General features: G+C 38.4%; 1 long non-coding RNA gene across 1 annotated transcript; it reads right to left on the bottom strand.

Moving 5' to 3' along the window:
- Positions 1–51892: 51892 nt before the first annotated feature.
- Positions 51893–70427, bottom strand: LOC115342158. Its single transcript, XR_003923651.1, has 3 exons — positions 70318–70427; positions 61169–61174; positions 51893–51903 (listed from the first exon to the last, which is right to left on the bottom strand). It is a non-coding gene; the product is annotated as an uncharacterized LOC115342158 (long non-coding RNA).
- Positions 70428–72089: the final 1662 nt, after the last annotated feature.

Below are 72089 nucleotides of genomic sequence, written 5' to 3'. Positions count from 1 at the left end.
TTTTATATACATAACAGAACTTTGTATATATGTTACCTAACTTTATATATGTTACAGAACTTTGTACAAAGTTGACTTGAAGTATGACTTGTGTCAAAGTTGTGTACAGAAATGTTGAGGGAGAATTTTTTGCAGTTTCATTCCATTTTCTGAAAGCCAGTGTATAACAGCATGTCAGCAGCTGCAGCTACAACTATAAGTATACTGAGGTTCTTGCTTATGTGATTATGTTAGCAGCAATGACAAAAATAACTGACATTTTTACTGGTAAAACTCTTACATTCATTGCTGTACTGGCCCTTATTTGATTTCATAATGTAAATAAATATTTGTAAAATATTTTTTAAATATTTCAATCTGATTAAGAGCAGCCCTGTTCTTCTCCCTTGTGTATTTACACTGTTTGATGGAGTGGGGTTAAGGTGCTCAGTGCCTTATAGCATTGAATTCAAAAGGTCTATGACAGTCACAGCTCTTTGAGATGAGCAAGGTTCCTTTCTAATCTGCAGTGTACCTGACTAGTGAACAGACAACTGAGGACAAAATAGCTATAATATTTTTGAGAAAGTGTGGAGAGATCCAACAGGTTGCAGCTTATTAATATTCTCTTCAGGCAACCAAAGGTCAGCTGAACTCTGAGTATAACCAGGTACACATCATAACCTGGGCTACGGGATTCAAATCTTCCCCAAAATGAACAAAAACTTTCATAATTCTCTTGAAGAAGTTCTGCCTGTGGGGCCCAAAATGCACTCACTAGATCCAGTTCCTAAATATCATGGTGGGAAGCGAAGCTGAGACAATGCTCTATGTGTCCTACAGGATTTATCTCAGAAAGCATGATGTCCTCCCTCAAGTGGGCATTTCCTCTGCAGCGTAAGGGAACTCACAGCTTTCCCTTCTAGCAAACAGCAGCATCTCTAGAAATTGTCCACAGGGAAACGTCCTCCATCTTTGACAATTACTAGCATATCAGTGAAATAATGGGAACTACGCTGATACGCAACAGTTAAAGGTTTTGCTACTTATGCCTGATTAAAATAGTGCATATATGTGTGCAGCTCTCTTATTGACTTATGAAGTGCATATTTTCACATTTGGCATTCACACAGCCAAACAAAATTTTGTTAATTGTTTCTATTTTAATCAGGCTGTCTCACTAAGGAGTACCAAGAGACAGGTTTCTTTCCACAGGAGAAAGCCCAGCAGTAACATTCCCACCGATTTCAAAACCATGTCAGTGGAGAAGCTGTGGTGCTGCTCAAGAGCCATAAATGTTTAACACCAGTCCAGTCAATGGACTTCTGCTAGCATGAAACTGATGTTGCACAAAGAATGAGACAAACCTGCTGATGCGTAAATAAGAACAGATCTATACAATGAATACTAGAAAGATCAAAAATCAGACAAGGGTCTGTTGCCTTGACCCTGCAACTGGAGCTGCAGAAGGGAGTTGTGTTTGGTCATAGCTGCTTCAGGTGCAAGGGTCCTGCATAAACACACCCTTCATCAGTACTCACAGAGCTAAAAACCACCCATCTGACATGCTAGTATTCACATGACTGAATGATTAAGTGTAGGTCAGTCAGTTGGGATAACAGAAATAATGAAACCATCGCAGAATTTCTGTCCTCTGCTTTGGAAATAAGTGTCTTGATTTCACCTCTGTCTGTTGCAAGAAGCAAGTGGCTTTCTTTGCTAGCAGATGTCTCTTTCTATGCTGACTGGGTACTCGTACAACTCCCTTAATAATATTCAGAGAGCTTAAGTTGCTGATAAACAAGTTCCCTAATGCCACATTTTTTTATCATAGCTTCTGAGAAAGTCCTTTATATGATGGAGATAAACAATTAACAGTGATTTTCTGAAATATCATGATACCTCCATGTTTTTAGAAAGTTACACAAATAAATACCTTACATTTCTTCATGGAGTTCTTCATTTCCCTATACAGGATGCGGTACATAATTCACCATTTTTTTGGCCAGGACTGTAGCATCTTAACCCTTTTTAATACTTAAAAAGCAGTGTTGGTTTTTCTTGTTTGGGTTTTTTTTTGTTTTCTATAGATCTCCAGTGCTCTTTCTAGACATTTTTATGTTTATTTTATTATCTATACTTTACTATGGCATCATCTGAGTGCTTGTTCAAAGTGGAAGGTGATCATCACATTAGGCAGTGATTTGCATTTTTAATTAAGGAGAAAAATGGAAGCCAGCTGGGCTTTGATAAAACATGGCTAATTTAATTAGCTTATTTTTATCTTGTTCATTCTGTTACAGCAATCATTAGGAATATGGATATTGAGACTAAAAAAATTTATTTCTTTTGCTGTGAGGTCTAAGGTTAACATTTTTTACCTGACTTTTTTGTACATTTTTTGTGTTAAATTGTGTACATTTGGTAATATCATAAAATGCCCTGAACAAAGGCTGACATGAAATTGAACACAGATCATGAAGGAGTCATGCAGGTTACTGAGTTCAGAGCACGATCATGCAGCAGTATGTTAACTAGCTAGATTTCAATTGTGGCACCAAGGAGCACTTTCCACATCCAGGTCAAAGTCAGCTTTCTCCTGACCTCACAGCAGGGCAAGACTTTGGGAATCCACTTTTCTTCCTACTCTCAACAACGTGTTGGTCTCAAGGGGAAGAGACCTGAGTATAGGAGCTAGAGGGAAACTTGGACATGCATTGTCTCTACTCTGGATCATGGGAGGTCCAGAACACTGGATTTCTTATGGAAAAACACTTGCCCTGCAATTTAGACTTGATTAGTGTGTCTACCACAAGTCACAATGCATCTGCAAGCCTTATAACTAAAAGCCCACACTAGAATTCATCAAGAAAAGGCAAGGATTGCTAACCATTTATATTGTGATTTTAAAATAAAGTCAGTGAGTGGCATATGAAATTTTTTTTGCATCTTTTTTCTTTGCAGGTTGGTGTACGTAGCAAAGAGTGAAGAAAAGATCAAGCAAACTATTACCCGTCTATTAGCATCACTCAGTGTAACATAAATACAGTTTTCTCACATGATACAGCAAAAGTTCAGGGCTGTGCAGGATCTTTTCCTCCTCTCTCCCAGTATGACAGATGCCATAAATTTATTGTCATCCAAGTCTTATCAAACACCAGTTATTTGATCTTTCTTTGCCTGGTTATCTTTAGATAGAACTTGGCTTTGGTTTTGTCTTCTTTTTGTGATGAAAGAGTGGAAACCTGTAGAGAATTAAATATATCAATATTTCCAGGGGACTATAAATAGAAAGTCCTTTAGACATATCTTCAAGCTGTGGAGTTCATTTTCTACTATTAAATCTCACTGGTTTTGGAAAATACCTTTGCTATTTCAAAAGAATATATATATTGGCAGCTTTTGACATTGTAACACTCAAAAATTGTTTAAATGTAAGTATATAAGACAATTTTCATCATGCAGACACTTGTAATTTTCCTGAAGAGCTAGTATCTTGCCATTTTATACAATAATAAGGAAAAGCGGAGAAAGAACAGGATGAGCTAGCCCTGTTCAAGTTCCAAAGGCACACAGAAACAGAAAATGTAGAAGATCAAGTTATTATCATTTTATATACATAGCTATCGTGTTATGTCACCAAACTTCAAAGTAATAAATCACCAAAGCATATTATGTCAGGACTTGAAAACTATAATACATTGCTGTTGATACACTAGACCCTTAAGGCAGTATCACAACCTGCACTTTCTAGCACAGATATTTACTCTGCAATAGAGCAGGAATAGCGAAAGCTCACAAGGCCTCGTGCTCCTTGGCTTCCTGGAGTTTGGCAGACTGTTCATCCACCTGACACAATTAATCCCAACAATTACACAATATAACAACATAAACATATGAACTTTTTCTGAGAACCACTTTATCATATGTTGCATAAAAATATTTGAGGGCTGAGGAACGGTTGGACTGAAAGTTCAGTTCATGATTATTTACAATACAGCATACGTTAGTCTAAACGGAGTCTATGAACAGCTTTGCCATCTGTTGTTTAAAAAAACAGAAAGAAGGAAGAGAAAAATGAGCTCCATTTGCTTCAGACAGCTATGGGGTGGTCAAGCTAGAATACTTGGCACAGAAGATGTTTAGAATTGAAAAAAAGTTTACATCTGGGCTCTGCTCACAGCTTGTTTAACTCATCTGTGGCTGCCTTCATTATCCCAAGCACTAAAATACTTTTCTGCAGTCCTCCTGCGGGCTCACTGAGGCTAATCCTGGCTACCAAGAGAGGGGCCGAGGCTGCTCTGGACCCTTCGTGGCTGTGAGCGGCAGTCCGGGGCAGGAGTTTCTCTACTCAAGGCTTCCCCTGCAGACACAGTCTGCCAGAGCTAACGTGGCTGCCAAGAAGGCAGTCATTTCTCCCAGCAAAAACAACAGCGGGGAGCAGGACTCCTGCATGCTAAGTGGTAACCAAGTTCTCGAGTCAAAGTCTCTTTTTTACCTCACAGGCCTACAATCTGGCAGGTGAAGATGGCACTCGGATTTTCAACAAAGAAATTTTTGTGACCAATGCACTAGGAGAAGGTGAGCTGTAGTTGCCACCCTCATCAAAAATGCTTATCTTGGTTGTGTCCAGGGATGGGAGACTCAGCTGACACCACAGCTGGGGAGGTTTCAGTGGTGGCAGAGCCCTCCACAACAATGTCACGAGGCGATTTGGCCTTATCAGTGCTGATAAGACATCATTTGCATTTGTACTGGAAGAAACCCCAGGACTGGAAGACATGGTACAACCAAGATGGATATTTTAGACTCGTGAAATAGCTTCCGTGGACTCCTGTCTGAAGCAAGCAGTTTTGAACTCTCCATGTGAAATGCCTTTTACAACTACAGATTTTCATGGATCTTCAGAGAGATTTGTGTTGGTGGGGCTTATCCTGCACCTGAGGAAAGCCAATGCTGCATGTCCTCCCCTGTACTTTATTATTATTATGCTATCAAGAGAATATGGTGAGGATTCACTATCTTATATAAATTCACTAGAATACACAATACACAAACCTTCTTGCAAAGTTAATAAAAAGCTCTCTGGCTACCTTTAAATTTACCTGGCTTTCAACTAATTTAAAAGTGTAAAAAAATCGAACGTTCAGTGAAATAAAATGTGTTTGAGACACTTCCTGAAGACTTTGCTCACATAAATCTTAACACTCTTCCTAACATCTTTCCTCAGGTGATAGGTACAATAAAGACAACAGTCTTCATTTATCAAATAATTCAAGTGTAATGTAATAAAAGTTACTACTACAAGTTAAAAGTTTTCCTTATATTATTTTACAAGTCTAAGAAATGAGGATACTGATAAAAAATAGCAAATTATTTGAACCTCTGACCAAATATTGCATTGTTGCCATATAGAAGTATTTACAGATGAAAACTAAGTTTAGTAACTTCCTGCCATGAACCTTCTCCCTCTCTCTCCCCCTCCTTTTTTTATTCACTTACTGACCTGCTTGGCTATGGTCGGGACTGAAAAAAAAAATCAAATGATACATGGAGATACAGGCCAATATTTCCATCTCAATTTTTGCAGAGGAATTCTTACGGTTTACTCAGATAAGATTTGGCAAAGTGTCTCTGTATCTAGGCTGAAATGAACTGTCAAACTTACCAAGGTTTGACCGACAGTAATAATCCTGGGCAACAATTGTGGAAGAGCTTGAGGGAGCTTCAAATCCCTACAGTCATGTGTTTGCACTACTATTCACCTGCAAAGTTAGCTCATGCTAGCGTAGCTCCTTCCCTCACCCCCCCATCTGTATTAGGGTACATCCATACCTACTGTGTGGATAGTAAATGTATGCATTTGTGTGAAAACCACATAAGTGTGGTGCAAACCATGCCTAGCTAAAAGAAAAACAGCTTGGTGTAATTGTCTTGCAATTGTTGAACATTGACTTGGATGGAGCTATACCTATTTACACCATGAAATTGTCTTAGTTTACAATATTTTGTTCTTGAGACTGAACCATTCCACAGAAGAGCTAACAGAAACCCTGCAAGAGATTGCCAGTGCAAACGGCAAAGTGCAACTGGCTTTTCAGGGATGTTCAGGCTCTGGAGTAAGCTTGTGAGGCAAGAAAGCAGAGGTATCGCCTCATTTCCCTTTTGCCCCTCTAAGGCATAAACAGGGATTTTAGTCTCAGACAGGGCCTCCAAGTGAAATCAACCCTCATATAAGGCAAGGAATCTGAAGGCAATGAGTTAGACATTTTTTATATGCATTTATATTTCAGCCTTTTTTACCCCATTTTTACAGTTTAAGTAGGGCTTGAGGGATGTCTTAGTCTCAAATTGGAAATCTTTGCTGAAAAATCTGTTGAATAATTAGGAAATACACAGCACTTTGTTTTTCAGCTAGTGTAAAAAGGCATTACTCCTTTACAGTCATTTCAGGTATCTGGTGTTGAGTGAACTGAAATATTTGCCCTAACTTCAAAAAAAATTAATTTAGTATGGCTTGGTTTTAAAACATGTTGTTCCTTTGAAGTTGTTATATATGCCTCTACCAAAAAGAGAAAAATTTAAACATCTGGCATTTTCTTCCTATTTTCCTGCATCTTGTCTAGGAAGATGAATTCCTCAAATCATTGTGTAACCTATGTAACATCTATTACACATAATCATTACCCTCTACAATGCTTTGGCTGCAACACATCTCTTACAGTTTGGATGAGGGGCTGGCCAACTACACCCATGATGTGAGTAGGTGTGCCAGCTCTGAACCTGACCTGAGGTCTCCAACATATGTTTTACATTTCCTAGTCAGATTGGGGATTGTGTTGTTGGATGCTTTATTTTTTGCTTTCCAACTGGAACAGACAGTCACAGGATAAGAGAAGTGATGCCTTAGAATATTGTTATCCTCTATCTGTCACTCTCTAGAAAGTGATTGTTTTTAAAACACATCTTTTTCAGACTTTCATCTAGTTTTAGAATTCATACATGTGACAGGGTGTTCACATTCTTCTTCTGGAGATTTTTCTATTGCCTGGTATTTGTTTGAGCTTGAAAATTATTTTTATAACCAAAACCTTTTCTTTTTTTTCCTATATCTCTACCCAATTTCTAAATCTTTATTCTGTAATCACATATGCTCATACAGCTCATACAGCTTAAACAGCTCCATTTGTTTTAATGCTTAAGAAAAGAAATGAAACATAGTGCTTTTCAGTTGTTAGTTTCTCTCAGAGTTTTCCTAGCTTTTTGTGGAATTTTCAGTCAATGTATTTCTGGCAACAGCTTCATCATTGAATGAATTAATGAAATAATTCAGGTGTAGTGGTCCAAGTGAGGGAAGACGATGCTGTCCTATGCTATGAAACCTGTGCTTCTACAATGCTCCTATGTTTTGCAGTATCATAAAATAAGGATAAGAAGGTACTTAGAAAGGTCACCTAGTCCATCTGCCTGCCCCAAGGCTTGATCTGCTTATACCTATGGCAATCCTGGCAGATGTTTGTCTAACCTTTTCATAAAGACATCCATTGACCTCTACAATAGATGGTTCTTTATTTTTCCAATACAAGTTTATGTCCATTTTCACACATGAGCACACACAAAGGGGTGCTTGGTGAAACTTCAGACCTCTGTATCCCTCATATATTAAATAGCTAATTTTTACAAACTCTTCTATATGAAAGCAACAGCACTTTAAAAAGCACAGTTCTAACAGATGGCCATTTTTCCTGTGTGAAGAAAGCAGTGGTTAATAGCTATATGTTAGTGAAAGAATTAATAAAACAAAATGAAAAGAGAAAACAACTCTCCAAAAGCAAGTAAATGTGGAAAGCAGCTAGGAGTTCAATACTGGCATACAAGACTCTTTTTTCATTAGATTAGTAACTAATTAGTGATGGCTGTGCTGACCAGATAGAATGGGCCAGATTCTCATTTGGATTAAGTTGCGTTGGTCAATACAATTAAGATTATTCATATAACTGGCTCAGCATTTAGTTCCACATATAAAGAGAAAAATAAGCTTGATATATTATGTCTGGCAGATCTCATTTTGAAATATTTTTCTTTGAAAGGCAACATATTAATTTATAAAGATGAGCGGTATACATAATAACAGTAAGTACTGCATTCTTTACATTATCTCTTTGGAAAAAATTTCATGTCATGAATGACTGATAGGGAAATATCAGGCAAACTCAGCAGAGGAAGAGTACCAATAAAAGCAATTATTCCTGTCAGAGCAAGTGGGATTGTTTCCAGTTATTCATAGTTTAGATTCAATCAGTGCATGTCTAATTTAGAGTCAGGCATTTCCATCCAGTGCTATGCTTCTGGACTCTGATTCTCTCTATCAGTTGTGATCACGACAGTGTATAGAAATGGAAGATCATGCCTTACTTAAAACAGACATTTAGTTCTGATTTGTGTTTGCTTACCACTCTGCAAAAGTGACCACTCACAGAAATCTCTTGAGGGAAATGCAATGCAGTTATAGCTCGGATATTTATCTCGCATTAAGCCGAGAGACTTAAATAAAAAATCTTTAATGGAAGAGAAAGGAAATCTTTGCCATTCAAAGCTGCACACTGTTAATCTTGCTTTGACACTCTGTGACTGCTCCATGACTTTTCAACAAATGCTTTTCATTTCTGATGCCAACGACATCTGATAGTAAAATACCATGTATGACAAGAGCCTAATGCTTTATAGAAAATACCTCTACAAGACTATCTAAAAAAAGTTAGTTTTTATTCCTATATATCACAAATCCAGTCGATTGAAGCCTACAGCAAGTTCCTGTTAATTTGGAAATATACTCAGCCAGAATATAATTGTGGGTAATGCAAAGCTGGGTGGCTGTGGCTGGCCTAAAACTTGTTGTCAGCAGGAAGAAGATTAATTTCATTTACTCTCTTTGTCATGTCTCACTGGCTTCCTGTCTTTTTTGCTTGTTATCTCCAGTGGGGTACTGCTGTCACTCTCAATTCACTTTCTACTCAGTTATTTGTTATCTGACGGATCTGTCTACACATTTTCCCAATATGACATTTTTCCCCTCCTGAACGAGAGCGGTTATCACAAAGCCTACACTATGGGAGAAAGCCTACGCTGAACTTAAAAATGTAAGGACAGAAAGAATTAGATTTATACAATTCTACAACAATGCTCCTGCCCAAGTACTCTGGCTGCCTGAGGAAAAGAGCCTTTTTTCCTGTATTTTTTCCATGTAAATAAAAGAGGCAGTGATAAGGTATGGAAGTATGTATTTATAGGCTCCAGGCCTTGGGTCTCAGTCTTTGCATCCGTGGGAAAGCCCAATAATAACAGGAGTACTCCACTATGTTCAGAATAATATGGTACATAGATGAGGAATTAAGGGCATATTTGGAGTATTTGTCTGTATGAGCCAGTTTGCAAAATGTTCCTGAATCAGAGGATGTGGTGTGTCCTGCCTGCAGCGCTGGATTTTTACAGGATTACCCACTGTAAGGGGACACCCCCATTTCAAAATGTTTATCATACGTGTATACACACGTGCATGTGGACGTGCTGTTTCAATTACATTATCTCCACCTGACCTGACATAACAGATCGCTCTGTTATACTATACTGCTCTGTAGACATTTAAGGACAAAATGGGAGGACCAGGGTCAGACTGCCTCGTTCCTTCCCCAGGGGAGCAAGGGAAAAGCTATTGTACCATTTTATACCCTCCGGCTACACACAGGATATGTTTAAGTGCTTTGCTAAATTGCGTTTAACAGTTTGGCTAACTGAGTATACAATGCCAAGTGACTGAGGAAAGCTATCCTTGGTGACTATTCTTACAATTTGCAAGGGTCTTAACTCTATAATTTCCCCCAAGTCTAAGAAAATTTCAGAACTGAGGGTGACCTTTTAGTGTGCTTAGAAACCATACAGGTTTTGTTATAAAAGTAACTTCCCAGAAATACACCAGAATGTAGAGACCGGGTAGGGCTATAATATTGTTTTCCCAGAATCTGCCATCCAAGCTTCAAGTGATTCATGGCTCAGGGAAACACAAAATGACTAACAGTTTATACTTCTTTAAGGCCAGGTTGGATGGGGCTTTGAGCAAGCTGGTCTAGTGGAAGGTGTCCCTGCCCATGGCAGGGGGGTTGGAGCTAGATGATCTTTAAGGTCCCTTCCAACCCAAACCATTCTATGATTCTATGAAAGAGCAGTCCTGGAAAATACTGTGACACGAGCCCAGTCTCTGATCTGCCAGCTTCCCTGCTAACAGCCTAAAGTTCACCTTTGGGGGTGTGTGCCCACACAGACTCCCTGGCAGGATGCAAAGAGATGACTCGAATTATGATGGATGCAAGCTCAGTGAATCACCTGCTTTGCATGAAGTGATGAAAAGAGTATTCTCAAAGTGAAGAAGCTCAACCTTAAAACTTAGTCATGACCTGCGGTAAGCAGTGTGCTATGTCAAGAGCACCTCTAAATTGAAGGTTACTTATCACTGCTAAAATGCAAAAGACAGTTCTCTCCCCACTCCTGGAGTGAGTGGGATGGCAGTGAGGAAAGTCCTTACGCTTCTGGAATGATGAGCTGACAATATATCGCCATTTACAGACAGCTGTGGCAAAGCCCCCCTAGCACTAGTGTCATCAATTTTTGCTGTTGCCCAAGTCAGCTAGAAATTTTCTGCCTGAAAGTTGATTTTTACTATTGTTTAAAAACAAACATGTGAACAAAAAAAATCTGGTACCTCTTCAAATACAAGGCAGATGCTTTCTATTACAGGAAAGTGGTAGCTTTACTACCTTAAAAGAATGCTAGCTTACTTTTTTTAAAACACTACATACATTTATCAGTGAGAAACAGACACTATAACCACTCTATTTACAGTTTGCTCTGTAGGTGAGATATGGTCCATATAGTGCCTTTTTCAACATACGTCGAACACATAAGCACATTCACTAAGTATCCTGGAAAGTGACTGTAGCTAACACCACCAAACAAATGGAAAAAGAGATAATTTTTCAAGCAGAAAGAATAAGGAAGGACCTATAAAAACTAAAGCAGGGAAACTTGAAGTAGAGAAAGAGCATTGTTTGAAATTATCTGACAGATAAATGTATATAGCTGGAGACTGTAATAAATCGTGAAATCGGGGTGTGCTATTTTCTTTCCATTGCTTAATACAAAAGAGTCGATGTTGATAAAATTACAGAATATTACACTGTGACCAGAACTAACATTTCTGAGCTTTAATGTACTATTCGATTTCACTTTTGTAATCTCTGTAATGACTTCAGGTGCCATTCATGCTGTTAACCCACCCACAAACCAACCACAATATTTTTTCAAATTAGGGTCGACAGACTGTCTTTGTTTTGCAATGTTTAAGCAAGCAAGCAAAACTCATAGCTTTCCAGGATTTTTCCACAACTGTCTATTCATTTGTTTGCCATTTTCACTTGCCATCAACAACATAATTGTTTAGTGGAATAGACTGGGGATAGGGTGGTAGCTAATTCCTGAAACAGCGTTTTCATCACACCTGATGCAAGCACACACACAGATCTCTGATCCCATACAGTTGAAGGTTTCATGTTCAACAATCATTTAATTCTAGTTTAGGTCACTCAATAAAACATAATCCTTTTCTTTTTTCCCAGTGTATTTGCTACACTCAAGAAGAGATGAGATAAAGCATCCTTGTAGAAAAGCTTTTGGTGAATTTGTACTGTTTGATGTATGAGAAAAATGTATCTTGAAGTAACAGAGAATTACTTTTAAAATAACTGTTCCATGATAGGAAGGAGAAATCCACAATATACATAATGACATCAAAAGACAAAAGTGAATTTAATTTATTAGACATACGTTTCCCATATGAAAATCAGACTTTTTCATGGTACCTTAAGCCAGATTCTGAGAAGCACTTATGAAAGGACTGATCTCAGTTGAATAGCTAGGATTATTTTCATACAGGGAGTCACATATGTACATGATATATTTATATATACATGTATATAAATAATTTTGGTCACGCTTCATTACCTTCCGACTGGAGACCCAAATTACTGCCAATAAAACATTACACTAGAGGACTACTACTATATGGGTGGTAAATGCCACCTTTATTACAAAAAGACACTTTAGAATACTTTAAAGCATTAGCATTGTGACTGCTTGCTGTAGCCTTTCTTCTATAAAAACAATTTCCCTAGATACCATCAGACCCATTGCTACAAGTGTCATCAGATACTATGAAAACCTATTAAAAATTTTTGATTTTCAATTTCTTGGATTGTAAAATTTTGTGGTTTTAAAATCTGGTATTGCTGGGAAATTCCAAGGCTAGAGGTAAATATAAAATCCCACTGGGAACCTGGAAATCTCTTCTTTCCCAGAAAGGGAATCTGTACTGGCAGAGTAAAGAGACAGGACATGTTTTTCCTTGTGTTGCTCAAGGATAGTATATCACTAATACATGGTTTGGGGCTGTTGCAATGTAAGGGATTAAGGGGAAGACATTTTTTGCCAACATATATAAAAATATACATGTCCAATTAGGAATTTGGGAAGTTATTTACAACCACATAAAAGACTAATAAAGGAAGAGTGCAGATGCAATAAGAGATGGGTAGAATAACAAGAAAAATATATCTAGCACAATACCAAGATTTATGATATTTATATCATCAACATAAAATTGTATAAAAGTGTTACTAAAGGTGTGTCTGTTATTAGTTTGATTTTTATCAAATCAGAAACATCTCAATTTTATATATAAATCCACATTCCAAGTTGTTTGGTTTTTTTAATAGTAGGAAGCACAGGCATTAATATGTAAATAAAAAAGTAAGTTGAAAAGTACAGTGTAGAAGTCAGAGATAACAAAATATTATTTTCTGCATCTCTGTTTTTCCCATATTGCACATCATGAGTGTAATGGATGGGACATTACTCTGGAAGCTAGGAACAGATTTCTCATCTTGATGTTGACTCTAAGTTTGGCCTTGGGCAAGTCAGTCAACATCTCTGTACTTCAGTATACTCAACAGTAGAACAGAGATAATAAAGCTGTATATACACTGTAAATCCCTGAGAGGTGGATTACAGCATCCTAAAGAAATACTTTTGGAAGAGATCAAAAAGCTCTGCAATGTTCTCCAAAGCTTTCTGTCTTACCACTCCCCTATAGATGCAGCCCCCACATTTCTCAAGTACTACAAGAAGCCACAATTAATTGCAAGTGCTCTGCCTCAGAGTTGGCTGTAAGACCTCAGTTAGAAGTCTTTGCAGTGCCTAATAGTAAGGTTTTAACTGATTGCCTATGGTATCAAGAAAAAAAAGTCAAGACATTCCCACTCAGCTATAAAAAGGGTAGCTATGCCTCTGAATTGAGTTCATGAAGTTTAGCCTGATTCCCCAAGTTTCCACTTTCTGCATCTGTCCTCACACAAGAACCCTGGGATCAAGCGGATGTGCTGTAAAGTCTGGATCCTGCCCCCAGCGCCTGTCCCCCAGCCTTCCAGCTCTTCCTTCACCCTTACCTCTCACTTGTCCATTTTCTTTGTGGACCTAAAGACCAGCAGACAGGGCAGTGCAGAGCCATCCTGCCAAGAATAAGGGTCATCTTCTTATATGAGCCTTGGAATATACTTATTTCCTTTATGAATTTTGCATGAAGAACTTAACGTAAAATGGAAAATACGATTACCTTCTCTCAGAAGAGTGCTGAGTATTAAATAGTTAATGACCATTAGGCTTTGTTAAGTATCATTTTGCAATTTTGATTTCTCAATTCTAAAGTATTATTCTAGTAGCTATTGCACCTAATTATCAGTCACCCCTGTCTGGAGCAAATATCATATATTTTAGCTGAAGTAGTATTGCAGAATCTCCTTTATCTTACAGCAAAGCTGTTACCTGATTTGGGATAAAACAATTAAGCACTGAATGTTCTTTTCAGGTCCATTTACAGACTTCATTCATTGAATCAAGTCTTTTTGGCATGGGATTCCTTTACAAATATGTTGTCTGAACTTCTAATGAACTTCCAGAAGTTATGTGATCGGTAACAGACTGATAGAACTACCACTATGACATCAATACAGTTTTCCTTCCTAAGAACTTAAGCTTTATTCTGAGGAACTGTTAAGTGTTTAACTATGCAGGTGTACTTTTTAAAAAGGCTTACAATATCTGGCAGGAGCAGAAAAGCAAATGCTTACACTATGTCAATGAGCCCAATATTGTTTGTAACTTTTATCTTCTTTTATTGGATTAAAAAATCCCCCTAAACAAAACCTTGCTTGGACATTTTTCACTACTTAAAGTTTTGTTATTGAAAGCAAAGTTTGACCCTACTTACGTAACATAAACTAAGGCCAAGCTGAGTCTTGGGAATATCTTGAAAAGATCGAGTGTCCATGCCACAGAATTACAAAAACAGAGAATTTATTTACAAAACTATAAACTTCAAAATAAAAGTCTGGATTCTCTGCATCTTAGCATATTACAGGAATTAGATGACTAAATTACATAGTAGGGAATGTATTTTAAAAGTTGCTGAAGCAAAAAAGTAAGGGAAAAAACAATGAATATGAGAAGGCAGTGTTTCCTGATAATTATCATGCTGTAATCTAATTGTACGATAATCTGACCTAAAAGAATTGGAAGAAACTGTATAAAAGCTCTTTTTTAATGGATAATTACTTAGTTAACTAAAATTATTTCTTGCTTAGTCTATATAATATTTTTTATCTCTGAATTTAAGAAGCAGTTTATTTTCAAACTGTGATTTCTGAATTTAAAATTTTGCTTGGTGGTTGTATGTGTCATATTTACTCAATCACTATTTTCAGATTTTTTTGTGGACACTGTTTGCAAATAGCTTAGTGGAATTCCACTTTAGAACATATCTTCCATTAAAAATATTTATATATATATGTAAAGATATTTATATTTGTAACTATAATGACAATTCAAAATACTATTCAGGTAGAAGAATGATCAAAGAAAAACACCTAAGAGCCTAGAGAATGAAGTCACTGATTGGCAGAAACCAAGAAGGGCTTGGATTAATCCCCAGTGAGAATCCTCTCATTCTCCTATGAAGACCAGTTTCAGATGTGAATCTGGCTTTTAAAACCACCTCCTACTTTTATACTCAGCCAACTAAATAAATAAAAAAAAATCAGATGGGTGCTCTCCCTAAGCATTTATGGCCAATCTGCATTGAATAATGGAGTCTTTTTCAAAGATCTTTGACTTGGCTGCAATAGGGTTCACGCTCAAAATCGGAATAGCATGGCTATGTCAGCCACAAAGAAAGAGGCTTATTTGCTAGGACATAACAGTGGGCTAACCCCACCTTACTGTTTTCAGGACCCCAGCTCAGAGTGCCGATCCGTGTGGTTTGGAGGGATGAGTCCCTCTGGAGCTAGCTGAGGACTCTTGGCACCACGTTGCCCGGAGTGCTATAGACATGCTTTCACACATTTCACATTTAGATTGGTTGGGGCCCTCTCCTTAAAAACCTCACCGCACCTGGATATTGGATTGTAGTCTGATCTGCAATTAATAAAAAGTACAATCAAAAGATAGGAATGCTGCATCTCATTTCCATTTGTCCTCCAGATTCTTAGAAATCCCGGACAGATGTTTTAATTCACAATAAAAAGACATGTAAAAACTAAAACTCACTGTGTGTTCAAGAAGAATATAGAGCTCTGTGTTGACCTAGTGTTTCAAGCTTGCTTTCACACACTGTACAGTTTTCATTCCACTAGTAATTTATTTTAAAAAGCCATCACATGGAACGCTTCAAATCAAGTCAACGACACTATCCATAACAATAACATTGACTAATGTGTGGTATTTAAAGTGTTTGTCCTCTTCAAAGCATTTTACAAATATTAAGTTGTGATCAGCTGAAGAATAAGAAAATTTTGGATGGAATATTTTAATGCATAATCCTTTGATTAATTAATATTTATAGTGTCACTTTTATCCCTGGCAGAATGCTGCAGATTTATTTGGAATTCCCTGGAAGGATTTTGGCCCGCTTTATTTGCCCGCCTTTCTGGGAGGTATTAGAACAAATCTGAAACATTAATGTTGGAATAGCATCACTTTTTATGCAGTGTTCTTCATTTTTGCCTCTTGGATACAGTGCTTTGCAGATTTTGGACAGACAACTGAAAGCAGTAACATAAAAATGCATCTTGGGCCATTTAAAAATTATCCTTCACATAGCTGATCAGCAACACTAAGGGAGATGGGGCCTTACCCTGTGCAGCTCTCCAGAGGCAGCAACTGCAAACTGTGAACATGAGTAAGGGGTAAGGGCAGATGGGAAGAAGTATGTGTGCAAAGAGTTCACAAGGACAATTTCTAGCTTGCAAATACTTCAGAAGCGCCAAGGGAATTACGGAGCCATAGAATGGGCTGTGTTCCTCAGCGATCACCTGGAAACACAGTGGGGAAAAGATAACAGGAAAGATTTTATCGCCTGCTATAGCTGTTTTGTGCTATTCTTGAGACAGTCACTGTAGAGAGGTTCTGGGAAAAGCTCTTTGGTGTGGATAACAGCCAAGCAAGCTGCAATTTCAGGAGCTCCCAGGAATTCCCAGGAGCATAAACCAAGTAGGCCAAGTTTTAGGGTTTGGGGTGTTTTTTTCTGTGTCTGATCTTTATACATCCTGACCCAAAGCAAATGTCAAAAGCTCCTGCTCCGAGGCAGGCTGAATACTCCTAGGGCTGACTTAAATTTCCTTTCTCATATTAAATTTTGTGTAGATAGATTGACTGGACGAGCAAGTGCTTTGATATATTTTCTATCCGCTCACAGATCCTCTTTTTTTTCTGGCAATCCCTTCTGTCACTGAACATACCCCCTTTAAGGGTAGACAGTGATCTGGTGAAACATCAGTTCACTGTAATCTCCACCTGCCTGTACCAAGATAGCCAATGTATATTTCTTCCTCTTTGCATTGCCTATGTATACAGAGCCTTTATTTGCTTTTTTTTTTTTTTTCATTTTATGACCCTAATGATTGCTTCAGAGATCATATGACTCAGTCGATTGATAACTTCAGAATAACAACCATTAATGACCTGAGAAAGAGGTACTTTTTTTTCTTAGTAGACCTGCACTGCATCTCAAATGTTTTGTAGTGATTTGTGGAATTCCAGGTAAATGATTCTTCTAAATAGAAATTGTGTTACACTGGCTTAGTCCTTCTGACAAAATCCAGTATTTTAATACAGAATTTTCACTTAAGTAGTGCACCTCTGGCTTTCTATAAGGTGGTTTGGTATTTCACTGTATCATCTAAAACATTTTGCTATTCCCAGTGATGAAAACAGTCACCTGGCAATGGAAAGAAAGACAGAGTTAAAAAATAAGATATCAGGTAGGAGGCATTAGTAGCTTCATGAACATGTATAAAGAGTTCAGGTTTCCTTAGGAATTAACACAGATCCTCTCTTTTCTTTGGCATTACCTTTTATCACAGAGAGTGTCCTTATGCATAGTGATATAGGGAAATGTCTGTTCAATCTAATTTCTGCCTAACCATTTCAGGATTCTCATTAGTGCAGGTTTGTTTAAAAAACAATACGGAACATGTTAGCTCAACAGTATAGAGGCACCAAAATAATAAAAATAAAATTTTGTGAATATTACTCTACATTTTTAACAGTATATTAAACAATTTTCCCTTCTAAATTTTGCAAGGGTTTGCTTAATTAACAGAATATAAGATAGGCAATTTGTAAGTAAATACTGTGTTTCAGTATCTCACTAAAACTTCCTTCAGATGGAGCACTGCCTGCTTAATACTTCTGCAGAATCTGGTATACATTGGTTTTTCCAGCTTCTGTTCTCAGATCACAAAAACATGAGGGAGCTTCCTTCAGCAAGTTAAAAAACCCAGACATAGTCTTTTTCTGAAATCTTTCAACCACAGTTGAACATCAAACAAGGGACAGGCGGTCATTAGAGCAGCACCCTTTTCCTGGCTCTTCTAGTGAATTAGCTGGAAACTTCACAATGCCTTCAGTTGCCAAATTAGAGCATGGAGATTCTTTTTCTTTGTAGTTGTTACATGGCTTAGTAACCATTGCAAAATATTTATACCTATACTTATCCTGAAAGCATCTGTTGCTCCATTCCAAACATGCAATACTTACTTACGTTGTTTCTCATACTAATCTTTTTTTATCCCTCCCTGTTAACTGCTCAATCTAACTGAATTGATTGAATTTTTTTTTTTCATCAGTTGAGTTTCTTTCTCCCTGTTCTTTCATATAACAGACAAGAGGTAACCATGAGCAACCTTCAAACATCTCTTAACTAATAAATTTTTTGTATACCTGCCAGCTACTGTTAGTTGCAACAAAGGCAATTATTCTTTTATATCACAGAAAAAACAACGTACCAATCTTAGCTATATTGCAGATAATAAATTTAAAAAGAACTCTTTGCAGTTCAAAAAACCAAATGAATTTTTAAAGTTTCATGGCTGAACATTTAATTGAAGTTTGGCTGACAGCTTGGTGGTCTTGTCTGAATATTTGTTCTAATCTTGAGTATTCATCATACATATGTATTTAGGAGATACCAGGTGAATAAGTATGTAAGGGCTTTGTGCTCTTTCTTCATTGGTACTCTCTGGCAATAGTCCTGTTCCTGTGGCAAGATACTACACCTGACCCTCTTAACAATAAATCTACACTACTTCAGACACAGGATCATTTCTTTTGCATCACATATTTGATGGTACAAAAATGTCAGAGGTCCATCTGTGGAATAAAAAAAAGAACTTAACCAATGAAGAAGAAAGTAGAGAGAAGGAAGAGAGCTTGTACCCACATTCGACTGAAATTTAGGTAAAGTACCACCTACAGACAGTTTTCCCTGTGGGAAGTTCATAAGTCTGAAGTGCTTCTCTCTCTCAGTACTGTCTATAGAGAGAGTTGATGACAATATTAGTTGTAATTTAAACATCTCATTCAGATGACTAAAATCAGTAAGATGAATCAGGGCTTTGGAACTGACAATTTTCTATTGCTCATGTTATAAAGCAAGTTTTGGAAACACAGTTGGATTTCACTCCTTTGACACAGGGTCAGACTTTCAAAAGAGCTTAGGCCTCAGCTTCTAACTGCTCCAAACCAGTATTTTTCAAGCTTTTCAAAGATTTTCCAAGTGAGGATTTTCAACACATCAACCAGTACATATGCTGAACTTGCCTCAAAAAAATGAATCACTCCAGCTTATGAAGATGATCTGAGTTCCTCTGGAAATATGGTCCTGATTCTAAGTTCTAAAAGTGTGACCCTTAAGATCTATGTCTGTAAGCTGATTTGTTTGTCATACGATAAATGCTTATAAGGCAACTGGATACAAGTCAGAAGTCTATATACGCATATAAAGTTTTATTTTCAGTAACAAAGCTCTGTATTCTTATTAGAATTTTCCCATTTGCACTAGTCTTTAAAATAAAAGTGATCTGGAAAGTTTATCTTGAGAAACAAAACCCAGAGACCTCCCCCCCTCCTTCCCTCAATGATCTGTCTACAGATATTGTTACAATTCAACACAACCTTTTAGATCATTAAAATGCCGGAGTTGCCTTAAGAAAGATCACGGTGTTCCTTGACTCAAACACCTTGGCGATGCTGATTGCACAGCTTAACACTCTGTTCTGCATCCGGGAAGAGCGTGTAACAGAGGAGCTGCCATCATTCACCAGTGTGCAAGCAGAGTGTACCTGCTACAGTCACCTGCTTGGACACAAACAATAGCTGGGTAACCCTGCTTACTGTTTTCTTCATATATACACACACTCTAAAAAAATAGAAATGCTAGCTTTAGTGCCAGCCCAGACGTGTATTTCTAAAGGTCAGCTTAATTCATCAGAAGTAGTTGAAAATATGCCAGTTGAAAAGATGTCTTTTCACTGGGTCTTTTTGCTCTTGTGAACAAATGTTTCTTAATGTTGAATACCTACATAAAGGGCAAGTTCTCCCTGCAGAACTGCACAGTCCCTTTCTTACTGATACTGGGCTCTCTCTCCATATATAGACTTTTCCGTTGCACAGAAATAACAGTTTAAATATTAAACTCAATACACTTCATGAGGGACTGGGGAGATGTGTCTCTTTTTTCCCCAATATAAATGTGGAAGTAAAGGGTGGTGTTACTTCCTTTAGCACAATTTAATCCTATCATTTTAGCAACATCCGTAGTATCAACAGTCTGCCATGCTGTCCAGTACATACAGGTTATGGAGGTACAAAGGGGATTTGGAGACCCAAGATGAGCACTGGCTGATGAGGTGTTACGTAATGGAGGACACAGGCTAAAGCACCTCATTTTGACTCAAGCTTCACGTTGATGCACTAAATCTATGTCTCTGTATGAGAGAAAGGTAATACACCAAAAGCCTGGGGAGATAACGAGCACAAACTATCAGCAGGGCAAATGTGGAAGTTGGTAATCTCTGCTTGGTACGTGTGAGAAATGAGCGGGCTGCAGGCTGCTCAAGACTCTGGTTAACTCAGGAAGAGGAAGAAGCCAGAGTGACTTTTGAGTCTGTTTCTGGGCAAAACATGACAATGGTGATATCAACAGTAATATGAGCAGGAACTACATATTTATTTGCACATTCTTGCATACCACATTCTTGGATGCCTGTGCATTATAAACATATTAATTCATAAAGACAAAGGATTTTATTAATTTTTATTAATATACTTAATGGAATGTTTTTAAAGAATCAACATTTTCTGCATGATTTTTCTATAGACCTTTTTTCAAAAAGGTAGATCAGTGAATTTAAAAAAAAGTAAGGAAAACTTATCTTTAATGAAAAATAGCTATTCTTTGTTTTCATAGGATTGTTACATTTTTTGGCAATTACCAGAACTTTATAAGAAGTAGATATGCATGAGAGATGTCAGGACAAGCAGCAGAACACATAAAATAACTGTGGTAATAAGAATACCTCTAACAGTTATGTATTAAAGGGTTAAGAAGAAAAGTTCACACTGAACTACTGCCATTTTTCCAATGCGTAATAAGTAAATATGCCAACAGAATATCAAGTACAGAAAACAGGTGCCATTAGATTTAACTACACAGTTCTTCACATCAAAGGCTAAAATGGGCTACACATTGCGTAAGATTCTATTTTTAACGTGAAACTCTTAGAAGTAGCAGCATATCTCTAATTAAACTTACATAACAGTGAAAGCAAGGGTTAATGAATGACATAGAAAATAATATTCATATTAAACTATTTACAAATGTAATCGTATGGATTCTCAGGTGTCGTGGTTGATTGGTTAGAGACATACTAAAATGTTGCTTTGCTGATTGAGTTTAATACCAAACATGACTGAGAATAATACCAAAAGGGCATGATTCCATAGTTCCAAAGTTTTGGAGGAAAGGGCTAGAATGAACACTGTTTTGTATGAAGTAGTGTAACAGCCACTAAGAAGTATCTCTTCTAAAGTTTTAGCTATCTTCTTTGCATGTTGCATGAATACATCAAGTTTTTCAGACCATTGCAAGCTGCAAAGTTTGGAACCTAAGTTTTCTTAGGCAGGACTGGAAACTGCTGAAAGGAGAAGGTTGAATTCATCACTCTGCTCAGGTCTCATTCTCACTAGAACGCATTATGAAGTAGATATTCAAGCCAGGCCAAGGCATTTAAGTGCAGAAGGACCAACAAAAACCAAAGGCACTTATACATCTATATCACTGAACTATTTTTGAAACTCTGCAGAGAAATAAGGTATTTTTACGTCACATGCATACATGTTAAATTTACACATATTTACTCTGTGCAAGTAACTACTACCTAAGTGACTGCAAATAGCGTGACATCAAACCGAGCATGCTTCATGAACTGTGACAAGTTGAGTGAGGAACCTAAGATCCAAAAAGCTTCAGGGTGGTATCCTTCCATTCCCCTTTTGATTACTGCAGCTAATGACACTGGCTTGTACAGCACTTCTCTGCGTAAAGCAGATTTTGTCAGACTTATAGATGTGCACAAGCCATTCAGCGTAAAGGTTATGTGACCTTCTGATCATTTGCAATTCAGAAGCTATCGGCAGAAGTGTTGTGGAAACACAAAGATCAAGAACAAAAGGAAACAATAAAAAAATGAAGACAGTAACATCATACATTGTTTTTTCCAGATTGAATAGATGTGGAGATATGTATTTGACACCTGCACAAAATAATTACAGAGCATTTATTTCTCTGACTCCAAACCAAAAGATCATATCTGTTGGTAAATTGAAATAATGCTAACCTAAACCAAATATTAATTTCCCGTCCTTGCTCATCTTTAGTTTCTTATGAATTTATAAAGTACACAGCTCAGAAGCTTTAAAACAAAGCAACAAGTATCATTTGTCTGAAGACCTTTCTACCTTTTTTTTTTCCCTACCTTTTTCACCTTATTATTGTTCTCCTATTTTATTTATATTTCTGAACCCATGGACACACTTTTGTGCTACAGTTGTGTGACACACAAGGAAGCATGCAAGAGGTGGAAGCTGGGACAGGTGACCCAGGAAGAACAAAGAGATGCTATTCAAAGAGGCAAGGATGGGGTTGTTAAAGCCAAAGCCCAGCTGGAGCTGAAGCCCATCTGGCAAGGGACATGATGGGCAACAAGAAGGGCTTCTACAGGTACATCATGAGTAAAGTGAAGTCAAAGGAAAATGTGGGCCTGCTGCTGAATGGGGCAGGGGAGCTGGTGACAAAGGACACAGAAAAGGCCAAGGTACTCAAGGCATTCTTCACCTCTGTCTTTACCCGTGAGACTGGCTTTCAGGATTCCCAGGCATCTGAGACCAGTGAGAAAGTCTGGAGCAAGGAAAGCTCACCTCCAGTGCAGGAGGATCAGGTTAGGGAATATTTAAACAAACTGAACAGACACAAATCAATGGGACCCAACAGGATGCACCCATGAATGCTGTGGAGGCTGGCCAATGTCATTGCAAGGCCAATCAAATTTCAGTTATGGTGACTGGAGGAGGTTCCTGAGAACTGGAAATGTCACTTCTGTCTTCAAGAAAGAAAGTAGAGGTCAGCCTTACCTCAGTCACTGGTAAAAATATGAAGCCCTTGCAGCAAACGTGGCCAGTGGTATCCTGGGCTGCACTGGGAGGAGTGTCTCCATGAGGTTGAGGGAGGTGATCCTTCCCCTCTACTCAGCACTGGTAAGGCCACATCTGGAGTACTGTTCTGGGCTGCCCAGTACAAGAGAGACATAGACATGCTGGAGAGAGTCCAGTGAAGGGCCACAAAGATGGTTAAGGGACTGGGGCATTTTTCATGCAAGTGAAGGCTGAGAGAGGTGGGACTGTTCAGGCTGGAGAAGAGAAAGATCAGAGGGCTGTTATCCATGTGTCTAAATTTCTGATAGGGGGGTGTAATGAAGACAGACCCAGGCTCTTCTCAGTGGTGCCCAGTGACAGGACAAAAGGCACAAACTGAAACACAAGAAATTCTGTTTGAACATAAAAAACCTCCCAGTTTACTGTAAGGGTGGTCTCTGGGACAGGTTGCCCAGAGACATTGTGGAATCTCCATCCCTGGCGATATTCAAAAGCTGTCTGGACATGGTCCTGGACAACTGGCTCTAGGTGACCCTCCTTGAGCAGAGAGGTTGGACTACGTGATCTCCAGAGGCCTCTGACAACATTAGTGATTTTCTCAGTCCTTTTGACTGTATAGAGATTAATTTCCCAATTCTTAGTTGTCTTTTTCATTCTCTGTTTCTCTCCATTAAGAGGTCAGTGACCTTAGATCTCTATGGCATGTTAAGTAATATTTTTGTACCAACAAGTAACTTATTTCAACTTGGAATTAATTGACACATTCATAAATTTTTCTGCCTCCTTTGTGTGCATCTTTTACAAAAAATACCCCAACTTCCACATTTTCCTTTGCAAACAGAGCAGTTAATAAAATTTTCTTCCCAGGCAATAGAAATACCTGAAGATAGCAAGTAGTGAGCAACCACAGATTCAACTCTTAAAACCCTCTTTTTGTATCACCTTTAGGAGAGGTGATGCAGAATGGTTCACACCAGCCCTGAGGTGAGGAATAAACAGTCCAATGATGCAGCCAAGCATCAGTGCTCTTCCCAGCTCCTCACCTCTGTGCCCATGCCTCCAGGCCCTGCTCCACAGAACCGGCACGCCTCACATCACAGGCGTTGCTTTTCCTGAGTTCGTGTTTAGCACTATTGCACTCAGCAGCCGTACTGCGGCCAGCAGCACAAGAGTAAACATGCGACACAGTGACACTGTCTATATTAAGAGCACTCAGCGGAATTTTGACATAAACGTTAGCTTTCATAAGAATAATGCAGTGCAGTGGTTCTCTTCCCTGTGCTCTGTGATTTGTTGTATCACTATAAACTTTTCAAGGTATTTAGATCATTGGGTACTCACAAAACCCACTTCATGAACAGAAATAGATGATGGCCATTCTCTGGCTGGAATACCAACATCCTTTAGTGATGAGTTACCCTGTAGGAATCCTAACAAGGCAATTCAAAACCTAGATTGAAAATTATTATGAGTAGGTTTTGGTTTCATTGCCTTCTCTGATTCTTTAGCATAACTTTATTCATATGTCTATTTATACTCATGAGCATGTCCTGGAATAACTTTGCCACTATACTACAACATCCCCATTGTAAATACTTTCCAGCAGGAACAAGAGAAGCCAGTTTCCCAGCCAAGAAACCAGACTTCAGCAGGAAGTGATCTCAGTAGGCATATCCTTCATTTCTGGAGTTATTTGCTTGAGCCAAAAGTCAGATGAGGACACATTTAAGCATACAAACCAGAGTAAATAAAATGTGCTACAAATTAAAGGGAAATCAGTCAAAAGAGGACATAGAAAGTACATTAGGTTCTCTTTCTTTTGTCAACAATACACACTTCTGCAATTAAAATAGTAATCTTTTCTAATTTACATACTGAAGTGATAAAGCACTATTTACCTCTAAACATGATCCAGATATTCTACTGTGATCTAAATACATATGTGGATTAAAGGGCTGTGTTAAAAAAAAGTGTCTGTCTTCAGATGAAGAAGGGTTGTAAAACCTTATACAATGGCATGAGGCATTGTAACACACACATTGAACTTCTGCCAGGAAGCAAAGAAGGTCTTTTCTTTGCCTGCTCCTTATGCTCAAGACAGTCTGTGAAAGGTAAGTTACAGAGGCATTTGACAGTGATAAATGGAAGCCTCAGAACATATTCTTATCTTAATAATTTGCGAATGCTCATTTCACTTTTTTTGCTAAGATTTGAGGACAGTTTATGAATCAGGGCTTTGTAAGTATCTGACAATATTTAAGGAATTTTTTTTAACACCATAATTACAATTATTTTTCCATAGGACACCTACTTATTTAGTAGTTATGATGGAAGGATCCTTTCAATATTGTAGCTGATACTTTGTGGTTTCCATCACTCAGTATGGAGCCCTGTACTTACTGTATATCGTTCACCTCTGAATACATCATTGTCTATTTCCTTGTGATCTTTTTTGTGCTGCTATCAGTATAATACCTGACTATACTGGAGATGATCATGAAAAAACTCTTGACAGCATCTGTGTGAGATTTACTGGCATTATTACTTCCATGTCTCAGGGACAGGAGGACTATTGTTAGAGTCCAAGTCATTCCTAAGCAAAACGTTTATCTTCATCTAGCCTTCACCTAACTCTTCACCTTAATCTCCTTGTAACTTCTACCCCTCCTTTAGCTCTTCACCACTGTTCATTCTACACATTGGTGCATCCTCCCTTTCTAGGCAGCAATACAGGAAACAAAAGACAAGCTCATAGCCATTTTTCAGTACCTAATATGACAATAGCCCCTGACAGCTAAGAGCAGCAACTTTAAGGAAGATTCTGCTCAAACCTTTCAGCCTTGGACTTAAGCATGCCCAGGCCAAAATAAATCTTCAGGTAGTTTGTCTACACCAATAATGTCTATTATGAATGTGGCTCTAACGAGCCTCAGATTCAAGAAGACTCGCAGTTTGGCCAAGTATTCACAGATGTGGCAACAAGTGCATTTCTGACATCAGAATGACCTCACTGTATTTGTTGCTAGACAGAAAATATGAGATAACTCAGTGCAATACCTACCAGCAGTTCTGACATTGGCCATGAAATGCAGTTTTCCTGTCCTCAAAAAACCCCAGACAAATCACATCTGATTGAAACTTCTTCCCCTTTCCCTCAGCAGTGAAATTACACAGGAGGGAACCTTTCAGCTCAAACAGTTAAAGTTTGGCAAACTTATAAGCAAATGAAGACTAGAATGCTACAGTGGAAATTACTGGGCAACTTTATAGGGCTTCTGTGTATGTTCTCCATAATACATAATGAAGTAACTAAACCAAAAAAGCTAGAAAAACATATAAAGTGTCATAAAAAATAAACCTTCCTGATAATTGTAGAGAAAATAAGTCAGAAGAGAGCGGAGAAATGAATAAATACATTTTACTGAAATCTTTAAAGAGAATAAAATTCCCAGTTGGAACTCTTTGATTTTAAGTTCAGTTTTCTATCTAATTTTTGCTCTATTATTTGTCTATAACACTTCACTCTTAGGGACTCTTATGAAACATGTATGTCCTTTTTGAATACATCTCATGCCTAATAGATAAGACATAATTGTATTAACACATTTAATCATTACAACTTTTTAATGAACAATGATTCATTCAAAATATTAACCTATTTATAGTTAACTTTCCAAACCTGCTAAGGAACAGGACAGGAAAAGAGCAAAAATGTATTGTGCTAATTTTCAACATAATGTGCTTTTTTATATATTTAAGGAGCAGAGGACTACTTATAAAAAAATCAGCAAAAAAGGCTGGCTATATTACAGTGTGTCAAAATACTGAATTGTGCTATAAGCACTTGTCTCCACTGATGAATAGTCATTTCTTGAGAATTAAGATTTATGCAAATGCAGAGTTTCTTTTGACTTCCATGAATTTGATCCAAGCACTCAGTGATGATGAAACAATATATTAAATCACTTGTTCCACCAGAACTTTCCAATCCAAAACATTTTAAGGGTTACTCAAATCTCACACAAATCTGTTGGGAGCAGAAACCAAAGGGGTATTTTAATCCCTCATGCAAAATTTCTAATAGCTTTTTTTACACATAGGCTGGAAATATCCACTGAACGTCTGTACACAGCACTAATGAGAAATCTGTTAATTTATTATATGAACCCAAGAACAATATTTCCTCTGGACTTTTAGTTCCAGTGATAAGAATGAAGTACAAAGAAAGGGGGGGGGGGGGGGGGGGGGGGAAGGATGCAGAGAAAATACTTTCCAGAAAGCAAGAAGCAATTCTTCACTTTGAGATTTGTATGTATTCTGGAAGATTAAAACAAAATTTGAAAAAAAAAAAAAAGATAAAAGAAAACAAAGCTAAATGCAAGTACAATCCTTCATGTTATTAAAATGGTTCTTCATGAAAATTTAGCTATCTCATTTTTTTCTCTTCAAGGGCTTAGGTCTTGACTACACTGCAAATTAAGATATTTTTGCAATATCAGGAGTCATAGCTGTACTGGTTTTAATATGGTTAGTACAGATAGCAATAGCAATAAAGATGAGACCACATTAGTTTCAGAAAAGTCTATATAGAACTGGCAAGGGCCATAAGAAACATCCATATATTTGCCTCCTGCTGAAGTTTGTGGGTTTTATTATTACTAACTAAATTAAAACCAGCATGGATATCATACTCTTCTGTTCATTACAAAGACATACAAAAGCAGGGGTACACAACCTGTCTCTGAGTACGACAATTCATTTCAGCTATAGTGCTTCCAACTGTCTGCTCTCTTTCCTGAAGGCTCATCAGATACCAGCCTGCAGCAAGCTGCAGGTGTAGTGTTCTGGCTCTGGCAGTTTGCTTTCTAATACCATTTTTCTTGGGAAAGTACAGTCTCTCTATTCCATCACACAACCAAATTTCATGTGTTGCTCTCACGTGGCGTTTAGGGGTTGCTAATGGACCCAAAGGACTGAATGGACTGACGGACCAAGGAAGGACAGTGACTGAATACAAGCTGCTATCTCCAGAATAACAAATCTGGCATATTGCCACCTTCTTTTCAGTGATTAAAGTGCTGTTGGTAAAGAAAGTGACCAGGAACAAACTCCAAATACTGTTCTAGTAACAACATGCTGCCTCTGGCTATTCTTTTTCCCAGAAGCTGTACTAAATAGGGAGAAGACAAGAACTGCCTTCACACAAATATGTGTACATGTATGGGGCAGTACATCAAAGTAAGTCCAGTGTTTCCATGTGTGGTACATCAAGTCATGAGGACAAAAAAAATCATCATGGTCTTCAGAAGCCTCCACTGGCATTTAGGTGGCCTACTGTGGCAAGAAAGTTGGCCTACTGTGCTCTAAGTCTAGAGAGAGATTGTTCCTTTGAAGAGTTTGAAGTCTGTGCATAAGGCACAACATGTGAAATCAAGGCTTCATTCTCTGCTTAGTGGAAGCAATTACTACATATAATGATATTTATCACTTCACAAAACATACACTAATTATTTTTATGAAGTATCATCATACTCATTCAGAAATCTGTTTCTTCGCACAATTTTAAATTTTCATATCAACTTAAGATGGAACAAAAGTCTATCTTCACTAAATTATTACATACTAAAGGCTGCCTTTTCTAGAGATAGTAACTTGCTAAACAACTGAGAAATTATTTAGTACATGAATGAAACATATACACAGGCAAAAAAGGTAATATTAGATTAGAATCCTGGAAGAAATCAGTGATCTTAACTACTTAAAATCTAAATGCACAAGAGTAAGAAAATATCAGGAAAAAAATTCAAACAGCCGAAATAGTGGAGCTAAAGAAAAAAGTTTCTCAAGAATTAGATTTCTGGTAACTAAACTAAAATTAAGAAGAAAAAAAAAAAAAAAAGACAAATTCACTTCCCATGGAAATGCACACGAGATCCCTAAAAGTTTAAGTATACTTATGGGTTAAATTTGTTGAAAAGGTCCTTGAAACCAAAGGAAACAAAGATATGAGGCATGGATGAGACCCTCGTAGAAGGATGCTTGACTTTTAACTCTTCCCCAAGGAATTTTGGCAAGTTGGTACTTAGATCTTAGAATGAGATCATATGTTTCTATCCAAGTAACTAGTCTTTCTGCAGATTTAACTGGGATGTCAGAGTACTGTCTATACAAAGTTTTACATTTGGTCTAAATTAGACATGGCACCACTAAGAATCATGACACATTTGTGTAGCCAGCAATAAATTTATAGCAGTCATAGAGTCTCTCTTCCCTCAGCTGGACTTGTAAATATTTCCTTTGGCAGTAGACTGTGAAAGAAGCCATACTCAGTACTCTTAACCTGATGGTGAAGTCATACCATACAGAAAAATATCATAGGAGAAAAAGTGAATAAATCATCTCTCCTATAAAAACAAACCAACAAATAAATAAATAAATAAATACATTCACAAAAATATGCAAAGAAAGGTGTTCCAATTATATGCAGGTTGCAGCTCAAAAAAAAGAGAAATTTATTTACATCAATCTTGCAGAGGGAGATTGAAATTTAAACCTGGTCTACCAAAACTGTCACCATGATTTATAGCTTTCCCAGATAGAGAAGGATAAGTTTTAGCAAAAACGGGTCATTCATAGTTGGGGTGGAAACCAGTTGTTACTCATTATTATTCTGGTTATGACTCAAAGGGGAAAAAAGTTCCCTAGACAAAATTCAATGATATGGGTGGAGCTTTCCTTTGAATTTTTGGTTTCTTTGAACTCAGTACTCAAAGCAAAACTTGGGGGATATGAATCCACATGAAATGAAAAAGTTAATGTGGACCTCTTTTGAACCAATTTGCTAAGATCACACTGCTTTTGCTATAAAGCTCCAAAGCAGAAAACTATTTCAAAAATGCCCAAAATTTGGAACAGAGAGCAGACATTTATAATAAACTTTCTGGAATGCTCAAAAGTAATTCCATGAGGCCCAGAATACTATAATTCAATAAGAGTTATTAATTTTGCCACACTGTAAGACACAGCATGTCTCCAGCTTCTCACAATCCACTTACAGACTACAGAAGAAATTCTTCACTGAGCTGGGAGTCAAGCTAAGTAAAGCTTTAGCTTTAGCTGAAGCCATTAAACCAAAGTCCAGGTGAAATTGATAGCAATCCTACACCATGTTCTCCTCAGGACTATAATCTTCGCATCCTTCACATGAACCTGAGTGCATATTAGAAAACCACTCTCATTATGTTTTATAACAATAGTATAATTTTATACCTACCTAAAATGCACCAAAGGTGGCCTTTTAGTTAAGATCAGATATTCAGTTTGGAAATTAATTTCCTGATTGTCTCTCATTGACCTCTGATTCACCACATGAAGCATTCCCAGAGTGTGAGAACTGGCTTCCCTGTGGAGAATAACGAACAAGATGGTTCAGAGATGCCCATCTGGCCCTTGAAGCTCTCTCATGGGCATTCTAAAGACAGAGAGACCAGGTGAGCAGAAAGGGTTCCTGACCCACACATGGTGTGGAAGTCACACCACCAGCACCAACTGGCTTACTCCACATGGTTGGCTCTGTTCAGTCACACAACTTGCTAATGTCACTTTAATGTACTTGATTTGATACATTAAGCCTAGCCAATTTTTCCACCTTTAATCGGTAGGAAAAGTTTTTAACTGCAACGGTCTAATACCTTTTCCTAATCACTTCAAACAATAAGTTCTGAGGACTTTTTGACCAAGTCTGCATAAAATGAACTTTTCTGTTCCTTACTAAATGCCTTGAATTATCCTATGCAGCATGTAAATGCCTTGAATTATTCTACTCAGCATGCTTAAATATCATCAGTCTTACACAGCTATTTGGGCACACCCTATGCCTGGAGCAAGCATCTCAAGAAGTTTCAGAGAGCAACTGCTCTATATCGTTCTCTGATAACATCAAGAAAATCCATTTGTCAGAGAAGTGAAAATGTACAGCAAACCATTATCAGTTTGTGAAGACAGTTTGGAAGCAAAAAACTTTCAGAATTTTAGGTTTTAATTTGAACAGATAGATGAGGAGAAAGTAGATGTCAATAAATACGAATCAAAAACAGGTCAAAAGAAATCTCAGATTGAGGAAAATTCCTAAAAAGCAGTGAGTTTGGGAGATTCATAAGACGATCAGCACAACTGTTTGGGAAACAGTAGATGATTTTGATTAGATAAGTTTGGCTTCTAAGACTGATCTTCATGGGAAAAGAATGTGATTAGGAGAGACTGTTGATCTATAATCTTTTTCTGTCTTCACTCTTTCTTTCTCCATATGTGAAATATTTATATGTATGTCCTTATTTGTTTTACATTATTATTCATTTGTATATTTATGTGTATATGAATATATAGAGCTTCTTTTGCTGAATTTATCTCATTTAATTTTATTTTCCTCCTTCACATTGTACCTGTCCCTTCCTTTTTGCTATTCCTCTTCAGCATATCTGACCAGTTTCTCACCTCTTCTGCCTACCCATTTCACAGCTTCCTTCAGCCATTATCAGTCTTTTCTCCACATACAGATACATCTGGGTGTCTCCTGCTTCAGCATCTGGATCCACTAAACCTCTCACTGTGCATTTCTCTTCTCTCCATGTGAGATCAGAGGCAGCCTCTGATGTTGGTGAAAAAAAAAAAAAAAAAAAGCCAGGAAGAATGCTCCAGGCTACTAGCCAGCATTTTTGGTTGTCTTTCTTCAGAGAGTATCTATTCATCTGAGTTTGATTAAGAAAGATAGATTCTTGTAAGCAGTAATGACAGATCCTTGTTTGGGTTTTTGTATTCTCAGAGGCAACTAAATGTATTGATGGATGTAGACATGCAGGTCTTCTGTGTGAACGATGATGAATATTTCCATATTTTACTGCATTTATGTAGCAGGTTGTTTACAAAATGACATTAGTCTGCTGAAGCTCATTTCACCAGCATCGTTCAAAGGAGAGATACAGGGAGCTGGAATGTCTAAGTGGAGCAACATTTTCACAGCATGGTTTATCTGATCTTACTGTGAGCTACAACCTGCAATTGAAAGGAAAAGATATTTGCCCCCCTCCTGTACACTACACAACTCCTTGTGCTGGATCTAACAACTGTTTAGTTTTGTGGTACTGAATGGACTAAAAACACCTTTTGTTTTGGGGGGGGGGGGGGGGGGGGGCGTGGCAGAGTTCTGGTTTTCACTTGGATGAGGGAGCTGATCCAACCAAACTCCCAATTGCACAACCTGGCAAACGGAGTGTGCCACTACAGACTGGATGGCAGGAAGGCTCAGCCACAGGCAAGATGAAGGGAGACTGTGATGTCACATCCTGATGGCTGCCTACAGTTAGGTCACTGATGAAGGCATTGGCTCTGAGGAGACAGGGCTGGTTTTCTTCACTGACCATGAAGGGATCCTAGAAAGTCAAGCATTCTGGTCTAAAGTTAGGTTTTGTCATTACTTCTCCTTTTCCCTCAATATTTATAGCTTCTTCCTACGGTACATAGAGGAAGTCTCAGAAACAGAAAGAGATGAGGTCAGTGTTCAGTAAATCAACATATTCATTTAAAAAAAGATTTCAGACAGGAAAGTAAAATATATTAATGCAATTCATTGCAGTAGCATAATTAAAATTGCTAAGTTAAGTAAATAATGGAAAAAATATTTTCCAGTAAAGTATTCATTAAACACCACAAATTTCACCAACTTAAAACTCTAGCAAATATCATATCTAACACTGAAGATATGTTACGTACATCTACAACGAAGGAAGGTGTAGGATATTTCATCAAAGACAGGTGAAAAAATAGCATATTTGACTAAAGGCACACAAAGCAACCAGCCTTACTATACTAAATTGAAGAATAACTAATATGTTCCATTTTATCTTGCTTTACCTCTGAGTTTAGAACATTAACAAAATCTAGAAACTGAAATAAAAGTTGGGCTTATATCTTCTTTTAATTTGTTAGACTGTGTGGTCAGCTTCTACCCTGCACACGCTACTTTTCTTCATGTTCACTTCTCAAGCTAGAAATTCCACACACAAAAAAAATTTGATAGAGAAGAGACCTAGTATTTTCATTCAATTTTAACTACAAAGCAATTAAAAACAGATGGGAAAGGAAAGCAATTTTTTTTATTCAGACAGTTTGAACCTGTTGTCCTTTTTTATATTTAACATTTATTTAATGCAAAACCCTGACACAATATTAAGGTAAAGGTCATTATTCTAGATTAAACTCCTTTACCATTTGGCAAAGACCTTAGATCCCAAACTGCAAACATGTAATGTTCTTACTGTTAAGTAGAATGTGCAATCAAGGGACATTCAAGTTTTGTAAAGTAAGCATGTTTCTAACCTTTTTTTGAAAACTGGGTCTAAAAGGGATCATGAACATCACTAGGTCCTCCAAGGAACCATTAAACAAAACAGGAAATTAAAACACAACATTCTTGATATTTTCCAGCTATAAGAACAGGTGCAAGAAAAACAAATTCTAACAGACAGTATAAACCTTTTGCATCGAATATTTTAAGTTAATAAGTAAAAGAAAAGGGGAGAAAACAGAAGACCACAAAATTCCTCACTGTTTTCCTCATCTATCATTTTTTAACAGGTCAAGCTAAAGGCTGATTACCCAGTGAATATAACTGCTGTACAGAAACAGTGATCTCTCAAAGCTTTTTTGTTTGTTTTCTTTTTCTCCAGGTGAATTACACTAACTATATTTAACTTTCACCTTTTTGCTTTAAGGAAGAAGTTATGGTTTATTTCCTTGTTCCATAGGCAAAGTAGGAAGGAATAACACATAAGTTCTTTTTTATAAATATTTTCTATTTGTTTTATTTATTTGTATAGGTTCCCTCTCTTCTGAAAAAACACATTCACTTCAATTAAACCAACTTAGGAAAGGTACAATCACTTCAGCTGAAATCATGTTGAAATCAGGAAACTGCGGCTTTCTTGTTATCAAAAGGCAACTAAAAAAAAATCTTTAATATTTGTCTACAGAACATAATGACTGCACAAAAGCCAAGAGTGTATAACATTGCTCAACAGTGAAGTTTCCAAGTATTAATAAAAGTCTTGTACAGGTTTGGCTCTCAAAATACAGTAAATGCTAGAGGTCGTCTTCTTCTCAGGTAACACAGTCATTATAAATGACAAATGACATGAATGAAACAGAATGTTCTTCCTCACTTGGACAAATTCCCTGTCATATTTACATTTTGTGTTACCAAACTTTTTTCTGAGTTGCAACCTGAATGCTTCCAGTTTTAAAAGTGGAGAACACTAAAGCTTTGGTATTTAGGTACTACAAAAGAGCAAGAAGGATCTGTTTGATAAGTATTTGACTCTCCACAGGCCTGATCCATATATGCTCACAGCCAATGAAAGCACTTCTACTGTCTTCAACAAGTTTTTGACTGCAATACCTTTTTTAACCTAGACTTTGCAAGTACTAGTACTGTTCCTTTATTATAATTTTTCTTACTGATTTCGATAAAGTTTCAGATAGCTTCTGTCTCCATAACCATATACTTTTCCAGAATTCTTTAACCATTATCAGCCATTTACCATTAATTAAAGGATCTAATATCAGATCAGGCATTCTAAATTAGTCAGTACCAAAACCAGTTCATAGTACTGAACCTTAGTCAGTTTTACCATTTGTCAAGGTTATTTTGTGCTCCTTAGTAAGGTCACATAATTCATGTAGAAAAGGACATATATTCTAGCAGAAATTCTAGACAACTGTAAATATACTCGGAGAGGGGCAGGGTGGAAGATGGTTTTATTAAATTACTTGTAAAATTAAGCATATTAGTCATATTTAAAAGGTTTTTAAACATTTTCAGTTTGTAATAGACAGTGAAATTTTCTATTTATGATCTTAAGTATCAGTGTGGAGGAGAAGTTGGGAGTTGGGTAAAGGACAAGTGGGGTACTCCAGAAATTCAACATTAATCCTGCATTACCCAGGGACAAAGGCTGAAGTCAATGTTACTCAAACTTTTGTTTTTATTATTCCTCTCAAGGTGATGAATGTCCCATAGCACCATAGTTCAGTGAATATGCATAATCCTCCCTCTTCCAAAACACCACAGCAGTCCTGTCTTGGCACGTGATGAAGATCCTTTAATTTCAAACTAACAGCATTTTGCCTCGGGACTGTCGTGGTTTAACCCCAGCTGGCAACCAAGCCCCACGCAGCCGCTCACTCACCTCCCTCACATTGGGATGGGGAAGTGAATCAGAACAGTAAAAGTGAGAAAACTCGTGGGCTGAGATAAAGACAGTTTAATAGGTAAAGCAAAAGCCACACACGCAAGCAAAGCAAAACAAGGAATTCATTCCCCACTTCCCATGGGCAGGCAGGTGTTCAGCCATCTCCAGGGAAGCAGGGCTCCATCACGTCTAATGGTGACTTGGGAAGACAAACGCCATCACTCCCAACGTCCCCCCTTCCTTCTTCTTTCCCCAGCTTTATATGCTGAGCATGACGTCCTATGGTCTGGAATATCCCTTGGGTCAGCTGGGGTCAGCTGTCCCGGCTGTGTCCCCTCCCAACTCCTTGTGCCCCCCCCAGCCTCCTCGCTGGTGGGGTGGGGTGAGGTGAGGAGCAGAAAAGCCCTTGGCTCTGGGTAAGCACTGCTCAGCAGTGATGAAAACATCCCTGAATTATCAACACTGTTTTCAGCACAAATCCAAAACATAGCTTCATACTAGCTACTATGAAGAAAATTAACTCTATCCCAGCCAAAACCAGCACAGGGACATAGCTGAAAATTTTTACTCTTGCAAGTAATAACATGGTACAAAAGGGCTGATGAATGAAAAAAAAAAAAAAAGAAAAAAAAGAAAAAAAGAAGGAAAGCTGCCTAAAGTTAGCAATCTACACATATTTTCCTAACAGATAATCACAAGAATAAGTGATGCATGTGTTAAAAATTACCCCAGGCAACTATAAATTTTGCACTTGTCCTGGATGCAGTAAGAAATTCATATTACCATAGATCAGCCTCTGCTAACCACATGTAGCAGTCATATGCTATCTCACAATATGTTACACAGTTCAGATTGTGATCGTACAGTTGGTCTGAATAATTATTCCTGCATCAAAACAGAGGAGAAACAAGAATCTACATTCACTTAATGAATCCATCAATGAGTGCTGCATATGATAACTTACCCCTTCACTCATCAATATAACTGCAGTTTATTTGAAATAATTAGGCAGAGAAGCATTCAAAATTGTCTTAAGGAGTTTATTTAAACAGGTTGCATACAATTACATGCATGGTAAAAGTTAGGAAAAATAATACATTCATTTTTGATAACTGCTGGATAAAGGGGATGCTGCTGGAGCACTGTAAAAGCAGCAGCAAGGAACACCTGCAGTGGGATGTAGGTAGACCTGGGGTTCAGTGCGGCCCTCCCACACCACTCTGGTCACAGCGTGGCTGAAATTCTGGAGTTTACAGTCTCACTTACATGCAATGTTCAAAGGCTTCTTTATAAACCACAAACAGTCAGTTTTGCCCTGTCTGAAAAACGGGACTTCTGGCGTCTATGCTGGGCAATACTGTCTGAAAGAGCCCTTTCCATGGGCCAGGTCACCAGTGCCATTCACCAGTTCTGTAATGTCTGGGTATTCCTTAACCCCTGTATTCCCCAATCCTTCATTTCATTTCAGCTTAACCAGCTTCCAGAAGGGATTTGGCTCCAGTAGAGTCGAAACCAAACTATGGTTTTCAACCTTCTGCTCAAACTAATGTGAGTAAGGAAATTTATATTAAAAAATGCCTTTTACCTAGGGATTTAAAAAAAAATAATTTGGAGGAAGAGTCAGAGGAATATGAAGGCATGCTGTAGTTAAATGGACATTAGTATTCTTATTTATTAGGTTTCTGAAACCAATGCCAGGTAGGCTGATGAAATTCCCTAAAACTTCCTGAAATCTGAGATTCCTGCTCCTTCGTTCCTTGAGGAGACAACCACTGTCCACTGCTTGTCTATTTATACTTCCCTAGAGTGCGATGGAAAACATGATGGTTTTGGTCTACAGTGCAACAGAAGTCTAGATAGTCTAGCTTGCAACCAGCCCTCAAGCTGCAGAATACATGGTTCCCTTTTGTATTAATTTGGATGCACACTCTTACCTATACTAACTTAAAAATTTTTTGCTCTTTACAGAATAATTATAAATGGGTGTAAAGAAGAGTAGGTGTTCTTCAATGTGCTCTGTCACTGCTTTATGCTTTTTGTCTTTTTACTACACTTACTATTATTTTTTACATATTGAATGAATCCTGAAAGAAAATGAAACATGTTGAAAGGCACGTACAGCCAGCCATAACTGCAAGCAACACTTGCTTTAGCCTTGCGTCGCTATCCCTGAGCACAGAGAACGTGTTTTTAGGACAGAGGTAAAGCACAAAATATAGGCATTGTGAATAGATACCGTCTGCTTATTTCTGTCCTAAAAAGGTTTACTTTTACATTATTACACCTATTTTGAGGTCATTAACTCTGTATTAAATACAAGTGGAGACAGAGTAGAGTAGGTTATTCAGGAAGATTTCAGGTATAGAAAGATTTTGACTTTGTCCTTGAATTAAGGATTTCCTCTATGTTTTCTCATCCAGCATTTTACACTGAGATAGATAACTCATATCTCAATACACTTTCATGGGGTGTTGGTAGTTTATATCTCAATACCCCTGGTATCTCAATATCTCTTTATTACCCCTTTAATCCATACCTTTGTGGCTAAAGAGTTCTGTGAATATCGTACATGCTACTGTCTTAATTCTGGAAAGGCAAAACAGCAAATGGTGAGTTTTGAAGTTCTGTTAATAAAGATAATCCCATAATAATCATTAAAAAATCATTAGCATTCCCACAAATTACAAGATACTAAATATTAGCTTCAGAAATACGTTCTATCAGAATGAGAAGACATCTGAATTAAGGCACATGTAACTATGGCTAGTCAAATCATTAGCATTCTCAGATTTCTCCCTTCACCTTCCCCAATCAATTCACAATGTGTCACTTTTACTCAGCTGTTTTCTTCAGTTACAAGTTGATTACTATCCTACAGGTTAAAACTCCTTATATCTTGAATTAATAAACACTCATCATTTCTCAAGGCAAATTCTTGGTCTGTCTAGCTGATGCCTTATCCTACTTTTCATTTACAGCTGTTATTCCTGCTAAATCTGTTGATGACTGCTCACCCAACAGAGAGAAAACCTGTGGTGTTATAATCATATGTAATATACAGGTGGTAATCCATTTCATAGGTTAAGATACTATAAGTAGCTCCCTGCCAGTGCAACATCTCCTATTTGAGCTCACCATCACTTAAAATGAGAAAAAAAATCTAGATAGAACGAAGTTGTATCTTAAATCTCCTTTTCAATGAATCAAGCATTATCAAAGTTTGAGAATTTATGTTTAAATATATATATTAAGAAGAAAATTAGTAGCTGCAAAAGATTAGTCCCAGTGATTTTGTGAACCTTTAAGATCCCCAAAACACACTCTCCACTGGTATAAACATTGGTCTACAAAGGCTTTTGGGTTTTCTTTGAGAGGATTTTTTGCTTGGCTTTTGCTGTTCTGCTGTGAAAAAAAAAAAGCCTGAATTCTGACTATTTTAGTAGCTTCTCACCTGTGAAGCTGCAACATGGTTGGTTGGTAGTGTACCACAGGTACTAATTTTTCTGGTATTGAACAGCTCCTAGTTAAGTCATTCCACTGTGTGACACCAGTTTATGTTGCTCCTGGGCCTGTTCTGTCATGTCTGGGGGTATGTAGAACTAGTAACAATAAGATGATTTAAGCAATGATAATATAAATCATGCTGTGTTACAGTAACTGGATATTTTCTACACTTATTGCTGTATCTTGTCCCAATATAACCTTTATCCTGAAAAATCTTAAATATCTCATCTATAACCACAGAAGACAAGCTGAACTTTCCCACTGAGAGAGATTTTTCAGGACAGCCTGCAAAGAATGTACCATATATTCCAAGAATGCATTCCCTTGCCTCTGCTATTTTAAGTGCACCTTAGGAAGCTATGATAATTACTGTGCTCATCAGCTGTAGTAATTGTAGGGAAGAATGTTCATATCAAACAGAGTTTGCATTGCTATGGTAACACAGGCAGTAATAACAGTGTGGACCATTTTAGAACAGGGATCCCCAGTTAGAGATCTGAAGCACCTGCAGGTGCAAAGGATTTTTCCATGTGCTAGAACTAAAGTCCTCTTCTAACACCAAAAAAGTCAACAATTTGGGGAAAAAAAACAATCCAAAACAAAGCCAATGAAACCCCCAACCATACAGACTGTAAGATCCTATTCTAACACTACACTGCTTGCTGTTAGAGCACCACTGCTGTAATCAGAATAATTTACAAATAAAGTAGCCTGGGACTGATATGAGTGCCTCTTTTCACCTTTCTGGCAGTAATGCAGCCTGAAAGTGGGTGTAAATTATAATAGAATGTGGGTGCTAAATTTAATCACATTCACACCCATTTTAAGGATCCTTCATGTCAACAGAGCTATGAAAGAAACTTAGGCTTATCTACTTTTAGAATTTTTTTCAAAATAAAGCAGAGTGTCACTTTTAAAGTGCAGCGACTATTCTGAAGCAGCTCCCCATGCAGGAACTCTTATTCTGCAGAGTGCTTCCTCTGTCCCTCTTTCAAATTTAACTTAATCCATTTGAGATATCCAGAAAAAGGCTCTCATTGCAAGCTATTCCAGTTAATCTCCCAGTGTAGCTTTTTGCTGTAAGTGCAATCAAACCTAGTGACTTAAAGTACTGGGTTTAATGGTCTATTCTAATGCTGGGACTTTCAGGAATAATGGAAATTGGCACTATGAGCAATAGCATAGAAATGGCAAAAGTTAATTTTCAGAAACAGGCAGCCATTTTTTGCTCATTTGAGAATGCAGCCCACAGCATGATTTCATTTTAAGAGACTTCTCCCTTGATGCAAATTGTCTATCATGGATATTTTTAGAGAGTGCCAAAAGTGTGGTTATATATTGGAAATCCTTTTTTGGCAACCCATTAACAAGGTTCCAGCCTTTTATTTCCCCTCTCGTCCTACAGCTACTGTTTCCTCAGTTGTACTGATCTGGCAATTTGTACGGCCATGCTCTGCAGCAGAACTGTAATGACAGCAATTTAAATATACACGTACTTAAGTTAGACTCTTTTTTTCTTTAGTGGATTATTTCATAAGTCTGGTTTAGATCACAACCCACAAACAGGCTGAATTTGTAAAACTGGGTAGCTGGTAACCTTGGCCGAGATGGATGTGTGAGGACCATGGGAACTAACTACTGTTGACAGGAACCTCCTAAATTTTCCCCATGGAAAACTGTACTGTTAGTGAGAAGCCAACCACAAAGTATAAGCAGAGAAACTTATCCAACAGATTGAGACTAAAAAGCTTTGCCTTCTGTGTTTGCACCTAACTGCCATCCTGTCACCCCAATTTAAACAAGGAAAGTGATCATAGTGCCCTTAGGAAATGGGCACAAAAACAGAGTATTGCAAAGACAGCTAGCTTTCTCTTTTTTTGGTTTCAAGTTTTAGTTCATCCAAATTTTATGAACACAAAGTTAGGGCCAAGAGCACTCAGGGCATTTTGGATATGAGCTCCACTGCTGGCCATTCGTGCCAGCAGAGTTCTGGGAAAGCCACAGCCCCGGCTCTGCTTCTGAACGGTATTTTACAGCTGTAGGCTTCGCTCAGATGCCTGTAACAAGACAATGCTTTCTCCTGATGTTGTTCAACTTATGAACAAGGTGGATTTTTACTCACTACTTTTCTGTAGTCATCTGTTATTGCACATGCCGTGGACCACAGGAAATTAGCCGTGTTTCCATGTTGCTTGTATTCTGACAGTATTATGGATCAACACAAGAAGAGGATTAATCCCACACTGACTTCCCAGTATGTGAATTCCATATCAAATTTGTGTCTGGTTCTTGGTGAATTACAACAGGATGAGAACTGGGTGTTAAATACTTGATTTCACTGAAGACATAAAATACCAAATTTTGCTACTAACAATCTTGGGTTGGATTCTCAGCTTTGTACCTCTATATTCTGATGATGCAAACAATGTGGTTTTCTTTCCAATGTACATTTCCCAATGTAAAGAAATCCCAAGTGGGAAAGTAGAATTGGCTGTACCTATACTAGATATACATATACTACTACACTATACATATACTGCCTGAGCATTATAGCATACTGGGTGTTTTGGGGAAGGCATGGAACTAGACCTGCTTTGGTCCTTGAGAGCTTAATGTAACAAAAAGTTCAAAGCAGTCTGTAAACTGCTCGGTTCTGCATTACAACTGATACAGAAATGGTCTTGATCACCATCAGGGATAAAAAATCTACAAACAGATCTCTTTTGGTCATCAACCAGGAGAAGAGAGAGAGCACACCATTAGGTCCATCTTGTTCAGCGTAGCTGAAAGTCCTTTAAAAGCCTTTAAGGTTTTAATTGGGGCAGGGGGGTGGAATAATCTTATTTTACAATACTAGATTATTTAACCATGGCAAGGTAGTTACTATTCTGGTATTGATTAGGTTCCTAGACTGAATTTAAAGCTTGGCTTTTGTTTCCCATTGTTCTTTAGACTGAAAGAGGTACATATGATTGAATTCAGTCTCAGTCTACGCAGGCAAAAGTCCCAGCATTTATAGATGAGCTGCAGGGACTCACACAGGCTTCAATATGACATTCTGTTACCTTTCTTCAAGCAGAAAAGAGACAGATCTACCTATAATTATATCTATATTCTCAAATTAAGAGTAACATAAACATAAGAAGAACCATAAGAACACTGTAGGCTTTGAAAAGGCAAATTAAACACTGAGCATTTTTTATTTTTTTAATTACTGGTAATTTGGCCCTGCTTATTGTTCATAAAAATTCTTTTATAACTGTTCTTCCATTATAATAAAATAATGTACCTTTTATAAATATAAGATATAAACACATTCTTTAAGAAATCAAGTAATATGAGTATTTTGTGTTTCTCCCTTGCTTTTTTTTTTTTTTTAAATGCCTAATAAGATTTCCAAGATTTTGCTGACTTCTTAGAAACTACTAACTACATGGCTATATGACTCAATGTACAAAAAGGTTTGCCTTCCATCAAAGCCTTATCCTAATCTGGCTGAATGGTTAAATATTTTACTTCCAAATTCCATATGGCATGGATAGCCATCTGTGTGCCCCCATATACCCTTTTATATCATTACTAATGTGATGCTGTGGACTTTAGATGCTTCTCCTGGAAGTCGACATGTGCATTTCAGCTCATTAATCTCTAATTTTTTTCCAGGTGTTCTGTTACTCGCTCCAATGTTACATTACCCGATATACTTATACAGGTTCCCACTATCAGAAATCGAAGAGAATATGATTCCCCTGCCAGATACACATTCTTTTATTTATCTATTTTTTATTACATTCTCTTAATTTTTTGATTTATCAAATCTAGTTTTTCTAAGATCATGACTTTAGGAATGAATTAACTTTGCCTGGAGTTTTAGATGTTTCTGAGAAAAATGTTGCCTATATTTTCAAAACTTGTAGCGCTCAAGCAAGTAAAAATCATTCCACTGGTTTTAGAAGGAACTTTGTGTACTAACAACACAGAATTTGAAATACAAATTGTAACCACCTTAGGGGTGGGGTTTTTGTTGTTTGTGTGTTTGCTTTTTTTCCAACACAGCTGTAAACAAGCAAGTTTAGTTTCCATTTTTAGAGAGAAAAAATTCTCAGTAGTGTTCACTGTTCGTGTTTTGCTTGTTCTTCTCTTGGTCGTATGCTCTGCCTGAGCTAACAAAAAAGAAATAATAGATAGGCTTCATAGCTAAGGTCCACTCTAATAATTAATTGTCTGTTTAACTGAGCCTTTTTTTTTTCTCAAAATGCGTGCAGGTGAAGGATGTGCAACCACACAAATGCCATTCAAGAGGTCAGATGAGATAAGCATAAGGCAGCAAAAACACATGAGTACCTAACATCAGATATTTAATTACAAAAAATAAGGATGAAATCAAAATTACTTTAAGGCCAATTTCAGAGAGCAGAAATAAATATAGTAAACATTATTGAAGATATCAGTAAGTGTAAGCATGTTACACAAATGTTGTTAGTCTATAGTATATATGCAGGTATTGAATTGTCATTAGCAATTTCCAGGAAATGTTTCCTCAACGTCCATGAGTCAGTTACTGACTCTACTTTTGATGTAACACTGAATGGTCTCATTAGCCATGTGGGAGAGCAGGCCAGACCAGAAGTGCCCTCTTTGTCCCAGAATTTCATAGAACCATAAAATGGTTTGGGTTGGAAGGGACTTTAAAGATCATCTAGTTCCAGCCCCCCTGCCATGGGCAGGGACACCTTCCACTACACGATGTTGCTCAAAGCCCCATCCAACCTGGCCTGGGACACTTCCAGGGATGGGGCATCCACAGCCTCTCTGGGCAACCTGTTCCAATTTCTCATCACCCTCACAGTAAAGAATTTCTTCCTAATATCTAATCTAATTTTACCCTCTTTCAGTTTAAAACTGTTGCCCCTTGTCCTATCACTACACTCTTGGTTAAAGCATACCTCCCCATCTTTCCTGTAGTCCTCCTTTAGGTACTGGAAGGCTGCTATACGGTCTCCCTGGAGCCTTCTCTTCTCCAGGCTGAACAACCCCAACTCTCTCAGCCTGTGCTCATAGGGGAGATGCTCCAGCCCCTGATCGTTTTCGTGGTCCTCCCCTGGCCTCGCTCAAGCAGGTCCATGTCCTTCTTATGGTGGGAGCCCCAGAGCTGAACACAGTACTGCAGGTGGGGTCCCACGAGAGGGGAGCAGAGGGGCAGAATCCCCTCCCTTGGCCTGCTGGTCACACTGCTTTTGATGAAGCCCAGGATGCAACTGGGATTTGTCACCTCTCCCCTTCCTGTTCTCCAGGCTTAGTTCCTCAGTCCCTGGGAGAAGTTACACCTGCAAGCAAAGACTGTGATCCTGAATGACTATACAGCTGAAAAGCTATGAACGCACATTGCTCCATTAGTCCTTCCCATGGAGCCAACAGAAGGCCAACATCTAAAACATCCCTCACATACAGCATTACGCCAACTGGGGTGTAACCAGCATAGATCTGGCAGTGGTGACAGATGAATTCTGGAACAAAAAGAAACATGGAAACATACAGTTTGATGTCGAAATCCTGACCGTGTGGAAGTCAATAGTCAGAATCCAACTGACTTCAGGTGTAGAAGATCACCCCTTATGATTACTTAGTGTATTTTAAACATGCATACATAGGTGCGTATATGTGTACACATACACCTACATATTCATTATGTACCTGAATCAGTATTTTGCATTCACCAACAATGCTTCATAATTAAAGTGTTTGCATAATTAAAGTTCTTGCAGAAATATTTTCCATCACTCTGCAGTAAGTCACAAAATGTGAAAAAGACTGAAAGTTGGCTTATTTTTGAATGATAAAAGCACATTTGATGCTTTGTAGAATCCATTTAAGGCATTTTTTAAAGCTTGCTGTATTGAAAATGTGTAAATATAAAAATTTTAATGAAACTATGTTCCTACTTTAGGCATTACTATTTGTTAATATCTTTCACTCTTTATTTTAATACCAATGCCTAATTAAGAGATCCATTAAAAATCCATGATATTTACTGAATGGAAAAATTCCAGTGTAAATATCTTTTTTAATTATTATAGTCTTTACAGACATAATATGGATAATAAAGTTAAACATAAAAATTAATAAAACTATAAAATGAACCAAGTCTGTATTACAATATAAAAATGGGGGGGGGGGGCATTTAAGAAAATCACAAATATAACTGATGAGAATAGCATCTGCCCTAAAGGCTGATTTAATTTTAATTTTGTAATATTCATTTAAGATTTTACCCCTTGAATTTTGTCATTGGTCTAGGCACAGAACTGGCGGCCTGACATGGTTTGATTATAATCCCAGATCTAACTGAGTGGCCTTGGACAAATCATCCCTGAGTTTGTTTTTCTTTCATTGTCAGCAGTGTATAGGGGAAGTAGATTCTTTGTCTCTTTAGCTGTTTCTTGACTAGTTAAATGGAAATGGCCTTCCTTATCTGCTATATAAAGATGCTATAGGGATTAGATAGCTAATATTTGTAACATGCTGCTTGTGAAGATTAAAAGCAGACAGTTATGTGTTATTTATTTGGTTTTATAGTTATATAAATGACTTCATTTATAAAAATGGAACTAGAAAATATTCCTAGATGTTTTTAAAAATGAGGCTTCCTCATGTCCCAGAATCATGTTATGGTAGGTATTGTTCAAAGCAGATAGACAGAGTTGAAAACTGCAAGGTAGTATATGTACTAATGAATATGCTATACATGATGCACTGTAAGCAGTGTTTTGCCTAATCACATTTCCTATTGTGTCCATTTAAAATATTTTTAAAGCAGAAAGCACAAGAGACTTCATAACTGAAGGAAAAAAACAGCGACTAGTAATTATGAATTAAAAAAAAAAGTTTTTTCACAGTTATGGATCAAGATGTGAGTTTATCATTAATTTGTATGTTTTTGAAAGAATAGTTTCTGTTGTCACACATCTATTATGCTGTCAAACAAAAGGGAACAGGCCCCAGTTTTGAGAAGAATTTGTTTCATCTTGTAACTGGAACATTTACAAACATTACTGTTCCAGTTTCTCACTGGAGCTCACCAGTTAGAGGCTATCAACTCTGCGACCAATGCACATGAACAGTAAATCACCTACATCAGTCCAAATGATATTCCCAAACTATTTTAAGTTTAGATATCTGATATAACGCTGTATGGGTGTCATGGTTTAACCCCAGTCAGCAACTAAGCATCATGCAGCCGCTCACTCACTTCCCCACCACCCACTGGGATGGGGGAAAAAATCAGGAAAAGAAGTAAAACTGGTGAGTTGAGATAAGAACAGTTTAATAGAACAGAAAAGAGGAAACTAATAATGATACTAACACTAATAGGACAATAGTAATAATAAAAAGATTGGAATATACAAGTGATGCACAATGCAATTGCTCACCACCCGCTGATCGACGCCCCATTAGTCCCCGAGTGGTGATCCCCCCCCCCCCACTCCCCCCAGTTTATATACTGGGCATGATGTCACACGGTACGGAATACCCCTTTGGCCAGTTTGGGTCAGCTGCCCTGGCTGTGTCCCCTCCCAACTTCTTGTGCCCCTCCAGCCTTCCTGCTGGCTGGGCATGAGAAGCCAAAAAACCCTTGACTTTAGACTAAACACTACTTAGCAACAACTGAAAACATCAGTGTGTTATCAACATTCTTCTCATACCGAACTCAAAACAGAGCACTGTACCAGCTACTAGGAAGACAATTAACTCTATCCCAGCTGAAACCAGGACAATGGGATAAAAATCTTCATACCTTTGGTTATCTGTGGGGATTTTAATGGCAGAGGAGTGGAACAGAGAGCTTGACAACAACTGATTAAACCACTGCAAAGGGTTGGTAATCGATCGCATTTTGAAGCACTACATCTCCAAGCAATTTCAGACTGCAAAGAACATGCAAAGAAGGAGAAAAAACTGATTTCTGCAAAAATTGTAGCTAGTGAGAAATTTTCCATTAAGAATGATGAAGAAAGGATGGTTCCAAGGGAGAGCAAGAAAATATCCCAATCAGTCTATGGCTTTGATAATCATATGGGTTTCACAGACTGCCTCCTTTGAATTACCTGACTGACAACAGTGAGATCCCCAAAATGAAGAGACAGTTCTGGACCAAGTTGCTTCTGGCATGGGAAGCAGAGGAAAAAGGAGGGAGGAAGGATAGATCTAGCCGAAGAACCAGCAGAGGAAACTTGTTCTTGCTGCTCTTCCTACTGCTGTTGTGGCATGGGAATCATGGCTGTTTTGCTGCTGCAGATCTTGTATACCACCAGGTTTAGTCTTTGAATCACCAGCATATCGCAAAATAATGGCAACTATCCATCAAACCTGCTGTCCCCAAATTTTGAAAACCTGGGAAGAAATAAAAACATTAAGCTAAAACGGATCACCTGGAACTAATTAATGTTTGCAGGTGATGAAAAATTTATAAATGGCACTTGAACCTAGACAAATTGTTGATGTTCTGAAATTATTACATGCTGAAAATTCATATACTGTCTCTCTATTGAGTAGATAGATTAACAGCATTTGTATAAATTAAGCAGGCAATTGAACATATTACTATATTACCATACATGTATCTTGTTCTACAAAGTGATGTAAGAGTAGTTATTTGTTATTAATGATAGACATAGGTCTGAAAAACAGCATTTCAGTGTGTGTATAATGTTAGAGAGGTATTTTTTGGTGTAGGGAAATGTTATAATTTTGACATTGAAGTTTCCACCAGCACATTTGAAACATCTTCTGGAAACCTACTTCAAAAAAAATTAATAAAGTTCAAGATTGAGTGGATGACCCTGCCAGGCTCCTCGTGGGACGGCCAGGCACTGCATGTGACCCCCAAGGAGGCCATCACGAATGGACACTGTCCCAGTGCCCCTGGGGGTGGTACGTGCCTGGGTGGGGGCTGGAGGGAGGCTGGTCAAGGTGGTTACAGCCTGTGGGTGCTCACAGGGCCCAGACACACCCCAGGGTTTTCTTACTCTACAAGTATTAAAAGAAGCACATTTTGTGTTTTATGGAGGCAGCCCATATAGACCTCCTGTCTCTGTTGGTAAGCACCCCTGTAAGTTTACTCAGGACTTTTAGTTTGTTGTAGTCTATTGAAATAAGATTGTATGAGCTGGAATCAAGCTTTGTAGTGTTTTTGTCGATATTTCTTCCATACAGGCACTGGCACCCTGACTAAATCCATGTTCACCTTATCATCCCTGCATACAGGGGCAGACACATCCACTGCTGACTTGGATCTTCACAGAGCTAAGCTGCTCTCTGTTGTTTTCTGGAGCTCAGTCAGTCTCCATTGGCTGTGCTTCTAACATTGGCATCCCAGGTAAACGCTTACAGTTAGGCAAGATGAATAGAAATGTCTCTGCACTCGGACACTAAGGGACTTTGCAAGAAGTTTATAGCACAATATGAGCAGATCAGCAGGGAAAAACAGCTGGTGCCGAGGACATCACATTCCCACCACATACATTGGGAAGATTTATACTTGAAATTGATTCTGATCTGGTCCTTCCTACTGAATGTCCATTAGTTGCTGAAGTTCAGTATGTTCATTCCTGGAGCACACCTCTGAGGTTAGTTTCATTCTTCGTTAGGCTACCAAAGCACAGTGAGCAGGAGCATGTGGATGGCTCACCTCAAAAATCCAGTCCAGATCTGAAGCAAAACACCAATACGGACACGCCCATATGACTTAATTTTCCTTCCCTAATACACAGCCACACTTCTTCAAGTGGAAGCTTATCCCTCCCAATGCTTCTTGAATTTTGTCCCCTCATTGTTATTTTCATCTCTTGTTTTCTTCAGAGCTGTTTGGCTATGACCATTCCAGACCTTTTACACACAACTTCCCATCACCCTTGCATATTTTCTAAGTTTCTTATCCCCTTTTTCTCAAAAGCTACATTTTACTGCACAGTTATCATTCAACTGCATAACACTTTGGCAGAACAACTGCTGTGTCCAAGCTTCCTGTATTAAATCATCAGTTATGAAAGTGGGGGCTGGAGGTTGGGAAGAAGGAGGTGGTGTTTAACAGAAGAAGGCAGGTATTTTTTTTTTTTTTTTTTTTTTTTTTTTACTAAAGAGAGGCAAACAGAATTAAACTTGTTTTTGTTAAGTCTGAGAACACAGCATGGTCTTAATTTTAAATCTGTAATGGGAGCTAAATCATATTTCATAAAGCTCTGCTAAAGAGATTCCATGAAAAATACAGGCTCCTTGATAGGAGCGTGGCAAGTGGCCTCTAATAACAAGCTGAACACCAGCATTGTTTCACTTGCTCCCTCCCCTGCTTCAGAAGCATTACTAGATTCACTTTTCTGCACAGAAGTCATATTCTTGAAGTAGCATACTATGAAAAAAAAAAGCTTTTCATAAATACTTGAACAAGCATTTCTTTCCCTTTACTTTAATTGCTCTACAGTCAATGATTAAATTCTACAGTCCTTAGTCACAAAGGACTTTAAGGTCATGCTGCAGACAAGACTCATTCCAAAACAATAGAAGTGGCAAGATACATAAGACATTTTCTATGCATACTCTATGCATTATTTGAATTTCTTCCTGGAAGCCTTGGTCAAGTCTCAGTCAGTCTGTACCTGGACATCCGTAGTAAAGGTAGCCGAGTGCTATGCTAGCAGCATTCTGCTCTTGTATGTCTGTACTGCTGCACACCCAAACTCATAGGCTACAAGAAACTGCTATGCCTAGCCATCTTTCTCCAGTACTCAAGAGGCCTTGATCTAGTCTCTGGCCGTATGCAATACTTTAGGATTTATTTTGGAGATAGAGCTTTTACTTTCTAGGGGCTGCTAACTGTTCATAGGAACTACGGTCTCTGTTCTGATAAGGAAATCTTTCATGACTTTTCTCAACAATGCATACAGTTTCAACATGCCACACTCACTTACATGGCTATAATTACAGAGGATTTATAAAGGGAAATAGAGTCTTTCTAGATTTGCTCCAAAGTTGATTTTGTTAAAATAACTGTTCTTCCACTCTTGGTTTGAGTGCTTATCTATGTGTATGTGTTTCTGCTCCTTGACTGAATGCTTGTAAATTTTCAAACTGAAAAACAGTCACTTCTAAACTTTCTAAATAAGCTTTCAGCTGATGATCTCTGAGCCTGAAATTCATGAACTTTCTCTATTATTTTGGGGGATGAAAAACATATTCAAAAACATTCAGTGCCTTTCTAACTGCTTATAAGAAATCTGAAGACTGTGTCATCAGCAAAGCATTTAAACTACATAATCCATCAAGCAGCTTTTTTCCCCATAAAATTCAGCATATCTAGGGCTGTTGAGATGAAGAGTTGGGTTTGTGTATGTGGATATACAGTAGTATTGCAGATTGAAAATATGCAACTCTTCTTATATGACAAAACCTAAAAATTCACCGTATGCTTTAAAATATTGCCAGTTGGATGCATCAGAGTAATGTTATTCCTAGAATCAAAAACCAGACAAGGTCCTCACTGGGTAGCCATGACCATGCAGGGTGTCTGGAAACACTTGATGGAAGATGGGAGAAGAAGCCATTTCCCTGTCACAAGATGACAGAAGCATAGTATAAATTCCCTCTTTCCTCTTCCTTTTCCCCAATATGTTAGTCCCCGACAATATCACATATACCTTTAGGATTGAAAATATTTATTTTTTTATTGTATGGCCAACGCTTTACTTTTTTTTTACCACATGATGGTCTTACACCATCACCACATGCTCTTTTAAGCCTCTCCTCACCATGATCACAGGAGGGAAATTGCAACACATTCAGACTATCATGGCAAGTTTGCCTCAAAAATCACTTCAACTTTAGTAGGGATGAAATTGCAGGACGCCATTAATTATTAAAACTCTTAGCTTCATCCAGTGTACAGCTTTTCTGAGTATTCATCTTCATGGCAATAACACTAAGTCTGGCAGGATGCTAACTGAGGGTTTTCTGCCAGTTCTTTAACAGAACACTCAGTTCATAGCAACACATTGCCAGCAAGAATACTGTGAGATGAATGGAGATATGGCCATTTCAGTCCCCAAGACTTGGCTTAACAATGCCCCAAGAACCTGCAACGATATAACAGAAGCCCTTAAAGAGACACATTGACTTGTCTGAGTCTTGTCTGAAAGATTTCCATTCTCTCAAGTCATACTACAGTCACAGAGATCAGCCAAATTTCCAGAATTCTTATTTTGCTCTGTTTCCTTCAAGTGGTAGATGTTTATAGGGCACGATCAGCAAAGAGAGAAGGAAAGAGGGAACTGGAGAATTCTAGACCAGACTTCGGAGCCCACTCTGCCACTCCAGACCTTCTCCTGACAAGCCCCAGGCCTGATGAACTTCGCGATGTGCTGTAAATGTTTGTTCAACTTCCCAAGGAGAGAAAGAGATATGTAGGAAAGGCTAATTTTGGGAGGGAGGGAACAGCAGAGGTTTGGAGACAGAGTACTTTTCCACCTGTGCCTTGATGGCAGATAATAACACTTTTTGGCTAGAAAACTGAGTACTTGCATATACAATTAATGTGTTTAATAGGAGCAGTGATGGGGAAGGCTACAACTGCCTACTAATACCGCTTAGCACAATAGACAGTCTTGTTCTTGTGCTTCTCAGACAGGCACTGTGTAGCTGTGTGCCCTATCATTATTGGCCTAAACTAAAAGGACAGTTTTCTATCATATCAGAATGGGGTTCCAAGTGGCAAAGAGAGTATAAAACAAGACCCAAAATCCTTAGTTCTTCACCTTTTTAGTGCTAATTTGTCTACACATAGGAAATTTTTCCAAAGACACTAGTTGAGGTGAGATTTGGCTTTTCACATTAGCAAGGCAGTAAATGGTGAATAATCCAGCAACTGCTTTTTAGTGTATCCCATGGACATACCAAATTAGTAAAGAGAATAGTCTTTAAAAAGAACGGTCTGGGTTTCGTGTCTAGTCTGGCAAGGGCATCTGCCCACACTGAGCTAGCTCATAGCAAGAGTATGGCTATAGAGAAGAGTGACTCAGTTTGCATTCAATAGGAATGGACCCCATCAGCACAAGCTAAAAGGAAGTTTTGTGCCTCACCCTCCTAAGCCCCTTTGAAAATCGCAGCCACAATTTTATTCTGCCAGATGGGTTGATGACAAGTAGCAATCAGAAACACTCTGGTCTAGTGCTATTAAAATCATTACTGGAGAAATTTGGAAAAAAGGCATCAGCATTCTTTCATTGTATTAAAATATTCTGTCTTTTATGAGCTGAGTCATAACAAGCTGAGACATATTTACTACTTAGACAATTTTTAAACATTATAAACAGAGTACTTGCTCAGAATATTGCTACCACAAGCAAGACAATTGACATTTTCAACCTTAATATGAATAAACTCCAACATTAGTATTGCAACAATGCAAATGACTGCAGTACCTCTTCCATTAATATTGCTCAGCCAGGAAATTACTTTAAATTATAGTAGCTGGCAGTTATATATCTCGTATTTATGACTTCCCAGCAAATGCAGCTCAGAGTGCAAAGGCACATTTTACTACTATAAGAGTGAAACTTCCTTAGTCTTAGGGTTTATTTGTTTGTTTTAAAATAGATGAGACACTACATCCCTCCTACTGAATTACACCACAAGAGCTGTCAGTAGGCCATCTGAATTCTGTTTTCCCATCCTACATCAGGATCCCTCTGCATTAGATTTATTATTGCCTTCCTTCAATCGCTCCAACCCACAGCAGTCTCCTCTCTGATGACGAGGGCTAAAAATAGTTGCCTCCAGAGCCCAGCTCAGTAACTATAATATCCAAACACACAGAGAAGGCAGATGTGCTAGTTGGTAGCTAAATGTTCTCTTTCACCACATCCAGCCAAGAAATAAGGCCCCAGTGCTAGGCTCAGAATAAGGACTCAAGTCTGGAAAACTAGTACTGGATTTGAATGGTAAGTTGCTTTTGAATTAGTAAGAACAAACTCAGTTACAAACAAACAGGCAGCTCTAACACAATGAAATTCACTTCTGTGCAGGGACAAGTAAACCCTTCAAAATAAATACATTAGAGGGCATGTGAGCTCATTGAATAATCAGGCCAAGTAATAATATTAGCCATACAGAATTATTTAAAATCTGCAGGTATCTTTTTCATATTTTAAAGATATATTTCTTACTACATTTCTTTTTTTCTTTATTCAATATTGCCAGTCTTACTGAGAGAAAAGAGACAGTAGTCTGTTACCCTGTGAGCGATCCTGTTGAAAACTGTGGAACTGGGCTACTCAGTATCAGTAAGAGGGCTAGAAGATGTATGTGAAGCTGACTGTATATGAGTTTTCTTCTCTCTCTTTCTTCTACAAATCAATAAAAGCTCTTTAAAGTGAAAAAGTTCTTCCCAATAATGCAAAGCAAATTATATTATTTCTACGTTTTACACTCTTAAATGCTTTGCAGTTAGGCTCCATGCCAGGATTCTACTTCACTGGATCATTAGTTGTATAACGCAATTAGGTAAGGACAAAGCATCCCGAATGAAAGCACAGTCAAGCATCCTCCCACACACAGACACGCTGGAGTTCTCTGGACAAAATATGCAGAGGTTAATGCAACCCCAGTGACTCTGCTTTGGACTTTTTCCTCAGATTTTGCTGACATCAATGTTTTTTGCCTAAGACCCAGCCTCAGTATCCAGCAAATCCAACAGCAATGCTGCATTTGTACCTGTCCAGTATCAGAGACAAGCTCTAAGAGTCATATTTGAAACTATGTGTATGGCAATGTTGTTTATATGGAACCATCTACTGTCATTCAAAATGGTCCCAGGCAGAAGGATGGGACGCTGTCCAATAGATCCAATATGCAGAATGACTCGACTTGGCAATATGCAGAATAACTCGATTTATTGTATCATTCTTATATAAATGCTTTAGTATGGACACCAAAGGAAGCTAGACCAACACAGAATCAAGAACAAGGCTCTACATGCAGGGACAATGGAGACATGGAAGATACTGAACTCCCTAGGTGTGTCTGTACTAATAAATTAAAGCATGCTTGTGACTTTGGCCTCCTGTGGTAGAAAAAACTGTTAGAATATTGCCCAGCACAGATTTGGCACATTCCAGCTACCACAATTCCTCCAAATTCTCTGACATCATTTAGGAGCTATAACTAGTAGTGACAATTCCCAATAAATGGTTTGCCTGCCTTCTTCTGGAGGTGAAGCCTGTTTACTAGCACTTGGCCCAGGTACCTAGAACATTCCCAGACATGTTTACTCCCATAGCCACAAAGTTTGTGATCACTACTTTATTTTACATGAAACATGTCTGTATCTTGAATTAGGATACAAAGATAGCTGGGAGTACAATAGGATTTGGGATTCCAGAGTAGTTTGCTGCCTGTGAGGAAGCACATGGCTCTGAAGCTGATCAAGTTATTGTGGGAGATAAGGTGAGATAAGGTCCCTGGGATAGCAAAGAACTGGTGGTAGCAGAACTGGTTTTGAATCCATATCCCCAGGATGAATCCCAGCATCACACCTTAGGCAAGGAAACTTGCTTCCAGGGCTGCTTGTTTACTTTTTGGCTCTTGTTTTTTTGTTTTGTTTTGGGTTTTTTTTCCTGGGTTTTCTCTTTCCTGGGAACACAGACAGGGTCTGGGCATGCTGCCAAAAATATAGGCTAGCACTGCTAGCCATGCTTCAGACCCACCGCAGCCTGAGGACCTGGACCTTTGTGCTCTGCCACACTCCAGTGGTTTTGGCTAGGCTTTGCCGCAAACTGTGCCTTGTACTCACAGCAACCTAAAGATCTATGCCATCCCTTTCCTCTCACCTCCCTTCACCCCTCCAGCTTACCATTATCATTACAGAAATCACATGCACACACTCACAGAAGAACCAACCACTGTTTTTCCTAATCAGAATTGCTTGAATTAAAATGGGGAAAAATGAAAGTAAAATGAAGTGAGTTGGAGTAGTTTGCAGCTTACATCTGTGTCTAATACTTAATCAAAAAGTCATTGATTGTGCATGGGATTTCTGCTAATACTTCAAAAGCTGAAAAACTGGAACTGATCTTTAGCCTGAAGTGGTACAGTAACATCCTCCAGATGCTTCTGCTCAGTATGGAAGGATTATCTTTTGGCCCTCAATAGATTGCTGCTGTTATGCTGAAAGAGGGAGGGACAATTCAACAAGCCAAACATTACTGTAACTATCTTAGAAGGAAATGGCATCCCTGGAGTAATGTCAAGAGAGAGCAGACAACAGGATCTTCAAAAGGAGGCGGATACCAGTGTCACAACTGGTACAAAGGACAACCGCCTGACGATGTATATACCATAGCCATCAGCTTGGATGGTAGCTGAACTGATCCTGGCGACCACTGAAGCTGCCAGTGAATGGGTCCATGAAACAGGGCATCGAGAGTAAGTCAGGTTGCCAAATGGAAAGGGTGATGTCATGACTCTGCAGACCTGAATTGTGCACCTGGGATTGACATCATGCACCTGGCAGCCTGCATGCGTGATTGTCAGCAGTTGTACATAGTCCCAAGACAGATCCATAACAGACTCCACTCAAGAACTGTGGAAGTTTTGTATAAAGTTGGCCAGAACAAGTGCAGGTCACAGCAGTGAAGCATTTGTCCTAACTGGTGCAATGTGATGCCCTTTCCTAATGATGAAGTGTGCGATCAGTAAAAATGCTGTCGTGAGAGGGCAAAGTATGTAAGTACAACTGAGTAGCAGTACCCATGCATTTGGGGAAAGCACATGAAACAAGTTTGAAGAATGCCCTTAGATGGACTCAGGATTGTGCAGCTTCTGAATAACCACAGTATGCCTGCTCTCAGTGCTGGCTGTCACTCTAACCTTGACTACCTCCCACACCAGATCAAGATCAGGATAAGCACTGTCATCAGTGGCCACCATTTCTACCAAGAATAAACTTCTCGCAAAGTGGCCAGTTCAGCCTTTTGCAACTCTGTCTCACGCGCCCTCCTTTGCTGTGTGTGGTCCATCATGGGATGAGGGAAACGTGTCCCTAGAGCAAGGAGTCTTCCCCAGTTGCACACAAGCAGCTGCTCAACCAGCATCAAGCATAAATTCATGCAGCTGTTGCCACTTACCAAGGAGACAGAAATGCTGTACTGGGCTTGCAGCAGCGAGATGGAGATGGCAATGATATAGATGCTATATATGAGACACTGACTGATTTCAGAGACAGGAAACTAGACCCCTTGCAGAAACCCCATGCAAACATCCCCCCCCCAACGCAGCAAGATGAGTTTCCCACAGCGAAGAAGCCAGCCTCGTTGCTTTGTCGCAGCCGACGGTGGAATCTGCAATGGGAGGCTGCCGGCACGTGAAGACAACTATCACGTGCTGATTCAGCAGTGCCTATCTGACACATGGTTATGCACCTAGGCATTAAGTGGCTCAAATCTGCACCGCTAGATGACCCAGGAATGGGTAGATATGGTATTAGTGAGCACAGAGCCATGAGCCAAGGACTGCGTGGCTGTGGACAGACACCCTCTCCTGGCCCACTAGAGCAGGTGTCTGCTCCCACCTGCTCTTCATCACCCTGACCCTAAACTTACTGCCTGTCCTCACAACAAGGATGTGCCTATGAGTGTTGCCTAATCTGTTTCAGCCAAAATGAGGCAATGAGGCAGTTTATCTGAAACCATTTAAAAACTACTGCTTACTCTTTGCTAACCCAGCTCATTTTAACTGCAACAAGTTATGGCAGATTTACTTCAAAATGCCAGGTAGAAAACTGAGTTACGGCTGATTGACAGACCTGTGCACCATCCTGCTGCCCTGGCTACTCCACTAGAAACCTCTGTCAGGGAGACAAGACAAAGTCTGTGAGCTGCAAGGCACCTGAAACCTCTCCAAGGAGAATCAGCAGAGGTGTGTGCCAGGGCCCTTAGGATGCATATCGGTACAATTTCTTCCAAGTGTGACACTAATCCTTAGAGTAGACCAGGCCTACTGAGTTACTTTGGGAAAAAAAAAAAAAAAAAAAAAGAAGAAAAAAGAAATTCTCAGAAATTCCATTCCAGCCTCTACCTTCATTCTTCCACTCCTCAGAATGCAGCTCCTGTAAAACATCCTCAACTATTTCTAAGAAAATGTCAATTCCTTCTACATTTATGACTTCTAATATACAGGCCATAGGGCTTTTTGTGTCATAGTAAGTTTATCTGAGCTATGCTGAACACGGAAAAAAATGCAAATTATTTTCTAGCTTTGTTGTTTTATAAAGTAATTCAGACTATAGGAAAAAAAATTGTAAACTGCCTTTTAGACAAAGAAAGGGTGGGGAAAAATATATCCTCCTGCTTCCCCATTATATAACTAATCCCCATTCTTAAGTGCACAAATAAAATAAGAGTAAATTGAAATAAATCAAATGAATTACATTGCATAGTTTCAAGCCCTACATTATGTCTTGGCTGTAATAATATACATTATCATTAATGGCTTTCACTTTATAGTGCTGAAAGTCAGATTTGTTGTTGTCATCCTCAGTCCTTGACCTTTACTATCTGCATTGCTCACATGAAAATATTAGTCTGCTGTCACACTTCAAGAAACCGTGTAATAAGGTCAACTATGCATCACTCTAAGGCTATTTTAGCATATTTGCTTTATGACAAATGTGTAAGATCACTGCAATTATCTACAATGATAGTTAGACTTCATGCTATATACAATTCAGATTTCAATTATATTAGAAAATACTAGTGCCAGAGGACTAGTGTAACATTTTATCACCATGAATTCAATATCCATTTAACTGAGATGCAACAAAAGGTAATTTCAAGTTCTGAAATGAATACCTATATTCTGGAGAGATGTATAAATGAAAAAATATTATTATGTACCCTCCAATTAAACTAGCTTGTCTGCTTTTCATTCTTGATCTACATTAGGATTTGCAGGGTTTGGGGGAGTGATGAAGTTTAGATTTCATATAAGAGTTCAGAATTGAGAAAATAGTTTTACTGCTGAACATTTAAATCCCTACAGAGAGAGATTTGTGAGATACTGCAGTATATCAAAGAAATCTGCATTAAGAGTATGTTGCTTCTTGTATTAAGGAAGCTGGCAGGAAAAAAAATGCTCTGTTCAGCAGCTATCACCATAAAATGATATAAATGCAGCTACATTACCAAGGGACCTCAATTTGCCAATTGAAGAGGGCAACTACATTTTCTGCTTACAATATATAAAAAAAGATCCTAAGCACTTACTTGAGTCTCCTCAGTTTTCTGAGCTGTAATGGTTATTCCTTATACTGAGGATGGAGGATGCTTTCATTCTGTGGCTTTGCTGAGCTTTCCCATACCCTCTTTGACAGCACTGAAAAGGAAATAGAAGGCACATTTGTAATGGCAGTGGACTGGTGGAAAAGCCTCCATAGGAGCCAGCAAGCAACTGGCTGGCCATTTACATAATCAGAAGAGGTCCAGTGACATACAGCTAGTTGGTATCTCTGCTTTGCAAGTCAGATGCACCGTGGCTTCATCTCATGCTACTACTCCTAAATAAAACAGTCAGGCTGAACCAGCACTTCACCAAATTTGATCTGAACCATGCGATTAATTACTCCACCTTTTATTACCCAATCACTGACCCAGACAACTCCTATTTCCACCTCTGCATTTCAAAATCATGAGCACATTGTGGATGCCATTGGATCACAAATTATCACCAGCAACATAGGCAAAGGTCAGAAACCATTTGGTTGAAAGAATAACTTCTGGAAAAAATGACCTCTTAAAACATGTTGCATAGGGGTTTTTTCCCCTTCTCTGATCGTGAAGATCTGAGAAGGTTAAACATTGCTTCACTGTGGAAGGATTGCCTAGTTATTTATGTTTTATAGCAGCTGGAGCTATAAACCACTAGAAATGGTATTCTAAGATTACCTATGCATGTTCGTATCACAGAGGCAGAGAAAGCACAGAATTCCTCTCCTGTGCAGCTATAGTGAAAAAAGAAACTCAAACAGCTTATTCAGTTCCTACATCCATGTTACTGGCAAGATTTTGTCAAAGCAGAGAACGTTCAGAAAAGAGCAATACGATTAAGTGCTAATTTACTAAGAAAGATTTTAAAAGTCTAGTCTCACTCAGAAACAGTGTGCTACAGACATAACAGCAGTCTGAGTATATTGGGTGGAATATATATTTTTCAGGGTTTATAGAATAAAATTAACAAAGGAAATACATAGGATTAATATCAGGAAAGGAAACAGGGGAAGACCAACCCATTGCTGTGTGGGCATTTTAGGAACTGAATCACTGGCACTTCATGCCACTCCCAGTAACAGACCAGTGTACTGACCCCTTAGGAGCATTCTGCAGAAAGCCTGATACGTTCTGCTGTGGCAAGCAGCCAGTTCAATGGCAGGGAAAAGCAACTGCTTTTCTACCTCTGATTTTTATGCCTGTTAACTTTCTTTCCAGTTCTGCTGTGGGAAGAACTCTTGGTAATAAAATGTATTCTGTATAAAACATAAATTCCTATAAAATAAATTACTGGCTTTGTAATAAAACAGAAAAGGCAATTATATTCTTCCCTGGAAATAATTAATCAAGCTTTCTGCAGTGAAAAGTTTTGAAAGCACATAAAGCACACATTTTTACAGAAAATTTAAGTTTTCTCTGAAGAAATGGGAACTATTACACATTTATGAATGTTTATGCCATTGTCATTATTTATTTTTGTTTTCATAATGATGCCTTATTTTAGTACAGGAAACTACTTCTGTTTCTGTTTTGTGCATTACTTGTGCATAACAGCTGAGCTCCTTCTGCTAAATGAGAAAAAAGTGTTTTTACAACTGTACTAACTTTTCATTCTCTTTCCCATTGACTTACTGCTTTCATTTTTCAACCCAGTTCACTGAAGGTTTTCCTGCAGCCGGCTTGTTAATTTTGAACCTGTAATTTTCCCAGCAAATATGTCTCTCTCACCCATCTGTGTATACTGCTCACTACCTAGTGAATTAGGAAACCAGCATATAATAGGACAGACCCTTCATGAGGATCCTGAGCAATTCTTGTGCATGTCCTATTCCCGAGTCACACAGAATGACACATAATGATATGAGGCTGATATGGGGTTACTAGACAGCTGCAGCCACCTGTGCCAGGTCTCTACAAATCCCACTTGCATGCCCAGCCTGTGTTTCACAAAAAAGCTGCAGGACTCCTGATGAGCTGTTATTATTCTTCAACCCATGGAAAACAACGTAGACAGGCAACTATATAGTATTAGCATTATTTATTCATGTCTAGATTCCCCAGCTAAAAGCCAGACTGCATTTTGCCAACTGTTATGTACACACAGTGGTAAAATAGCATCTGTACTGAGGAGTCCAGAAGCAAGGCATACCAAAATAGCATGAGAAGAAGAGGCACATGCAGGAGTAACTTGCCTTTATCTGCAGAGCAAAACCAAGAAGACCATAAGCCAGTCAGTATTGTGGTTACCAGGTTATCACCTAAAATATAACTTGCTGCCTCTATACACTTATTATTTTTTTCTTAATATGCCATATTTAAATAATCCACTTAATAAAAAGACTTAGAAATGTGTAAAGATTTATTTGCTATTATGTGCATAGCCAAGGCATTATACTTACCGAAAGACCATGATTATGTAAGGCCTACATGTAAAAATTTAGATATTTAAACATAAACATACATCTTCAAATTCTAGATTACAAGAAGTTTTTATCGGAGGGAATACCATTCTGTCTACACAAATCTGCTCCCAAAAATTGTGAATGGGTATTTTGCATAGTAAACACAATATGAATTTGATGCTCATAGATTAATTCAACTTAATATTATTTTACCCTATAAGACATCAAAACACATTCTTTATTTCCCTGGAGAATACAATCAAAATTCTGCACATGGCAGCCCAATTCGTCTCTATCAGACTTCAACTGATCCAGTCAAAAAGCAAGAGATAGTATTTCATGTGTTTCAGCTAGCACAATTCAACTGGAGTAAATATAATATACAACTTTGGTCTGATAACACTGGTCTCAGTCCAGCAGAAGACATGTGCAGTCTTCCAGACCATTTAACCGCCAAGAGACTGGATTTTCTCATCCCCCAGTGTGTCTATGTCCTGAGGGAAATGTCTCTTACAGTCCAGTTCCATGATCTGTTTAAGAGGGCAAGATACAGTGCTGTGGCTGTAAAGGGCTGTCCCACCCTTCTCTTACCACCAGCCCGCTCAGTTTCATGACACCATGTATCCCTTTGGCTGCGGTAAGCATTTGTGTAGCTGCACTCAAAAGTAGTTGGGAACTGGTGTCAGTTCAAAAAACCCCAGCACAGTGAAAATGGGTTGGATCCCATGAGTTGGAACGAGAAACTGCATAAGATGAGGAAAGGGTGGAACTACCCCTTTTGACGGATGATCTTTCTAACAAGACCTGAAATAGGTGGTCCATAGCTGAAACATATTTTCAGTCTTGGCTTATTTAGAGAATTACCTCAAAATTTGTTTATTTTTTTTAAAGATATTTTTTACTTTTTCTATGGATCTACTATCTCAGGTTATTTGTTCCTCAAAGAACTCTTACAATCCCAACTCATTAATCCATTCATAACTGCTCAGAATTTATTGGCCAAAATTTATTTAAGGCATGTGCCTTATAAGGTGCTTGTCTACCAGTCACATGGGAAGGGTAGTCCCAAACTATAGGGCTTCTCAGACTTCACAACTGCACTTTTTCAGAATATCTTACATAAAAAGCCTCATGGTGCATGTTGTTCAGAGCCTTCTCCATGAAGGAGGCAGCTCTTCTGTGTCTCCAGGACTTTGTATTTATTCAGTGTATCCCAAGCTGCAATTGGTCTGGGCGTCCTACTCAAGGCATCTTTGTAATGCTGCATGAAGAGCTCTATGATTGATACTTTCAGGAATATTTCACTCTTGGTAATAGAGCAGTTTCTCTGTTTATCAAGACAGCATGTGGACCTTACCTGCAGTTTCCGCCATCAGGTTCATTTAGGCTAGAAATGTGGAAATGTGAACAATGTGTTTTCTATGTAATAAAAATTCCTGTAGAGTACATTGGAAGTAACTCTAGCCTCCAGCACTACTAGGTGTATCCTGTCCTGTCACTGCCATTTCTCCTGGCTGCCTGCTCTGAGCTCTTCAGCCTTCCAGAGCTCCAAGTTCTAACTTCCAGGACTGCCAGGTCTCCTTTGCAGGCTCTCCCATCTCCTGGCTATTGGCTGTGACTCTTCATGAGCTTGAAATGGCTTTGCTTCACTCCAAGTTATAATTACACTCCAGACCTTCTTTGTTTCAACAGGAGACTGCAGAGGAAATCAGACCTCTTTGAGACTTGGAACACGGTAGGAAGTGTGTGAAGTCCCATGCCGTTTATGATGACTGGAATAAAGCTTAGAATAGCAACTTATAACTCATTGTAAAAATGTGTTGTCTGCTTGTGGTGGGTTGACGTTGGCTGTCTGTCAGGTGCCACCAAGCCGCTCCCTCAGTCCCCTCCTCAGAGGGACAGGGAGAGAAAATAAGTTGAAAAACTCATGGGTTGAGATAAAGGCAGTTTAATAAAGAAAAGCGAAGGCCATGCAGAAGCAAAGAAAAGCAAAAAGATTTCTTTTCTACTTATCAGCAGGTGATGTCCAGCCACTTCCTGGGAAGCAGGGCCTCAGTACACGCAGCGGTTGCTTCAGAAGACAAACGCCTTAATAACAAATGCCCCCCCTCCCCTCCTCCTCCTTCCTTTTAGATTTTATTGCTGAGCACAACATCATATGTATGGAATATCGCTTTGGTCAGTTTGGGTCGGCTGTCCTGGCTATGTCCCTTCCCACCCTCTTGCCCATCCCAGCCTACTGGCCTTTGGAGTGGGGTTGGAGAGACAGCCTTGATGCTGTGCCAGCACTGCTCAACGGTAGCCAAAGCCCTGGTGTGTTATCAACACCTTTCTAGCTACCAATACCGAGCGCAGCTCTATGAGGGCTGCTATGGGGAGAATTAACTCCATCTCAGCCAGACCCAATGCACCTTTGTTGCTGTATACATTTGAAAGCCAATTCTGATTTTTCAAACGTCAGGCTGTTCAATCTGCCCAAATTGCTTAATTCTACAGACAGATTGCACATATATGTATTTTAACTACGGCAAGGAAAGTTGTTGGGCTTTCTTTCCAGATTCAATAGGCAGGTAATCTATTCTCTGACTGGCTTGATCAGTACACTGCCAGTATTTCCAAAACCTTAAATTAATGTCTCCATAAACAGTGAGGCAATTCTGCATTCTACTTTCCACTAGCTTCCACCAGTGATCAAATGATCGTTTGAAAGGATCTCAAAAAGTGAGTGTAAGTGGGAACAAATATAGCCAAAATATTAATTTAAAAGTTTGAATGCTTATGGAAATATTTTGCTTTTGTTTTCTCAGTTCTAATGGTCAGTATCACAAGAACTGTTGATATAATTATTGAGTGGACATTTCTGTGTAAAGCACCACAAACTTAAGACAAAGACTGCTTCAGTAGTAAGACTACAAGATCAAAGTTAAAAACGCTTCATTTAGTTGTGATGACAATTCTGTTAATTGAGCAATTTCAAAGGTATGCAACTTTAGCTATTGCAATTGCTTCCTTTGTAATTAGTGACTTTTCAAAGAACTTGGGCTCTCTCTGCAGATCCTTTCAACTGACCACTGTGTCGGCACCATAACAAGATGAGTGGGAAGCTGGTCTCCTGAGAGCAGACTCATGCCATATTGGCTCATCCAGTCTACTGCTGCTATAAACCGGTCAGTTATGCACAACAGAAAGTCCTGAATCTTCTCAGTTGCTGTCTTTTGTAGTAAATCAGCTGCAAGTAGATCAGCTTTTTGAGACCAATATGTATTTTCTGATACTCTTAGAAAGTATTATCACTCTAGGAATATATATTTTTTGTAACAGATCTGCCTCAAGTGTCAAAGTATTGATAGCTTTTAAATGGTCTTCCAGACTGCAATTATGAAAAACAGTGCTATCTTGTCACTGTCACTTCCATTGGGTATATTAAAAAAACAAATTAAAAAAAAAAAAAAAAGCAGAACAGCTTTTGTATTAAACCAGCCATCTATGCAGCTTGGACATTTGATTGTCTCTGTCAGGTAAATGCTGCCATATCCCTCAATTCCTCAATAAGGACAAAATTCCCATTATCTTCAATGAGGAATTCATGATTGGGGCCTAAGAGCAGAAGATGGATGAACAGTGCCTTTATTGTGTCATTTGTATATCTTGTATTTAAGAATTGATTCCCCAATGACTGTTTATCATTTACGATAGCACAATTATTTTTCCATAATTTTATTATATTTCCAGAGGAGCAAATAAACTTTGGAGGGGAAACATATTATTCTTCTGTTTTTAGAAAAAAACTAGTAGAGAAATAGTTTGAGTTATGCAACACCAGCTAGAAAGAAGTTATTTTATCACTACTTGGAATAAATGGCCACTCAAAATGGCACAATATCTGGAACGTTTTCTCACAATTCCAGCTCGAGCTAGTAGGACAATGTTTGGCAGAGCTCAGCTGTCTTCATAACAAAATGTCTCTGCACAAATATTGCTTGTTACAAATTAAAAACAGTAATGGAAAAAGCTACAAATATAAAGAAAGAAGACAAAGAAAATTCTTTTGGGCTTTGAACAAAATATTAGAGAAGAAAAATTATTTTTTAAGCTTTTTAAAAAATTAATTCTAAATGGATGCTCTTATCACAAATTAATATGCAAAAATAAAATTGTGTTGATTAATTTAGTAAAGAAAATGCAACACAGTTACACACAGGAACAATAAAAATATTGATGCTATACTACAGTCCCCAAAATAATAAAAATTCCTACTATATTATGAACTCATATCAATATAAATAAGCAAAAGTTATATCAGCAACAGTTGTCTATGGAAACATATTTCAATTTGGTTTCCAAAATAATTACTAAATTCATCTTTACTAAGTACTTTTTTGTATTTAAAAAAGAATCACATGACAAACAGTTCAGTGTCTCATTGCTTGTTTGTATGGTTATATAATTAATAAAAATGTATATTTGGGGTTCCTGTGGTATTTTTTTCTTGTCGTAGACAAGATATTTTTCAAAACATATAGCTACTTAAAATGAGTTAAAAAATTCCCAAAGATCCAATTTTGATCTTGTATCTGATTTTGTGAAATTTATCTCAGTATTTGTTGCTCACAAGGATTTAGAAAAATGATAGGCATGACAAGATTTCTTATAAATGCATCACAGCTCTTAGCACAAATCCTGAGCTATTTTACCCATTTTGCCTTATCTCTTAATCTCCCCCTTGAAAAGCATACAATGATCAATTAAGAAGCAAAGTAGTAAAACCTCCTTTCTTTTACCACATCCCAACCTGGAGACCAAAACCTCGTTCCCTCCCGCGCTATCTGTCGGATCCAAACCACAGGACACACTTCACAGTTCTGCTGCAAATATGCAGAATCTCTGCATCAGTATCCATGACTTTTCTCTGCTGCCTACAAGGCCTTAGACAGAGTCCACTGAAGCCTATTGCAAGGTTTCTACTAATTTCAAAGGCCAACAGACCCAGATTTCAGTTTTCTTTCCTCGTGTATCTCTCAAAGTATGCTCTTCCCACGCACCTCTGGAAATACCACTTTTGACTCAGCTGCTAACTACTCTCCATCCAAAACCTTTCCCCATCAATACAACCACCCTGCTGGTCTGAAGAATAAACCTACTTTATTCTTGCTGCCCAAATTCAAGAACAGCTTCAGAACTCAGTTTTCCTCGAGTTTCTGTGCTATGGATTCATTCTCCCGCTTCAGGTCTGGCAGCACAGCCTGTTTCTCCAGCCCCAGCTGTGATGTACTTACAACGGAAGCTGTTAATTTAATAACTGAAAACTTGCTGACAACGCTCCGCTTTTTCCAGCACTACTCAGGATCAGACTCACGCACACAAGCACCATAAAGAGGAGTAAAACCACGGCAGGGAGACGGGAATCCAAGTCTAGACAGCAGACAAGCCACCTTATCTCAGGAAGGTCTACTGCAATGTCATAGGCAATTACTGTAAAAAATGAGCAGCATGCCTGCTAACAAGGATTGCCTAGACATTTTAATGTGAGGGAAAGCTTCCATACCTTTTTTCATGCCAGATGGGATCAAAATCACTGAACGATGGAGAAGTGCACTATCTTATGGCAGGCATCGTCATAGTTCTGCAGGAGATGACAGATTTGAACAGGAAATCAGAGAGAAATGTGTTTCTGTGACATCTGCAGGCACCAGATATAAGACACTGAATATGACCAGAAAATGTGCCTTATTTTCAGGAGTTTTACCAGTCATGATTTTGTAATTTTTTTTTTTATTTTATTTTTTTTTTTTTAGAAAAATTGGAAATATTTGCTTGGGAAAGTACCTTAATTGATTGATTAAATCAGTAATATGGTCTCTAAGCAAACCAGCCAGTCACGTCTCCTGTGGCATACATGAGCCGTAAGGAGTCCTTGAGGCACTGAAGATTTCCCACCGCAGGAGCATGGTGCTAGGTTTCCACACGCACCTCCTTCTCTCCCGTGAGCTCTCCCCCAGGGCAGAGAGGGAGCCCATCGGGGTTCCCTGCCTCCCCCGCTTTCGGCATTGCCGTGGAGCACTCGTGTTGTACAGCCTCACGTGTACGTTTTGGCTCGTGACATCTCAGATGTTTCTCACCCCTAGCAGTAGTCCAAAACTGGAAGTAACATAATGACACCTTTCCCCCCACACACACTTTCCGTGATATGCCTCTTTGACTTGCACTAAGATATGTAACCCACAGCATCTGGGTTTTACTCTTATGTCTTCTCAGCTTTCAGATATGCGTCTGTTACAGTAAACCACTTGCTTACCTAAAAAGTCTACATTAGAAGCTCACAGTCGGGAAAGACTTTGTTAGCTGTAACCCTGCACTATAAAACAATTAACCTTTCTTCAGAGGAAATTATTTTTAGAATTTATTCAGACATGTTTAGTCTGCTTGAAACATGTTTGCACTGTCTCTGTCTTCAAAAAACATGATGTAAATATTTATTGCAGATTCCTGATTGTAGTAGGGTTTTTGCTCTGATTGCAAGTGTGACATTTTAAATCATACTTTTACATCTTCTCATATTTACAGAAGGGAATTAATACCATTTCTTGACATATTTATCTCTTTCAGACTGAACTAGTTAGAGGTGCACTTATAAATTGTAGAAATTTGCCATTAACATAATTTATTACAATAATCACGGATGATATTACTCATATAAATCAAAAAGGAAACCAACATCGATCGTTTCCATTTCTAAGAATACTATTTCTTTAATAATTAGTTTCATATAGTCATTGACTCTTTAATGAGGGTCAATGTGTATTTTTGCAATGATTGGTAATGTACAAATCATGTTAATAACAAATAATCAGCAAAATTATCTGCCTGGATCGGCTTACTGATGTGGAGTAGTATGGGGACTGATCGCATTGTAGTCATCTCACGCTTCAAGCCCCGCTGCTGCTATAGAAGCTTTACATTGTCTTTGTAAACACGACATATCAAAATGGTGTATATCTACCCCCTGTGCAATGTGTGCACACACATACACAAAGTCAATGGCCTCTAGGCATGTAATGATATAAAAATGGAATCCAAAGTTCTTTGCATTAGTATGGGGAATCATAACAAAACTGATCAGAAATGTTCCTGTGTGACAATTTTCCCCCCTTGGAAACTCAGTTCAATGAAACCAAAACATTACTCAGATTTCTTGCCCAGTTTCTGCTCACCCACCTACCTTCTTACTAGTAACTCGAAAGGTTCTCAAAAGGCAAAATTCAGCTGACAAACCAAAACAACTTGAAAAACTGCAAGCCCTCAACAATCTGTCCTCTGTTCCTAAGGTTTTTGTATGAGGTCCTCAGACATTTATCTTTTATAAAATGAGGAGTCCAGTTTTCATGAGTTCCCAAGGACCTCGTACCTTGGGGAACTAGGTGCTTTGCTGCCAAGGCAAGGATGTTGGCAACTTCACAACTGTTCCACAAAAAAAATACTACTTTATTTTCCACTAGGGAATGATAAACTTTGTTTATTGCTTTTAATTAAAAAAAGCCTATTCCCTTTCATCTATTAAATGACATGCAGAGTTGCAGTCGCTTTTAGTTTATTATAAGCTCCGTCTAAAGTTTTTTGGGATACACTCATAGTGGTGAAATTTGGATCTAACCTGTAACCTGTTAATATTGTCATTCTGTGTTCACTAACCATGACACATAGGGAATATGTTAGGAAAGAATATGCAGAGTATTAACATGATACCATTGTGGGAAGTGCATGAAAATCCCATAATCTAGTGGATATGAGACTAAAGTAGTAGTCAGTAGAACCATGCTTTCATCTCAGCTCTCCAATAAATACCCTGGGTGATCTTCAGCAAATTGCTTCACTTCCTACTGCCTTATTTTCCCCCCCACCATCTTTTGCCTGTCTTTCCTAACAGGGGAAATTCTGTCTCCTGCTCCAAGTGTGTGCTGTGACTGGCACAGGGGTTCGTGGGGCTCTGTCAGTTAAAGGTGTTAAATGGAATTTTCTTTGTTTCTTTCCAGAATTGGCTGTATTATTCACAAGTGAGAATGCTACGATACCTCCAAGCTGACTTTGCAACAGTTAAACCTTTTAATAAGAACGCCCATAGCCTCCAGTATAGCACCAGCACTGTAACATCTCTGACCAGTGCACTGTTAAAAAATAAATAGGTTACTTCAGATTTCTTGAAAGGGACCAGAAAGATAACTTTAGTGGTAGAAGCCTTCTGTATGAAATCTTTATGTTAGCTAAAGCCCAGTCAGCTCCAGCAGACACTACCCCCACAAACATTTCCCAGGCCCAACCTCTGTGGAGCCAGGGTAATTATCTCCACGTTCATTCCCTTCTTGTGCTCTGCTGCCACTGCCAACAAGGGGGTCACTTACTGCAAGATGTTATGGTGGTTTCTGCAGCACAGACATTTGTCTGCTGGAAACAAGCAGTACACTATTGACACGGAGGGAAATGCCAAATTGCCTCAAATTGCCATATACAGCCACACCCTTGTGTAAGCACGGATTCATATTCAGGGCCTCTTAGATACAGTAGTGCTTGCTGCATGAAATACATTCTGTATTTAGTTCCTTTACGCTCAGTAATGGTTTATTATGGATCAAATATTTCTCTTGCTTAGTAAGAATTAAACGTTAAGAAGTCATTGCTACTGCTACTGGAAAAAAAAGGGATTTAATGTAATGCAAAAGTAGTATTTTTCACAAGCATATTAATTGTTGGTTAGAGAGCAGCTTCTGATTAGTATTCCACTCCTGCTTTAGCTTTTCACCAAGTTTTTGGGAGTGTCATTAACCTACTATATAATTTGCTTCTTTGTTCATTCAGCTCAATCATTCAGTTTACTGTCTTGTGGAATTTAGTCATTTTAGTATAACATTTTCCTGAGAAATGTAATTTAAAAAAAAACTGACAGGGCACGTGAAAATTTAGAAACGCACCAGGAGTAAATAAAAGACAAGCCTTACCCCTATTGTCAACTAAACAATTCTACAGAGTAATCCACTATTCTTCCTACACTTCCAAATGGGGTAGAAACAGATGAGATAAATGAAACAATGAAACAGTGAAACAATGACAGAAACAGATTCTTCCAAAGACATGAATATAGATGGAGAACAATGTAACTGAGTTGATTCATTTATAATGCGTTTAGTTCTGCCTTTCTGATTCCACTAGAAACTAATACTTAAATTTTGGAACTACCATTGTTAAATAATGCATCCTTATCTTTTATTTTTGTATGTGCATTTAAAGGAGAATAATAATGGAGGAGAAGACTATGAACTCACACTTCTTTATTTCCACAGTGACACTGCAATATAAGTATGAGCATAATCACTCCCATGTATTCAGAATCACAGAATGACAGAGTGGCTGAGGTTGGCAGGGACCTCTGGAGATCATCGAGTCCAACCCCCCTGCTCAGGCAGGGCCACCTACAGCCTGTTGCCCAGGACCTGTCCAGGCAGCTTTTGAATATCTCCAAGGATGGAGACTGCAACCTCCTTGGGCAACCTGTGCCACTGCTCGGCCACTCTCACACTAAAAAAGTGTTTCCTGCTGTTCAGACAGAGCCTCCTGTGTTTCAATTTGCGCCCATTGCCTCTTCTTCTGTCACCACGCACCACTGAAATGAGCCTGGCTCCATCTTCTTTACACTCTCCCTTCAGGTATTTACATACATTGATAGGATTTCACCCGAACCTTCTCCAGGCTAAACAGTCCCAGGTCTCACAGCCTCTCCTCATAGAAGAGATGTTCCAGTCCCATAATCATCTTTGTGGCCCTTCGCTGGACTACCTCCAGTATGTCCAGTATGTATTTAAAATTACTATTTATTAAAAAATAAGTGTATCAGTTATTAAAAACCTTTAAATTTTTTTGCCAAAATCCAATTAATAGTTCACAATTTTTCCAATAACCGTTCCAAACCTTCTCCTGAGTTCAGAGCTGTGTATTGCTCAGATGAGGTACATCTAAGCCCCTGCTTGCAGACTGATGCTGTTGGAGAACTCCAGGCCCTTGAGAGGGGGACAAGGCACCAATTATCTCCAGCACTTTAACATAGATCCACGCTGCTGTTCATGAAGCCTACAAAGGTGGGACGTGAGATAGGCTCAATTCACTACACCAGAAGGTGTCTCAAGTTTAGCTCTGTATTTTAATAGCAGGCTCAAGACTAGACTCTAGATCATTTTCATCTCATCTATCCTGGTTTTATCAAGTATATTCTCTGGACTGGGTTTAGAACATGTCAGGTATTAAAGGGGAAACTTCTTTCCTGCAGTTATATGCTGTTCATTTCACTTTCACATATTGTCAAACTAAGCAATGCTGTCCGACCATGCTGTGCAGACAAGACAGCTGATGTCCAGCCTGGAAGGGCTTCCACCTTTTCAGGCATGTGGGATTTGCAAATATTGATATGCAGAGCCAGATCTTGAGAGCATATCACAGTTTAGGGCACCTGTGGGACTAGCCAGCCCATGGGACTAGTTCAAGTAAAGTGCAGACTTAGCCCTTGAGCCCAAGCTACAGTCGAAGTACAACCAATTACATGCATCAAAACCGTACTAGTCCTGAGAGTCCTGACCCTTCATTCCCCGCCATGAAGCATACTTAAGGTCAGTGTTTTTCATTTAATATAAATTCACTAAGGGGCATGGAAATTCTTTGGCCATCATCCCCTCACAGCAACGTCTGATGTGATGTGAACTTCTTTTTCACATAGCTGTTCTGATCTCTGCCTTCCCTCATCTCTCAGTTCTCTTTACATCATGACTGAATTTGCCCTTCTGTTTTCATTTGTTAGGCACTGGAACTTCCATGAACAGATTCTCTAATAACATTGTTAGATATAGAAGAATACAAAATTGGGCCTGGTCATACAGCAGAGGGAATAAAACAGTCAGATTTGTTTTAATGATTTCAAGGAACTGTTTTCAAGCCACTGACAGCAAATAATATCTTTCCATTAAATTCAGTAGGCTCTGGATTAGGCATTGGGTGTTTAAGATTACTCATGGCACTTTAGTGTGGTCTTTATTTTATTTAAATAGATTGAGAAACTCTTAAGAACCTGCTAGTCTTTAGCTTTGTTTATTCCTCGCTAAATACTGTGCACACTAAGAGATAGCTTGATCCCTTTTCATGCTAGATTAATCTGAATACTAGTCTTCTCTGAGTTGGACCAGGTGTTTCACGTAAAGTGAATCATTATCAGCATGCACTGTCAAACTTGCTTCCAATTTTCCTTTTAGAGTGCAAGTCCACACAGTGAGACTACAAAACTATCAAATTTATCCATAAGGTCATGTACCCTTCATGTTACAGTCTTCCCTTAATAAACAAACTCGCACCTAAGAGTAGGCATTCATTTTTATAGTTGTCTGTATGTAATTTGAGACTGCTGATACGGTGCTGCCTGTCAGTATTCCTACTGCAGACACAGAGTCAGCACAAAATCTAATAGCATC

The sequence above is a fragment of the Aquila chrysaetos genome, chromosome 5 (assembly GCF_900496995.4).
Source record: "Aquila chrysaetos chrysaetos chromosome 5, bAquChr1.4, whole genome shotgun sequence".
Lineage (NCBI taxonomy): Eukaryota > Metazoa > Chordata > Aves > Accipitriformes > Accipitridae > Aquila > Aquila chrysaetos.
Note: the sequence above shows the minus strand (reverse complement) of the source record. Positions and strands in the feature narration are given on the sequence as shown.